The sequence below is a fragment of the Cydia amplana genome, chromosome 17 (genome assembly GCF_948474715.1).
Source record: "Cydia amplana chromosome 17, ilCydAmpl1.1, whole genome shotgun sequence".
Taxonomy (NCBI): Eukaryota; Metazoa; Arthropoda; class Insecta; order Lepidoptera; family Tortricidae; genus Cydia; species Cydia amplana.
Genome location: NC_086085.1, coordinates 10015279 through 10078860, shown reverse-complemented (window position 1 = coordinate 10078860; position 63582 = coordinate 10015279). Strand labels below are relative to the sequence as shown.

At 38.9% G+C, this 63582-nt stretch overlaps 5 protein-coding genes and 1 non-coding gene across 6 annotated transcripts; 5 read left to right on the top strand and 1 right to left on the bottom strand.

Moving 5' to 3' along the window:
* Positions 1–4754: 4754 nt before the first annotated feature.
* On the top strand, positions 4755–7087 carry LOC134655984 (uncharacterized). The gene is made up of 3 exons (XM_063511498.1): positions 4755–4858; positions 5792–5874; positions 6911–7087. Exons 1-3 carry the CDS (start codon positions 4768–4770, stop codon positions 7079–7081), a joined length of 345 nt encoding a protein of 114 aa, XP_063367568.1. The 5' UTR covers positions 4755–4767; the 3' UTR covers positions 7082–7087.
* An 8958-nt stretch (positions 7088–16045) lies between these two features.
* LOC134655936 (uncharacterized) lies at positions 16046–17893 on the top strand. Its single transcript, XM_063511447.1, has 3 exons — positions 16046–16136; positions 16393–16481; positions 17708–17893. Exons 1-3 carry the CDS (start codon positions 16052–16054, stop codon positions 17891–17893), a joined length of 360 nt encoding a protein of 119 aa, XP_063367517.1. The 5' UTR covers positions 16046–16051.
* Positions 17894–27839: 9946 nt separating this feature from the next.
* LOC134656014 (uncharacterized) lies at positions 27840–30655 on the top strand. The gene is made up of 3 exons (XM_063511529.1): positions 27840–27944; positions 29263–29351; positions 30449–30655. Exons 1-3 carry the CDS (start codon positions 27857–27859, stop codon positions 30653–30655), a joined length of 384 nt encoding a protein of 127 aa, XP_063367599.1. The 5' UTR covers positions 27840–27856.
* Positions 30656–31501: 846 nt separating this feature from the next.
* LOC134655673 (testis-specific serine/threonine-protein kinase 2) lies at positions 31502–33074 on the bottom strand. Its single transcript, XM_063511114.1, has one exon. The coding sequence runs from the start codon at positions 32785–32787 to the stop codon at positions 31753–31755; it is 1035 nt and encodes a 344-aa protein (XP_063367184.1). The 5' UTR covers positions 32788–33074; the 3' UTR covers positions 31502–31752.
* Positions 33075–36551: 3477 nt separating this feature from the next.
* Positions 36552–62971, top strand: LOC134656028 (exocyst complex component 5). Its single transcript, XM_063511544.1, has 15 exons — positions 36552–36652; positions 39616–39747; positions 40234–40341; positions 43113–43310; positions 44136–44384; positions 45065–45160; positions 46395–46516; positions 47836–48063; positions 51885–52044; positions 52609–52749; positions 53575–53663; positions 54633–54822; positions 58065–58221; positions 60369–60541; positions 62808–62971. The coding sequence occupies exons 1-15, from the start codon at positions 36620–36622 to the stop codon at positions 62901–62903; spliced, it is 2172 nt and encodes a 723-aa protein (XP_063367614.1). The 5' UTR covers positions 36552–36619; the 3' UTR covers positions 62904–62971.
* On the top strand, positions 62140–62212 carry Trnaa-agc (transfer RNA alanine (anticodon AGC)). Its single transcript has one exon. It is a non-coding gene; the product is annotated as a tRNA-Ala (tRNA).
* Positions 62972–63582: the final 611 nt, after the last annotated feature.

Below are 63582 nucleotides of genomic sequence, written 5' to 3'. Positions count from 1 at the left end.
TTTAATGCACATGTCATTGTATGTATTTCACTTTCCTCGTATTCGAAATGATAAGTAGGTAGCAACGAACTAGTCACCGGTAGGTAGTGTTTAACTCGGGTGAAGTGAAACCACCACCATTTCATCCCTTGGTTAACAATCTACTACATATTAGTCACACTTCATTTCATAACCGTAATTGTGAAAACAAAGTCAATTTATAGGTACTATTGCATATACCTACCCATAAAAACCTACACTCATTCATTTCATGGTTTCGAAATAGTACCCATTAGGCATGAAGAATCGATTTTAACTTCATTTCATGAATGCTTGAATGTAAATTTAAAATATCTCCATGCTCGGTGTAGGGTTCCGTAGTTAAGTTACCCTTCCGCCAACGTAAGGCCACTAGTATCGTATCTACATGAATTTGCAACTGACAAGTTGGTGCAAATATTGCGTGGTCGGAGTAGGTATATCAAATTCTAGTTGATGGTGTGTATACTACATCAAAACGCATCGTATTCCATTGCGGATCGATTATGAGTTAATTAAAAACCTGCATTGGCAATTGGCCAGCCAACAATAATTTACATATGACTTAAAAATAATTCAAAAGTCCTTATTTTCGTGGAGAAAATCTACAAAGCACTGTTATGTTTATGAGCATGGATATGGATTGAAGTATTTTTAAATATTTGTATATTATTAAAGTACCAACAACACAAACCGTATTGAGTTTACCGTGGGGCTTGGTCGATTTGTGAAATAAGTAATATCTTGTAATATTTATTTATTATATTTACAATTCTCCATAAATAACGAACTCTTCACCATATTGCAAGGCATCCCTGGACAGGGTCTTGAGGCAGGGACGACATGGCACAGATTTAGCGATGATTTTGTAATCACTTACGGTCACTTGCGGAAAATGGTAGGTGATGTATAGCCACGGCCTGTCATACGACACATATGGAGTTGCGCCCCCGCTTACGACTACTTTGACACCTGTGATCAACTTATTATCCACTTCCTAGAAGAAAAAATACAAAAATTAACAAGAAAGGGGACGACCGGGTTAGCATAATACAATGGAAGTACCCACAGCCCCGCCGTTTAAAAATATTTTTACGATTTTTTTTTTCATTTTTTTTCAAAGGTAACATACATACATAACAATTTTTAAAGTTCCTCGCCAAACTGCTTAACATGCAGTTTGTTGGCGAGACAGCGATCAGTTTTATGCACCTACATTTTAGTTGCTATCATGCTATTGCTTACCCTAAAATTAACATTACAGTTATTCTCAGAAAATAGATACATTTTCCTTTTACAAAACATAATTTTACAAAAAGATGTACTGTGTGCAAAAACAACAAATCTGATATTAATAACAATAATAATACACGGTGACTGAAGTCAAGGTAACTTATGTAAAAGTGTTTTTTTTTATTTGTTCTTTACTTCCATTAAGCTATATTTCTAAGATTTTGTATAAGAGTTAGGAGCGAAAACCAAATTCTATACAACTTTTTGAAAACTCCTAAAGGATGACTCACGCTAGAACGGTCTGGGCTCGGACCGGGGCGCCCGACACTTCTTTTTCTATGACAGGCTTTTAACAGGTGATCGGTGATCACGTGATGCTTTCTTGTGTGTCTATTACAGAGTTATGAATGTTTTCTATGTATTTAAGTATTTACTATATCTATCTATTAAACATGCATAATTATCGTCTAGACTAGGACTTCGTCTGCGGTGGATGGTGATGATAATTTACAAAAAAAAACAACGGGTTGCCGGTTGCACTCCGGGAGTGCCGCCAGAAGTGAAAACTCAATGACTAGTGCAAAATGTCTGCAGCACTATCTATAATTGAGGTTAACGCCATCTAACGTTATTTCGTCGCATTACTTGAAACACCTAAGCACATCACTGTTAGTACTCGAGTTATATTCATACCAGTTAGAGGGCAACTCACTAGATGGCATTTAAATCAATAAAGAAAAACTCAATGATATTGTAACAGTTTTTCGATCAGGTCACGTGCCCGTCTTACGGTCACGTGACCGTTTTACGGTCACGTGATCTGTCGCGAGTTTAACATTTTTTTCCCCACCTCAAAAAGTGCAAGTGCAATACCAAATTTTATCTCAATCGGTTCAGCGGTTTAAGTCAGTGAACGCATTGGTTTAAGGATGCATAGGTTAAGGTAATAACGGACACACAGACAGTTACTTTCGCATTTATAATATTATTGTAAAGATAAAAAGATTACACATAATCATATGTATGTGGTAATATAATAAGAATCAAAACAATTCGTACATATATTCGAATCGCTCGAATACTTACGGGAATCTCATAGTAATTGTTGTACCAGAATGAGTAAATACTTCCCTGTTTTCGGAAATATTCTTCTCCCATTGAAAAATTGCCTGAAACATTATTATAATGTTAAATATTACACTGTCATCCGATTTACATAAGTAATTATCTATGCAAATTTTCAGCTCCATACTAATAAGAGTTATAAGGCAAGTTAAATAAAAGCGTACTATATACTTATCTCTTTATACATTTTTTGGGTACGATTATATAATTCGGTTGTCATTTGCATTTCAGGAGCTGGCAATTTCATTCATAATTTAATTATACAATTTTCATTGTGTGTGTGAGGTTAAGCGGTTAAACCGAATACGAGCGAATATTTAAACGGTGGTTAGCATAGGATCTAAGAAGTATATTGAAATAAATTATGCTCCGAAATAAAATGAAAATATTAACCATACAAAATAATTCGGTCCGCAATGTAAAGCAACACACTAGTTACTAGATACGAGCTTTTTATAATAACTGTCAACGCTTGTTGGTTCCACCCATCTGTCGACCATACATGCCTATGCATATACAGGGTGGAAAAAAATTAGGGCCTAGAAGGGTAAGATAAAAGCCTTAAAAAATTAAGTTAGATCATTTTACTTTAAGGGAAACATTATTTTATTGTAAAAAAAAAGAAAACTGAAAAAATATATTCGATTTTATGGACATTATGTACGATAGACGAGTATAAGAACTTACGTTTTTTGGAGAAATGTTATCATTAAGATTAACTGTATCGACTAGTAGAATAAAATAGCGAGTGTTAATTTTTTGGGATTAGTCGTCGGTTCGATTCCCGGGCGAGACGAGCGAATGTTAAAGTCTTTGAATACAGTTTCCCTTCTTTTTAATAAAAAAAGAAGGTTTCCTTTAAGTAAAATGAGGTAACTTAAGGTTTTAAGGCACTTTCCCTTCGGATCCATAATTTTTTTCCACGCTGTAAGCCAGATGAGCTGGGCAAATCGACCGAAATGATTGGCGCCAATCTCATCTAGCCTCCACACGTACACATTACACAATTTAATCACCAATTTGCATTCCATAGATATTAACTTCGAAAATTGACATTTTTGTGTCCGCACCTGCTGATTTGATCGGGGAATCAAATTGGCGTTTGCGTCCGCACGGCCTGATTCGATCGGACAATTTCATCAGATTGGCAAAAAATTGTCTCGTCCGGACTCCACTGTATACATATAAGTAATGTTTGACTTACCAAATTCATAAAAAAAATCGTATGCATTTGTAACTGCGACTACTGCTATCAATAGGCACAACACCTCAAGCCTGAAACTGCCAGCAGCCATTCTAAAAACAAAAAAAAACTTGGTAAACTAATTTTTACCAAGCAGAAACGTCTGCGTATCTATATATTTTTTATAATAAAGAAAAAAATTGAGACATTCTCCATCTTCGGCAAGACTCGAACTTGTGACCATTTGGTCCAATCGCTGAGCTACTGAGCTGCGGATTCTTACCAGAAGCGTATACGAATCTTTCCATTCCTTCCTTCATATTTACTTGATAAGGTGTTAAGTCAGGCTAAACAACGAGTGTGAGAGTATTATCATAAACGTCAAACTTCTCTGAAGTTCTGTCGTTTATTATGTTAGCTAGCTCACTAGCTCCCTCTGTGTTATCAAAAGACGGCGCAGAGTTAGCTTAGTCTGACTTTTGAGATGCAGCTACACAAGTGCTACTCTACCACGAGCTACTGACACTTACCCGTGGACACCGTTGACAGCTAGACAGGTAGTTTTGCCGTAAATGTACTTACTTAATTAAATGAAAATGGTTAAAATTCTACTGCTGTAGATCCACGTGGGTAACGCGCTTTTGCAGTAACATATTTGAGAGACCGTGGGGCAATTGCAGCCAAATATTAATTAACGATCGTTACATGTTTTAATTAATACCTAATACTTTCAGTGTTCCGCATTTATTACCTAAAACCTAACAGTAATGAATAATGTTATTACTGGAATTCCTTCATAAACTGGGTATGCAATGAGTTGGTGAGCAAAGATCTCAGAGAACAGGAAATACCCCGTTACCGCTTTTCAAGTGTAATCGCAAAAATCCGAAAAAAAAATTGTCATCTTCTAAAATAGCACCCTGCATATAGTTTACGGGTACCTATTAAAGAGTGTTTCTTATTTGTTAAACCTATAACCTACTTATAACTAAGTCATAATATAAAATAAAACATATTTTAATTTCAAGCTTCGTACTTTACATGGTTTAAATAATATATGCATTATATTCGTAGCAGTGAATAACTTTAAAATGGCCTAGTGCTGTACTGTACTTTGCTGTAATAGTTGCATGCCATCTTCAACCTTATTTCCTTGTAATTTTAAACGATTAGATCAAATACCTATTAGGTATTTTACCATAATAATCATGAACCCGAAACATTTATTGGAAATATTTCTTGTTCTTCAACTCGCATTTAACGTGTTGGCTTTTATTAATGAATATTTCTACGAGTTTGGTAAGTTTGATTAGTTTGAGTCGGGTTTAGTAGAGGTTTTTACCACTTTTGAAGATTGACAGTTGTTCTTGTTCATCTAATTCTATGGTTTTTACAATAAAGGAAGTTTATTAAGTGCCACGTTTCGGTTTCGACAAGTTTCGACGTAAAAAATGTAAAAATCATGTTACGGCCGATGGTTCGGTTTCGGCCAAAAAATGCCCAACTTTTCGGCCGCCCACAAATTTCAGCCGAACGTCGGGATTCGGCCGAAACTGAGAGCAAGACCAAACCTTCCGTTTCGGTTTCGGAAAAACATTCGGTTTTGGCTGGACACCAGGGGGCCGATTTTTTAAATTCGACCGCTGGATTTCGTGTATTTTTTCAGTAATATCTTACTACTAGGCATGTAAATTCTACTAATAGAATTGAAAACGAGTGGTCAATACCACTAGATTCCCAATTTCTATCACTCGTATTTCAAAAATCAGCATTTCGCCGTTTCCCACCGATTTTCGAGTGACGAAATCGAGCGATCGAAATTCAAAAATCGGTGCCCAGGTATAGGTACGAAAGCCGCTAGGGATCTCATTTTATTGTCACTGACATGTTATGAAGTGGCAGAGGTACCCGAGGTACCCCAAAGGTGCCAATGGAAACCTTTGTATTGTACCTATGCCTCTACGCTCTCCACAGAGCGCCCCGTCTCTCTGTCCGCCCACCTATCGTCATCGATTATCTCATGATTCTTTAAAATATCCGTAGGTCGACAGTTTAAATATAATTGAAATAACAGTGTGTATTTTTTTATGGCTGAAACAACAAGTAACAATAATGTAAAGTTAAATTGCAAAATTTAACGTGATTTTTGTGCCTTTTTCACACAAATCTGTAAAGAAAATTTACTACAATTAGACGAAAACATGATCTTCGTTTTATGTTTATTGCCCACAGGTAACAAGGAAGTTGGTAAACAAATTTACACAAAGGATGGTCTAATTCATTTGTTTGAACATAACAATTATGTTAACGTACCCGTAAGTCCATTTTTTTTACATTATGTGAAATACACGAGTAGATAGAGTAGTTATGTACAAAAAAAATAGGGCTTTTATCAGACGTAACAAAAAAAGGGGCCAAAATTTTGCCACCATCGTGCATCGTTATTTTATAATTATTTTGCGTAATACCTATCATTTTTTAACCTTTTTTAAAATACGTATAATAATTACAAGGGACTCAAAATTTGTATGATTCCATAATTTATATGACTACGTATTTGTATGATTCCATACAAATTGTATTACACCTTATGTGTATAATTGCATGAATTCTATAGTAATTTAAATTGTTTTTTTTTTACTTATTTTCTCGTAATGCATGTTAATTATAAGATGTATATTTTTTTTGAAAAGATGTGTCCCGCCGAGTTTGTTGCCGGTCCCATATTGGGATACCCTCCTCCAATTGAGGGGGGACTTAAATCTTCTCGGGGCAGAGGTGTAGGGTTGGAGCCGGTCTACCTAGCTTTATTTGACGTTCATAAGCGCATTGTAATTATGCCTACTTGAATAAACTATCTTTTATCTTTATCTTATCTTATCTTTTAATTACTTGTAATTGTACCATTGATGATAATTTTACCGAACTCCTCAGATGTTTAATTTTGTTTACATCACCCTAGGCCCGTAAGTGGGATTTTGTGGGATCTCACTTCCTGGCCAGGGCAAGACGTAAAACTTTAGACAAACCACGGGCGGTAATTCGTAAAGCCCCAGATCGCATATTTATGGCCCTCACCTTCGGTTCGGGCCACAAACACTGCGATCTGGAAGCATTTACGAATTCACCTCCCTAGGTATGTAATGTAATGGTACGTATGTATGTGTATGGTGGTATGGTATGTATGTAATGTGGTTAGTGATAGTTTTTGTAAACCCAAAGTTTTTATTTAATTAATTCAAAGTTGCTTTGCAGTTTTCGCTCGTGTCCTTCTCGTTTATATTTTACCGAAAGAACGCGTGATTCGTCAATCACAATAGTTATTAACAAGTTGGATGTTAATTATTCCAGGTTCCACCCAATACGGAGGTCACATATGTTTCAGTGAGAGTAAATGCTATCAATCCCCCAAAAGTTGATTTCGACAACGAGAGCAAAAGCCTGAGTATAAAATACTCATTTTTGGAACTACCTATTAGTTCATACTCGCTGTACGTCAAAGGAAAACCTACTGCAGGATGAATACTAAATTAAATGAATATGACTATGAGTATTCTCTTAATTTTTTGTTAGTTTCATTCATACGAATAGAAATATAGTTAGTGGTCAAAACCACACACGTAATTGTACCTACCTACCGTTGATTGAATCTATTATAAGTATTGGTAAAATTACCGAGCAAAAATCGACACACCTTAGATTAGTACAATAGCCTTTTCTTTTGTATTAAGTAGTAAATTTTGTAGTAGTAAGTAATAAATTACTAGCCATGAAAACTACGTGAAAAAATTAAAGACATTTCTTTTTATTGGTAGGTAACCTTAATTGTATTAATCTTGATAGATAAGGTTAAGATTGACAAGTTCAAAATTATCAGACTCTAAATAGTAGGTAATTAATGTCTGTGCAGAAAGAGAAGAGTCGTGGAATGTATGGGGCCCAATACATTCTACGACTCTTCTCTTTCCAAACAAACTCTACCCTCTACATGCTAAGGTATGTAACAGATACTAAAAATACATAATTAGAAGAAACGACTACTTATGACAGTTTCGGGTCACATTTATTAATACATCTGTTTTACAGGAGCTACCTTCTGAGATTCGAAGGCATCAAGCAGCAGCTTTTAAACCTTATCTTCTGAGGTCTCTCCAGAGAATGACTGTTTAGAATTTCCGGAAGAGTTCTCTGCTGTCTCTCCAGAGAAATTCCTCTGAGTCTTTTTAGTATTCTTGGTATCCTCTGCGGTCTCCCCGGAGACAGCCCTCTTGACCTTTTTGGAACCCTTGGTGTCCTTTGTTGATTTTCCGGAGACAACCTCCTTACTCTTACCGGATAAGTTCTCAGCGGTTTTTCCGGAGACAGCCTTGTTATTATTTCCTTGAGAATTTCGTGCAACAACCTCCTTGGATTTACCGGAGGAGTTTTCTGAAGTTTTTCCGGAGACAGTGGTCTCAACCTTTTTAGTGGAGGCCTCTGTAGTCCCGTCGTTCGTCACCTCCTTGGCCTTTTTATGTGAATCTTTTGTGGATGTTTCATAATTTTCATAAATCATCCCCCTGTACATTCTTATGATCAAGTCCTCGGTGCTGTCGTAGGTCATTTCCTCGCTACTTTCAAAAGAGACCTCTTCAGATATTTCCTCGGAGAATTCATTGGTATCATCAAAAAATATTTCTTTGATATTTATATTAATCGGTAACATTTTAAAAAAACCTAAAATAAAACCGAAATAATTTATTTATTGCCAAAATAATAAAAAAGGTAATAAGATTTTACATTTTTAATCTAAACAGCGTGCATGCATATTTTTTCTAAAATTTAAATTAGTTGCAAACCGACCTTGTCATTAATACAAACCAATAACATAACATTTTTTATTTTGTTTTTCTTGTTTCTTTTTATCATGTATTCTCCTATTGTATTGTGTTAAATAAAAGCACTTTTTACCACAAAAAAGAAACAATATATAACTTACCCGCGCTAGCTATATTTACTGTGATTAGCAGACATAAGGACAATCCAAACAAATGTTTAGCAATCATTGTGGCTATTTTTGTATAATTATGGCAAGTACTAGCATTAAAACCAGGCTTTTATACTTAAATTATGTCACGCTACTATCCGCGGATGATATATTTTTATTTCTTTTTCTTACTCGTAAGTAGGTATTATAATATATATAAATTAAGTCCCATGTTTAATTTAGCATGAAGCAGATAATCATAAAACTAATGAATTCCTTATGCAAATTATGGGCACCGGAACTTTTTTTTTAAATACGGATAAGGCACGTGTATAGGTAGACTAGCTGTTGCCCGCGACTTCGTACGCGTGGATTTGTATATTGGTGGTTATAAATTCTACATTAGCTTAGAACATTATGCAGCAAAAGATAGCAGTAGGGATGGTTAATCATTTGTTAATTATTATACAACGCATAAGATTTGTCTTTCACAACCTGGCTACGAAGTTTCAAGCCCCTAACTGAATAAAATTGTTCTCGATAATCTCGATATAATCTCTCTCAACCCCCAGAAGATTTTCAAGTCCACTATTTAATAAAACCTACTACCTAACTACCTATTTACGAAGTTTGAAGTTCCTAGCTTTAAATAAAATTTGAACCCTCTACCTACTCTCAACCCCTGTTTAAACTATTAGGGGATGAATTTTTAAAAACGCTGAGATTACTTTTCTTGTATTGTAATAATATGCCTTTATACAACGATTCAAGTCCCGCACTCCAATAAATATTTGGGTTCCATACAAATTTTCGACCCCCTTCACCACCTTGGGGGATGAATTATCAAAGACTCTGAAATTAGTTTTCTTTTCTCTCAATAAAATACCTTTTTACGAAGCTTCAAGTTCCTAGCTGTAAATAAAATTATAACCTATACAATCTTTCAACCCCTTTTTAACCCTGTTATGGGATGAATTTTTAAAAACGCTGAAATAAGTTTTCTTGTGTTCTAATACTATGGCTTTATACAAAGATTTAAGTCTCGCACTCTCAAAAATATTTGATCTCCGTACAAACTTTCAATCCCTTTTTCACCACCTCGGGGGATGAATTTTTAAAAACACTGAAATTTGTTTTGTTGTTTTTTAATTTAATACCTTTTTGCGAAGTTTCAAGGTTCTAGCTTAAAATAAAATTTGCACCCCAAGACAAAGTTTCATCCCCTTTTTTACCCCCTTAGGGGTTGAAGTTCCTAAAACGTCGCAATTCCTTTTTTTGCAATCGGCTATTATGCCTTTCTAAAAAGTTTTAAAGCATTTGTAATGGATTCAAACTTTCAACCCCTTTTTAACCCAGTTCGGGGATGAATTTTTAAAAACGCTGAAATTACTTTTCCTGTCTTATAATAATATACAGTAGAGTCCGGTTATAACGACGCCCAAGGGACCGCTGATATTACGTCGTACTAACCGGACGTCGTACAAAACGAACTGCCAATTTTAATATATTTTTTAATTAAAAGAATTACGTAATTTTGTATTTATTAATACTTATGCGACAATCAAAGAAAAAAAAGATTTCCTTTAAAATATTTATTTACGTTAGTATTACAACACTTTGTCTTAAATGGAGAGACTTGTGTGTTTAGAAGAAGCCACTTTTCAAGGTAGTCAACTCACTCGATATCCGCAAATAACTCGAATCCCGTAAAATAAAAAGTCGTAATTCTTGGGGATCTAATCCAGCTGACGTTGTTTTATCACACAGTTCCTATGGCCATCTCCTGTGTCCATAGATCAGCTCGAAGGTACCTACCAAAATATTGCTTTGTACCTAACTTATGTACATAATTATGTATGTGAAGTTTAAGCTCAATTAAATAATGGGAATTGGGTTTTATTTAGTTTGCAAGATTACGAAAAGTCACATGACTATTTCATCTTGCTGCGTATAGGCAAAAGGGGGAGGGGAGTTAGGTGCGCGGGACGGAGTAGGCTTCTTACCAACTATTTATTTGTAAAAACTACGTCGCTCGTCGTTGTAACCGAACTTGACGGACGGATTTTGAGTCAATTTCCGTCGTTAAAAGCGATTGGTCGTTATAAGCGGAGTCGTAATAAACGGTTGTACTTTCATAGTAGCTCGTACTAAAACCAAACAAGTGCCTATACTTACGTCGCTATAAGCGGTTGGTTGTTATATGCGAAGTCGTACTAATCGGACTCTACTGTACTCATATACAAAGTTTAAAGTCACACACTCACAAAAATATTTGATCTCCATACAAACTTTCAACCCCTTTTTCACCACCTTGGGGGATGAATTTTCGAAAACGCTGAAATTAGTTTTCTTATTTTTTAATATAATACATTTTTACAAAGTTTCGAATTCCTAGCTTAAAATAAATCTTGAACCCCATACAACCTTTCATCCCCTTTTTAACCCTTTTAAGGGATGAATTTTTAAAAACGCTGAAATTACTTTTCTTGAGTTTTAATAATATGGCTTTATACAAAGACTCAAGTCCCGCACTCTCAATAATATTTGATCTCCATACAAACTTTCAACCCCTTTTTCACCACCTCGGGGGATGAATTTTTACAAACACTGAAATTAGTTTTCTTGTTTTTTAATTTAACACCTTTTTGCGAAGTTTCAAGGTTCTAGCTTAAAATAAAATTTGCACCTCAAGACAAAGTTTCATCCCCTTTTTTACCCCCTTAGGGGTTGAAGTTCCTAAAACGTCGCAATTCCTTTTTTTGCAATCGGCTATTATGCCTTTCTAAAAAGTTTTAAAGCATTTGTAATGGATTCAAACTTTCAACCCCTTTTTAACCCTGTTCGGGGATGAATTTTTAAAAACGCTGAAATTACTTTTCCTGTCTTATAATAATATACAGTAGAGTCCGGTTATAACGACGCCCAAGGGACCGCTGATATTACGTCGTACTAACCGGACGTCGTACAAAACGAACTGCCAATTTTAATATATTTTTTAATTAAAAGAATTACGTAATTTTGTATTTATTAATACTTATGCGACAATCAAAGAAAAAAAAGATTTCCTTTAAAATATTTATTTACGTTAGTATTACAACACTTTGTCTTAAATGGAGAGACTTGTGTGTTTAGAAGAAGCCACTTTTCAAGGTAGTCAACTCACTCGATATCCGCAAATAACTCGAATCCCGTAAAATAAAAAGTCGTAATTCTTGGGGATCTAATCCAGCTGACGTTGTTTTATCACACAGTTCCTATGGCCATCTCCTGTGTCCATAGATCAGCTCGAAGGTACCTACCAAAATATTGCTTTGTACCTAACTTATGTACATAATTATGTATGTGAAGTTTAAGCTCAATTAAATAATGGGAATTGGGTTTTATTTAGTTTGCAAGATTACGAAAAGTCACATGACTATTTCATCTTGCTGCGTATAGGCAAAAGGGGGAGGGGAGTTAGGTGCGCGGGACGGAGTAGGCTTCTTACCAACTATTTATTTGTAAAAACTACGTCGCTCGTCGTTGTAACCGAACTTGACGGACGGATTTTGAGTCAATTTCCGTCGTTAAAAGCGATTGGTCGTTATAAGCGGAGTCGTAATAAACGGTTGTACTTTCATAGTAGCTCGTACTAAAACCAAACAAGTGCCTATACTTACGTCGCTATAAGCGGTTGGTTGTTATATGCGAAGTCGTACTAATCGGACTCTACTGTACTCATATACAAAGTTTAAAGTCACACACTCACAAAAATATTTGATCTCCATACAAACTTTCAACCCCTTTTTCACCACCTTGGGGGATGAATTTTCGAAAACGCTGAAATTAGTTTTCTTATTTTTTAATATAATACATTTTTACAAAGTTTCGAATTCCTAGCTTAAAATAAATCTTGAACCCCATACAACCTTTCATCCCCTTTTTAACCCTTTTAAGGGATGAATTTTTAAAAACGCTGAAATTACTTTTCTTGAGTTTTAATAATATGGCTTTATACAAAGACTCAAGTCCCGCACTCTCAATAATATTTGATCTCCATACAAACTTTCAACCCCTTTTTCACCACCTCGGGGGATGAATTTTTACAAACACTGAAATTAGTTTTCTTGTTTTTTAATTTAACACCTTTTTGCAAAGTTTCAAAGTCCTAGCTTAAAATAAAATTTGCACCCCAAGACAAAGTTTCATCCCCTTTTTTACCCCTTAGGAGTTGAATTTCCTAAAACGTCGCAATTACTTTTTTTTGTAATCGGCTATTATGCCTTTCTAAGAAGTTTCAAAGCATTTGTAATGGATTCAAACTTTCAACCCCTTTTTAACCCCGTTAGGGGATGAATTTTCAAAAACGCTGAAATTACTTTTCCTGTCTTATAATAATATACCCATATACAAAGTTTAAAGTCACACACTCACAAAAATATTTGTGCTCCATACAAACTTTCAACCCCTTTTTCACCACCTTGGGGGATGAATTTTCGAAAACGCTGAAATTAGTTTTCTTATTTTTTAATTTAATATATTTTTGCAAAGTTTCAAGTTCCTACCTTAAAATAAAATCTGAACCCTATACGAACTTTCAACCCCTTTTTAACCCTGTTAGGGGATGAATTTTACAAAACGCTGAAATTACTTTTCCTGTCTTCTAATAATATCCCCAAATAAAAAGATTCAAGTCCCGCGCTCGAAAAAATGTTTGATATCCATACAAACTTTCAACCCCTTTTCCACCACCTTAGGGGATGAATTTTCAAAAACGCTGAAATTAGTTTTCTTGTACTTTAATTTAATAACGTTTTGCAAAGTTTCAAGTTCCTAGATTAAAATAAAATTTGCACCCTATGACGAACTTTCATCCCCTTTTTAACCCCCTTAGGGGTTGAATTTCCAAAAACGTTGCAATTACTTTTTTTTGTAATCGGCTATTATGCCTTTCTAAGAAGTTTCAAAGCATTTGTAATGGATTCAAATTTTCAACCCCTTTTTAACCCTGCTGGGGGATGAATTTTCAAAAACGCTGAAATTACTTTTCCTGTCATATAATAATATCCCCATATACAAAGTTTCAAGTCCCACACTCACAAAAATATTTAATCTCCATAGAAACTTTCAACCCCTTTTTCACCACCTTGGGGGATGAATTTTCAAAAACGCTGAAATTAGTTTTCTTGTTTTTTAATATAATACATTTTTACAAAGTTTAAAATTCCTAGCTTAAAATAAAACTTGTACCCCATACAACCTTTCATCCCCTTTTTAACCCCCTTAGGGGTTGAATTTTTCAAAATTGCTTCTTAGCTCTTGTACACTTTATAAATTCAACCTAGTGTGCAAATTTCAACCTTCTAGCATTTGTAGTTTCGGCTCTGCGTTGATGAGTCAGTCAGTCAGTCAGTCAGTCAGTCAGTCAGTCAGTCAATCAGTCAGGACACGTGCATTTATATATATAGAATAGGTATAGATGATAATCGATATATTGTTTCGTAGCCTATGCCTATAGTTATCGTAAAAAACACGATATCGTTCCGTATATCGATGAATTTACATACATGGCCTTTGCCAAAATTTGTCATCTGTCCAGGCTAATATTTTAGTGGATATAAAATACAAAACAATTAAAATATTAACAATAATTCGACGTAAACAATAGAAATACCTACCCTTTTGTATCTACGTATACAAAGCCTGTTGCTTTCTTTTTATACAGGTATCTAACCACAACTTACAACATCCATACTAATAATATCCATACTTAATATTATAAAAGGAAGTCTGTCTGTCTGTCTGTTACCTCTTCACGCTTAAACCGCTGAACCGATTTAGATGAAAATTAGCATAGAGATTGTTTGAGTCCCGAGGAGGGACATAGGATAGTTTTTATCCCAGAAATCATCCCTTAAAGGGGTGAAATTTTGTACGGGGACTAACAACAACTGCATAACAAACTTTGTCGATAGGAACTGTCCCGCTCGCGCGGTGTAGCACCGGCGCTGGTGCACGATTTAGTTGAAATTTGACATAGAGATAGTTTGAGTCCCGGGGAAGGACATAGGATAGTTTTTATGTTGGAAGTCATCCATAAAGAGGGTGTGGAAGTGAGAAAAGAAATGAGTTGCCTGTTAATTAGTGTACTTAAGCAATAAAGCACTAAAGCATTATTCTCAAAATTATTGCTATTAGATTTTATCTCCAAAGTAGTTTTATCCAGGCGCTATACTTACTCTAACTGCTGGAACTAATTCCACGCAGACGAAGTCGCGGGCAAAAGCTAGTAATATTATAATTATCTACTATATGTAACACACTAATATTATTATAGATAGGTACACTAATATATCTATCTAATACCTTTAAACGAGCAATTCTTGTTTATTTAGAAATTATACTCCAAAGTAGTTTTATCCAGGCGCTATACTTACTCATTTATATATATATATATATTTCGGGGATCTCGGAAACGGCTCTAACGATTTCGATGAAATTTGCTATATGGGGGTTTTCGGGGGCGGTAAAAATCGATCTAGATAGGTCTTATCCCTAGGAAAACGCGCATTTTCGAGTTTTTATATGTTTTCCGAGCTTTGCTCGGTCTCCCAGATATTTACCATTGAGTACGTACCAATCTTCAGCCTGACAGTGGTACCCAAGTAAATAACATATATATCGGTGTACACACCTATTACCTACTCGTGCAAATAATTATAATGTGTCATGGCGTATTTTATATGGTTTATTTGTAATTATGATAGGAAGGTATTTCATTTTAGAGCCAACTATAAATTAGTAATCCATTTTAAGGAATCTTACTAGACGCCCATCACCCTTCCTACTACAATACCTTTTTGGTAAGTTTATTAATTCATATTTTATTTACACTTTGTTTGTTATATGAACAGTAACTAACATTGATTCTAACGTTATTTAACCGATTGGAAAAAAGTGAAGTTGAAGCTTTTTAGTCTGTATTTTTATTTTAAATGTCAACCATTAAAAAAAAATTCAAATATAAATATTTGGGGACAATCTTACAAAGATAACTAGCCCCAAAGAGCGCCAATCTAAGCTGGTACTATTGTGGCAAGGCGACGATAACTACATAGTTTTATAGGAAAATACATAAAGTGTACTAAAAATGAAAACACAAGATACATCAGTATGTTAGTCAGTATCAGGAGTACAGCCTACAGTTAAATTTTTTGCTCGTATTACAGGCCACACTATACTAGATAATTACATATATATAATACCGTAAGATTGTGAACCCGTTAGTTTATAATCTAACGTAGTCAGTTTATAATTTAACTAGCGAGATTATAATCCGTCAGTTAGTGTTTACAATTTTACGGTGACATATATAACTTAGAAACAAATATTCGTGTGAACAAACAAATGAATGCCCTTACCGGGATTTTACTCCGGGACCCCCTCCTTCTAGCCAGATGGAATCAGTGTTTTTGTACATATGTAGAAAGTCTTTGTTGTGTGTGTCTTTTTATTGTGTTTCTTTTTTTCATTCAGCCCGCAACATCATGGGACTAAATTGGCTAACATCGGTACTGGGGCTGCTATTAATAGTGAATTTCGTGACTGCCATTCAATGGGACTTCGAGTTTGGTAAGTGTCAAGTTTCATCGATAAACAGTGTCAAGTTTGTTATAATTGCCAATTAAATATTTATTACCTATAATGCGAGGAGTTATTATTATTTTTAATTAGGATTAAGTTTTTGTTACAATACGCTACGTGCATCACTGGAGGCCGATTTTTGAATTTCGATCGCTCGATTTCGCCACTCGAAATTCGGTGGAAAACGGCGAAATGATAATTTTTGAAATACGAGCCATAGATAAAATCGAGTGTAATGTTTCAGGTAACAAAAACGAGCTGTACGCGCGTGAGCTTACCGAAAAGGAGGGCGAAATTGGACCATTCGCGTATCGCAATTTTTACAAGTTAGACGTAAGTAAGATAAAGATAAGATAAAAGATAAAAATATATTTTATTGCACGGAAAGGATACAACAGTGGTTACAACACGAGTTACTGGTAAGAGTTGTGCATAACTAAATTGACATGCCGAAATTCCAGGAGTCCCCGCACTAGGCTAGGCCTGTATCGCGGGAGACCAGATGTACATTGTATGTCATGCAAGTTAACTTAAGAGGAGAAAGATACCTAATTCTAATTTTAACAATTGTGTAAACTATGTAAGTCTATCTGTTATTACATTACTACAAATTTTTGTTTCTAGGTTCACCTTTAGTATCAGTTATAATATCTCAGTCTAATCAGTTATTTTTATATCTATTAAAGTTTTCAGTTAAACAGTTTTTAAAGTTATACAATTTTAGTCTAGTTTAGTTAGAACATTACATTACATTACATTACATTACATTTATTCGAGAATTGTGTTAAACAATTTTAGTAGTAGTAAAGTAAATCCACTTTAGTAGGTACTTCACCAACTTATTAAGTAAGTATGTAGTAAGTAGATCTACATTAAGGGCAGCTTAGATGGTCCAATATTTTGTTGTCGACTTTTTTGCATTAGATATGGATAGAATTTGGTTGGTTTAAAGAGATACCTACTCATTCTGAATAGAACCAAATACGGAATCCCAATTTGGAACAAAAAATGAAATTTTCACGACATGCGTTGAAATTGCGCTTAGTTATTGTACAGAATAGGGAATGCTGTCTGTTCACGAAGTAATATCGACAGCAAAAAAAAAATACCATTATTGACGGAAATCATAAGTTCCTACTAACCTAGGTACAAGTATGATTTTTTTTTAAATAGGCAATTGTGAATTTTTAAGTGCCCTGATCTAGGTTGGTTAGAAGCCATCGTGTATTTGACAATGTACAAAATAAATTACAGGTATTTTAAAATTCCTCTATACCTATGTATATATGTGTACTTAATTATTTACTACAGGATGGCCCAAAAATATGTCGACGAAAAATTTTTACAAATATTTTTCCAACAGTTCATTAAAATTAAAACTAGGTACATATGTCTAAATATTCTCCTTTAGCTTTAAAATGCGAAAGTTTGTTAAATTATCAAAAATTGTACGTAGTAAAAAAGAATCGTACTTTTTGGGCTAACCTGTAATAACTAAGTGCCTGATAATAGGTAAATAATCATTTACATCACGTTTACCTACTTTAAAATATTTCTAGGTGCCGAGCTTATCTCAGGTCACATATGTCAGAGTGACAGTGTGGTCTCTCAACCCGCCGAAAGTGGATTACGATTGGAAGACTAACACTGTGTCCATCGTTTATTCTTTCGTACAAGTTCCGATCAGCACATTCAAAATTCACGCCGATGGTTATCCCTACATTTTAAAAGAAATAAAGGGCTAATAGTACATTACATACCTAGGGAGGTGAATTCGTGAATGCTCCAGATCGCAGGTGTTTGTGGCCCGAACCGAAGGTGAGGGCCATAAATATGCGATCTGGGGCTTTACGAATTACCGCCCGTGGTTTGTCTAAAGTTTTACGTGTTGCCTTGGCCAGGAAGTGAGATTTTCTCCTCGCGTAGCGGGGAGAAAATCCCACTTACAGGCCTAGGGTGACGTAAAAGTATATTTCATCTCATTAGTTTTATCATTTACATATCGACCGAAAGATATCCACTAACAAAGGTTTCTCTCGAGGATTTCCACAACAACAATCCGTACCCTGATCTTATCAGATTGATGATCTTTCTAGTTTGAGAACTTTGCACAATGGCTATGGCCGGCTAATGGCCTTGCAACCAGGACATTGGATACGAGTAGGTACCTATATAATTATGGTTAATGTGCCCTTAAGGGCCACCCTACATCTAGCGTCTTTCGAGCGTCGGCGTCTCGTCGGCGTCTACAACTCTATGGCCCTGCTCGACGCAACGTCGACGCAACTGCGCAGCGACGTCATTTTCCATAGCGCTGACCGACGCTGACGCCCGAAAGACGCCAGATGTGGGGTGGCCCTTAGCAACTCTTCGGGTTATGTCTACATCCTTGGTTCTGTAGGTTAATTATGTCTACATTGCCCTAGAGAGTAACAGCTCTTCTTGTGATCCTTAAGAAATCCATTGTATGCGACTATGCTTATATATGTATATTAGTACAAATGATTACAAATATTTATAATTATTTTTCGTCTTATTACAAAAGATTAAGGAGCCAGTGTAAGCATATCTTTGATGTCGAATGTATACCTATAATATGTACACATAATATAATTATTTGGGTTCATTAAAGGCGTTTAAATATTGTACCGGCTACTTTTATTTCCCCATTTTTATCTCCGATGCAAGAGAAGTGTGAAATTATAAGTACGTGTATCGTAAGTTTATAGTCGGCTAAAGCTGACTTTCCATTGAGGCGGAGATGAGAACAGACGCACGGAAATCAACCAGCAATGTCGGTTGTCATGCAGCAGAGGGGAGAAGAGATGTGGATTACAACCAATGCTAAGTTGATTCCTCACGTTTCATCTCATCTCCGCTCAGTGGTAGGTAGTCTAACCTAAGTAGGTACTCTTATTAACTGTCTTCTGACCTGAAACCTACCTAATTACCTATATGCTGTTAGAACTTTCGGAACTAGCACGTCCTCGATCGCCTAGAACTCATGGTTTTCCCCTTAGTAGGTAGTTCTGATTTTTTGCAGACCTATTTATGATGTTGGCCCAATTAGTCAACTGCAGATTATGAAATTTTTGAACGTTTTCTAATAATTTGTTAGACCAAGTACCTATTGAAAATGTTACAGTATGTTATATATTTGTGATCTACTTACAAAGTTCTTTCATTTGGTACCCTACATGGTATGTTTTTAAAGAAAATAAAAATAAAGATTTTACTGTCGACTTTATGACGTCACAGCAACTACCACCACTTTCGCGCTTGTCATCTCATATATATTTAATGTTGAGGGCATTACACTGAATGCATCGATACCATATTCACCCATACCCGTACGACATGAGCGAAAATCGATTTCTAAAAGACTTTTCTTTCGCTGGCCGCTTTACTATCGTGCCAAACGGCATCGCCTGAGACAAAAGTGCATAAGTACTCACTGCGCTCACTTAGCCTACGAATTCAATTTCAAAAAATTTAAAACTTTTGAAAGACTTTATCTCGGAAACTATTCAATCTACAGAGATAATTCTAGAGTCATATTGTAGCTTTAGTCTTCTTTAAAAACGCCCTGAAAAGGTACGTTCAAAAACTAGTATTTTAGGGTTATAATCGCCCAAATCTAAAAGAAAACCGAAATTTTCGCGGTTTTATAGATTTTTGACAAAGTTGCGTTCGGCGCTCGAGGTAACAAACTTGGCTTATTAATTGGGCCAATATCACACTTTAAACTCTCGCGTTTTGTAGGTTAACATATTTAATTACACAAACGGGTCTACCGCGATATAATTTAATTGTTTTTACCTTTAATTCCGACGTTTCTGGGACGTCAGTCTTTCCGTGACCACAGCTGGTGCAACTCAGCTGAAACGTCGGAATTAAAGGTAAAACAAATTATATCGCGGTAGACCCGTTTGTGTAATTAAATATGGGCCAATATCATAAATAAGTCTGCAAAAAATCAGAACTACCGGATTTGACGCAAACGCTAAAAGTATACATTTACAGTATACTGTATTATAGAGCATTTAACAACTGGAGATGCCTTGTCTGTAATTTTGTGTACAAAACGGTCTGCCAATTTTTTAGAGAGAGACGCACGTCAAATATATGGCTGTTTGTACATAACGTACAAATAACCATGTCAGATAAACGTCAGTCCATATAATAAGTATGACCATTGGACGAGGTTTTCGACAGTGGGGTAAGCTCTTAAAAGGCGACTCCCACGGTTGTTAAATGCTCTAAGGTTTTCCCTATTATTTCTTTACAAATTAAAGCATGCTGATTTTTTCAGGCGTCTGTAAATTTTTTAATAAAATAAAAAATTTTAAACTTAAATCGCATAGAGTCAGACCAAGAAAAGTCTGCAGCGGATTTGATAGCCCACGCAGTGCAAGTGTTATTTACACGTCATCATTTCATAGAAGTTTGACGTTTAAAATAACACTGGCACTGCGAGGGCTGTCAAATCCGCTGCAGACTTTTCTTGGTCTGACTCTACCAAAACATCAATTTTTCTTTAGTTCTTATTCGTAGAAATAAATAAACGTTAATTAGGTATATACCCGTTTGTATCTCCCGAATCCGCCGCTTTTATTTTTTTGAGGTACAATCAGCAACAAAAGTAGTTCATCAGGGCTATAACCGCGAAAATCGAAGTTCGCAAATTGCGGGCATCTTTCTCTGTCACTCTTATGACGCCTTTATTGGAGTAAAAGAGAAAGATCCCCGCAATTTCTCAGACTATGCGCCAAAAGGCCCAAAAGTATCTACCGTTCTCTGAATAGGTACGTATTTACAAAAGAAATATGTCTCTAAGATATAAGGTCACTGCGGACAAGACCGTCTACAATCTGAAGGCGAAAAAAAGGTGTGCTGCACCTCCGATCTCCGACGGCGCACAGACCTCTTCTTCATAAACTGTCGCTGCAACAATCATCTGTCAAGATGCTGTGGCCAATGATGATGATGCCGCTTTGGAGTCTAGTCGATTTAATCAGTTTTGCGCGTTAGTTCCCTCACTCTAAAACAGATGGCGCTGTGAAAACCAATTTCAGAGCAATCCGACTAAATAAGTCATTTCGTGTTTTGAACTCGACAGCTGTTCGAAAAAAAATAGTTTTTAAAGAACCTACCTACCGAAAAAAGTACCAGAAAAAACCTACAGAAAAGTACCTACGTAAGTAGCATAAGGACCAGTTATCTTTATTCTGTGTTTAAAATATCAGAAATTGGCTTCGTTTTGTAATTATACGTTCCACCATTTATCGCATTAAAATTTGTCTAAGTTCGAAAGTCCGTCTATTATGTACAAGGCAAGTCCGTCATATGCACTTTCGTTAAATCAGAGATTACCAACTGTTTTTGCGACTTTAATATTATAACGATTTGATAAGGTATCGACAAATCCACCTGACATTGCGCATGATGATAGTTTCCTAAGTTTTCATCTCAGTAAATTAAAAGAAACGAATAAAGTACATTTTAAAATTTCTATTGGTCTTTTATTTCGGAAATCCAAAAAATAATTACGTGTAATTATTAGCCAAAAAAGGTTTACCACCCCATTTTCGTAGTATATGCCGGACTTGCCTTTATATTAGAAATTGCGTTTATTTCGAATCTGGACCCTATATTTACAAGTTGAAAGTACACTTTTCATTGTCTTGATTCATTATTTTTAGGAACTCGACTACGAACATATACGCACCCATATATTGGCTGATATCATTACTAGACGGACTTCCCTTAAACTACAAGGGAAGTCCGTCTACTCGCCGATTTTTAAAAAATACTATTGTGTTTGCTTAATGTGTGATTAAAATGATCTGTCACTATGTCTAAACAATTAATTATTATACTTGGTCAACCAGATCTTGACAGTAGAAAAAGGCGGCAAATTTGAAACATGTAGGCGCGAAGGGATATCGTCCCATAGAAAATTTGAATTTCGCGCCTTTTTTTACTGACAAGATTTGGTTGACCAACTATAAATTCTTCATCGAATGCGATTATAAACGGTAACGTAGGTGAATAATTAACGCAACTAGATCACTCCAAAGTAAAATAAAAAATAAAATAAAGTATGCCGATCTTGCCCACAGTGACCTTCCCGCGCCTTAGTCTGCGTGGAATGTTGGTGATGATTGATAAAAACTCCTTCCTTCCTTCCTCTGTTCTTCATCAATACATATCACTACATAGTATAAAACAAAGTCGCTTCCCACTGTCTGTCAGTATGTTATGCTTAGATCTTTAAATGTACGCAACGGATTTTGATGCGTTTTTTTAATAGATAGAGTGATTCAAGAGGAAGGTTTTTGTATAATTTGTTAACCCGTGCGAAGCCGGGGCGGGTCGCTAGTTATATATAAAATAAAGTCCTCTGCCGCGTCTGTCTTTCTGTATGTTCGCGATAAGCTGAAAAACTACTGAACGGATTTTCATTCGGTTTTCACCATCAATAGAGTGATTCTTGAGGAAGGTTTAAGTGTATAATTTGTAAAGGTTTTGTTTAAATTGGTTGAACTACCCGTGCGAAGCTGGGGCGGGTCGCTAGTAGGTATCCTATAAAATCCTATGTCCGACCTCGGGTCTAAAACTATCTCCATACCGATACGATACGATCATTTATTGATAAAAAATATTTTTACATGTCAAGTCTTAATACTAGGTATTTCATCTTTTAAATTAAGCATAAAGAGGTAACAGACAGATAAGAGTTACGTTCAAATTTATAATATTATAGTATAGGAATTCTTTATCATGACTGTGGTACTCAAGTAATTAAACATTTTCATGGGTTTATATGCATACGAACATAATATGTTTAATGACTTGGCGTGTTAAATATGTTTTATTTGTAATTAGGATAGAAAGTACTTAATTGTAGAGCCGACTATAAATTACTAGCTCATTTTAATGAAACTACCTAGACGCACATCACCCATCCTACTAAAACACCATTTAAGTATTGGTAAGTATATATATAATTTAATTTTTTTAAATTTTAATTGAATTATTAAGTAAAGCTGATCAAGCAGATCTTATCAAGTAGAAAAGGGCGGCAAATTTGAAAAATGTAGGCGCGATCGGATATCGTCCCATAGAAAATTTGAATTTCGCGCCTTTTTCTACTGACAAGATTTGCTTGACCATCTATACCTACTTACTAGTAGTAAGTAGGTACTTAATAATTCATTCAAATAATGGTTTTTCGACTCGACAGGAAGTTGACTTGACAGGAAATATAATAAAAATAAGACTCCGAAACGGGAACTAGCAGTAGACTGTGTGTCATATTCTATCTTTTTCAATGTAATAATTATGTTCTCTATGTGGAATTGAGATTTTTTTTAATTAGTAAATTATTTAATATTTATTTATTTTGATTTACACGTTATTAAATAATATGATTACCTTAAGCTCTAACATTATTTAACCGATTTAAAAAGGTTTCAGTGCCGATATTGCCTTTTAAATGTAAGTTTTTATTTTTATAAACAATAAAAATCTACAACAACACTACAACAAAACTAAGAAAAATCTTTTACTAGTGTAAGTACCTACTAGGCGACGATATACTTACTACACATTTTACTCGTACATCAGATAAAATATCTGGGAGACCGAGCTTTGCTCGGAAAACATATATGAAAACTCAAAAATGCGCGTTTTCCCAGAGATACGACCTATCTAGATCGATTTATCGCCCCCGAAAACCCCCATATAGCAAATTTCGTCGAAATCGTTAGAGCCGTTTCCGAGATCCCCGAAATAGACCTACTTATATATAAACTAGCTGTTGCCCGCGACTTCGTACGCGTGGATTTGTATATTGGTGGTTATATATGGCTGCTATTTAACTGATCACCAGATTTAGTAAAATTTAATACCAAAAAAAATTATTTTACCACCCTAAAATAATAAATGATCATCAAAATTATAACTCCATTTTAATGTGAAATGATTACCAATTTTATTACATTTTACTATCCTATTAAAGGAAATGACACCAAACTAATCATTATTAACCCAAAAATAGTAAATGATTACCAAATTTCAAATCCCATTTTAATGTGAAATGATAACCAAATTTTTACATCTTGCTATCTTATTAAAGAAAATGACACCAAAATAATCATTTTAAACCCAAAAATAGTAAATGACCACCAAAATTGTAACCACATTTTAATTAAAAATGTGCAAATATTTAATATATATTATCGTTATCCTATTAAATTAATTAATCCACTTCGTCACCTTTTTCTAGTAGCATTTTATTTCTGTAACAGTCGTAGTTCTAACAACCTAACCTAACCCACTTTTCTAGTAGCATTTCGTTTCTGTAAGGGTCACAGTTCAAACCTAACGTAACCCACTTTTCTAGTAGCATTTCTTTTCTGCTAGGGTCGCAGTTCAAACCTAACCTAACCAACTTTTCTAGTAGCATTTCATTTCTATATGGGTCGCAGTTCAAACCTAACCTAACCCACTTTTCTAGTATCATTTCTTTTCTGTAAGGGTCGCAGTTCAAACCTAACCTAACCCACTTTTCTAGTAGCATTTCTTTTCTGTAAGGGTCGCAGTTCAAACCTAACCTAACCCACTTTTCTAGTAGCATTTCTTTTCTGTAAGGGTCGCAGTTCAAACCTAACCTAACCCACTTTTCTAGTAGCATTTCTTTTCTGTAAGACCAAGACAGCCAGACAGACAGACAGGGGCTAGTAATTTTGGCATCATTTTACTTTATTTGGTAATATGTATACATTTTTTGGTACCTAATCATAGTGGTTTAATTAGGTGAAAATATCGCATTAATTTGGTCTTCAAGATTTGGTGATCATTAATGATTTTAGGTAATCGTTCAATATATTTGGTATTTGAATACAATTTGAAGTGCAGTCGTAATTAAAACGGTGGTGGTTTTGTAATTTTAGGCCTTATTTTTTTGGCGTTCAGTAATTTTTTTTGGTAAGCATGATTTTTTTATTTAGGGTACCAAAGTATTTTTTGGTGGTCATTCTATTTGTAGCCGTTAGCCTTTAGATATTCTACATTAGCTTAGAACATTATGCAGCAAAAGTTCGCAGTAGGACGGTTAATCATTTGTTAATTATTAATATTATACAACGCATGAGACTCTTTCACAACCTACGAAGTTTCAAGCCCCTAACTGAATAAAACTGTTCTCGATATAATCCCTCTCAACCCCCTTAGAAGATTTTCATGTCCTCTATTTAATAAAACCTACTACCTAACTACCTGTTTACGAAGTTTGAAGTTCCTAGCTTTAGGTAAATAAAATTTGAACCCTATACAAACTTTCAACCCCTTTTTAACCATTTTAGGAGATGAATTTTTAAAAACGCTGAAATTACTTTTCTTGTATTCTAATACTAATATGCCTTTATACAACGATTCAAGTCCCGCACTCAAATAAATGTTTGATCTCCATACAAATTTTCAATCCCTTTTTCACCACCATGGGGATGAATTATCAAAAACTCTGAAATTAGTTTTCTTCTCTTTTGATAAAATACCTTTTTACGAAGTTTCAAGTTTGTAGCTTTAAATAAAATTTAAACCCTTTACAAACTTTGAACCCCCTTTCGACCCTTTAAGAGATGGATTTTAAAAACGCTGAATTTACTTTTCTCGTATTTTAATAATATGCCATTTTACAAAGATTAAAGCCCCGCACTCACAAAAATGTTTGATCTCCATACAAACTTTTAATCCTTTTTCGCCACCTTGAGGGATGAATTTTCAAAAACGCTGAAATTAGTTTTCTTCTCTTTTAATAAACCTTTTTACGAAGTCTCGAGTTCCTAACTTAAAATAAAATTAGAACCCCATACAAACTTTCAACCCCTTTTAATCCCTTTTAAGGGATTCATTTTTAAAAACGCTGAAATTACTTTTCTTGTATTCGAATAATATGCCTCTGTACAAAAATTCAAACCCCGCACTCACAAAAATGTTTGATCTGCATACAAATTTTCAACCCCTTTTTTACCATCTTCAGATATGAATTTTCTAAAACGCTGAAATTAGTTTTCTTGTATTTTAATTTAATATCTTTTTGTTTCAGTTTCAAGTTCCTAGCTTAAAATAAAATTTGAACCCCATACTAACTTTGAACCCCTTTTTAACCCTGTTAGGGGATGAATTTTACAAAACGCTGAAATTACTTTTCCGTTCTTCTAATAATATCCCCAAATACAAAGATTCAAGTCCCGCGCTCGAAAAAATGTTTGATATCCATACAAACTTTCAACCCCTTTTCACCACCTTAAGAGATGAATTTTCAAAAACGCTGAAATTAGTTTTCTTGTATTTTAATTTAATATATTTTTGCAAAGTTTCAAGTTCCTAGCTTAAAATAAATTTTTAACCCTATACGTTCTTTCCACCCCTTTTTAACCCTGTTAGGGGATGAATTTTACAAAACGCTGAAATTATTTATCCTGTCTTCTAATAATATCCCCAAATACAAAGATTCAAGTCCCGTGCTCGAAAAATGTTTGATATCCATACAAACTTTCAACCTCTTTTTCACCACCTTAGGGGATGAATTTTCAAAAACGCTGAAATTAGTTTTCTTGTATTTTAATAATATATTTTTTTACCAAGTTTCAAGTTCCTAGCTTAAAATAAAATTTGAACCCTATACGAAACCTCAACCCCTTTTTAACCCTGTTAGGGGATGAATTTTACAAAACGCTGAAATTACTTTTCCCGTCTTCTAATAATATCCCCAAATACAAAGAATCAAGTCCCGCGCTCGAAAAAATATTTGATATCCATACAAATTTTAAACCCCTTTTTCACCACCTTAGGGGATGAATTTTCAAAAACGCAAAAATTACTTTTCTTGTATTTTAATTTAATACTTTTTTGCAAAGTTTCAAGTTCCTAGCTTAAAATAAAATTTGCATCCCAAGACGAACTTTCATCCTCTTTTTAACCCCCTTAGGGGTTGAATTTCCAAAAACGTTGCAATTAATTTTTTTATAATCGGCTATTATGCCTTTCTAAGAAGTTTCAAAGCATTTGTAATGGATTCAAACTTTCAACCCCTTTTTAACCCTGTTAGGGGATGAATTTTCAAAAACGCTGAAATTACTTTTCCCATCTTATAATAATATCCCCATATACAAAGTTTCAAGTCCAACACTCACAAAAATATTTGATCTCCATACAAACTTTCAACCCTTTTTTCACCACCTTAGGGGATGAATTTTCGAAAACGCAGAAATTAGTTTTCTTGTTTTTTAATATAGTACATTTTTACAAATTTTCAAATTCCTAGCTTAAAATAAAACTTGCACCCCATACAACCTTTCATCCCCTTTTTAACCCCCTTAGGGGTTGAATTTTTCAAAATCGCTTCTTATCTCTTGTACACTTTATAAATTCAACCTAGTGTGCAAATTTCAACTTTCTAGCTTTTGTAGTTTCGGCTCTGCGTTGATGAATCAGTCAGTCAGTCAGGACACTTGCATTTATATATATAGATAAATATACATATAAATAAATAAATAAACAAGAATTGCTCGTTTAAAGGTATTAGATACATGTTTAAACACTTAGATAACATCCTTAATTCCGGAACAATAAACAATAATATTCGTCGTGACTTTTTATTGTGTCGGTTGTTTTCATTCAGCCAGCATTGAACCAGCAATATGGGACTAAAAAATTTGCTTACACCGGTACTGGGTCTGCTGTTAATTGTGAATTTCGTGACTGCCATTCAATGGGACTTCGAGTTTGGTAAGTGTCAAGCAGTGGTGTCAAGTGTCTTGTCAATCATTGCCAAAAGTGACCACTGTTAAATTAAAACCTTGTAATATAGGGAGTTATTAGTTATTACAATTTTAATCAGACATATAAAACAAATGAAAAACTTAAAACCCTACACCTTACAAATCAAAGTCCCCCGCCGCGTCTGTCTGTATGTTCGCGATAAACTAAAGTGTAAATAAAGCAGTGTAGGTATTAACTGCACAAAATTAGGCATTCAATTAAACCACTCGCGTGATAATTTTATGAAGCTCGCTTCATATAGTGGAGTCCAGACGAGACAATTTTTCGCCAATCTGATGAAATTGTCCGATCGAATCAGGCCGTTCGGACGCAAACGCCAATTTGATTCCCCGATCAAATCAGCAGGTGCCGACACAAAACATAAATGCCAAGTTTCGAAGTTAGTATCTATGGAATTCAAATTGGTGATTAAATTGTGTACGTGTGGACGCTAGATGAGATTGGCGCCAGTTATTTTCCTGATCAAATTGGTCGATTTGCCCAGCTCGTCTGGACTTTACTTAAACCCACACTCGTATTTTAATCCCTCTTATTATACACCGTGTTTTTTTCTATTTCCGTTAATTTCAAGGGTTCATTCCTGAGCTTAAATCAAGCAACTTTCTCAAAGACACCGATATTCTAATTAACTCCATTTCGGAGATAATCAATAATTTATTTTTTTCCTATAAGGCCTCTACAAGCGTGTACACTTGCCTTAGGGCCGGTTTACATATTGATTAGTACTTAGTATGAGTTCATACATTTGCTACTAAACCTAAGTACAACCGATCGATATTCGAAATGACACAGACATTGATATGTCACAGATTTCAATTGTTTGGTTGAGTTAAATGTAAAGCTCGTGTTACAACAACGATATATGCTGTATTTAATTAGTTTTTAAACTTAATTTTTTTTTGTAAAAAAAGCAAAAAAAAAAATATTCTTTTTTAATTAACTATGCCGTTTAGTTCTCTTAGCGCCACTTGCACCATCCCACTAACCCGAAGTTAAGCGGTTAAACCGTTAACCCAGCGTCAAATTGTACTGGTAACCATGGTCACTCCAGATTTAACCGGTTAACCCCGGGTTAGTGGAATGGTGCAAGTGGGCCTTAAACGTACTTAACCATACCCCGAAGTTAACGGAATTCAATAAAAACACGGTGTATACCAGTCACGTAAATTTCTTACATATTTTGTTATCAAATTGAGTGTATTTTTTGCCAGCGACGTGTTATCATGTCAGTATGGGGTACGGGTTAACCCGTTTTGTCTTTCAGGTACCAAGCAGCTTGTGGACGCTGCCAAAATTTACGAAAAGGAGGGCACTATTCATGTATTCCAATATCGCAATTTTTATTCGTTTAGCGTAAGTATAATCCACTTGAACAACTTAATTATATTTTAATTAGATCAGCTTAGGTGTTCCGACCTATTTTGATGTTGTTTTCTAGCCGGCACATCAAAACCTGCCAAGACTAATGCAAAATAAAGATACAAACAAGAATAAAATGGCAGACTTTTATAGAGCGGACTAGAGGATATGAATAAAATACGAAATCCCTACACATTTTTTAAGTAATTTTCCGATGAGGTACGAAAAACTATACGTTTTCGTATTTCAGTGGAAGATTTTTTAGGACATAGGTGTGGCAAAATTGGGCTTGTTATGTGCAGAATTGGAAAATCTATCTTTCCACCAAATTGTATTAAAATCTGATGAACAAATCGACAACAAAATAAAAATCAGCCCAGATAGGTACCAATTAGTATTCTAAATTAGCGGCTCACAAAATACACCTAAAATTTCGTTAAAATATAGAGTTTGTTCGGAAAGAGTCGTGGAATGTATTGGGCCCCATACATTCCACGACTCTTCTCTTTCCGCACAGACTACATATGTTATAGGTAGTTTCCGAGCAAAATGGCAGTGATGTACAGGCAGACAGACCGATATGACGAAACTATAAGGGTTCCGTTTATGCCATTTTAGCAACGGAAGCTTGAAAAATAGTTAGGGAAGGCCTTTTTAGACCGGGATCTAGTAACTCCCTCAGTGCCCTATTTAAAAAAATCACCGCTTTTGAAAATGCACAAAACAAATTATATACGGGTATATATTTTTATATCCCTCTGTATTTTGCTAATAGGTTCATGATACGAGTAATAATGATTAACAGCACATTTACCCACTTTAATAGGCGCAGATTAGACTCTCGCGCGAGCCACGAGACGAGCTGCGAGCCGCGCCACGCTACGCGAGTGTGCGGTGGGCTCGCGGCTCGTCTCGTGGCTCGCAAGCTCGTCGAGCTAATATAATTTAAACACTAACGGCACGGCATAAGGTTTATAACCGAATGACAAGCCGAACGCGAGTGTAAGCGGTGGACTCGCGTCTCGTGGCGCGGCTCACGGCTCGTCTCGTGGCTCGCGCGAGAGTCTAATCCGCGTATAAAATATTTCCAGGTGCCGGTGGGCATGCAAGTCTCATACGTCAGAGTAACAGTGTGGGGTCTCAGCCCTCCAAAAGTGGATTACAATGAGAACACTCACACCGTTTCTATCGTTTACTCTTTCATGCAACTTACACTCAGCACATTCAAAATACAAGTGGAAGGTGTTCCCCTTTATATTGGCTCTAGTGACGTCTCCAAGGCCCTTACCCGTGGTTAATCCTCTCAGAGTAATAAAATAAAGGATTAATCTGGTTATAATTATATTTCATCTCATCAGTTTCATCAGTTACATACCTAACGACCGAAAGACTTCGCCCGAGGATCTCCACAACGATAATTCGTAAGCAAATTTAGGTCAGATTTAACGGTCCTTCTACTTTAAGGACGCGCAATGGTTATTATAGCCCATCGAAATCGCGAATAAAATTGACTCTCCCGTACAAAATAACAACATCAGACCAGCCAAAATGTATGAAAAAGACAATTTTTGGGTTAATCCCATAGTGAGAGTTGTTCAGTACAACCTCCATATTCGCACCGTAAATTATTGCAGGTCTTTAAAAAACTATTCTGTATTTTACACATTAATTATTTGGGTTTATTAAAAGCGTTAAACATTGTGCAAGCTATTATTTTTATTTCCCCATTTTTACCCACGATGCAAGAGGAGTGTTGAATTATTAGTCAGTGCAAGTGTTATTATAACGTCAAACTTCTATAAAATTATGACGTATAAATAACACTTGACTGCGTGAGCTATCAAAATCGCTGCAGACTTTTCTTGGTCTGACTCTACATCTGTAACTAGCTTTTATTGCTGACTTGTATTTTTTTTGCATTATCATATTCATAACATAAACAGCCCAAACATGATCAACTGATCACAACTGTGTATGTTCTTCAGTCAGAAACGTCCATTTTACACTGAAAGATTATTATCCATAACAAATCCAGATCAAATTTAGTATTGTTAGTATAATCAGAATATGCCTCCTGTTACCTATTACCTATACCTATGTTGCTATTGTATTGCTACCTGTAGGTACCATTTGAAACAAAGATATGTGTTTTGGATATTTTAATACAAATAATAAAACAAATATATTCGTTATTGAGGACAATATCATCATCAATAAGAAAAAAAATAAAGGTAATAATGTAAATTTTCGATTTTTACGTCCAAAAGTGTACAAGGGCATGATAATTTGGACCGGAAGTTATGCACTATTACTGTAAGGGAGTTTTCAACTATGTAACTGTGTGGGTTAAATAGGTAAGGCAAGTAGTTCAGTAGGCTTTTCAACCATGGGTGGTCTAGTTACGAGAACGCGCGTTGATGTCATCGTGACGCTCGCGTTTCGACTCGCTGTGGTCGCCCGACACGCGCACGCCAGCCGACGTGCCCGCCTCCTCGTGCTCGCGCTTGCAGGGCGGCGCGTTCTGCGTCGACTGCACCAGCCGCCCCACCATACTCCCGCTCCTGTCTTTGCGTGGCCGCGTCCACTCGTGCGACAACACCCGATCCAGCGTCAAACGCAGCGTTATATCCGGCTCCAGAATATGACGCACGATCGATTTGGACGCCGTCGAAACTGTGTCCCGAATCCTAGATCTAAACACCCAATTGCGCGACATCTGATCCTTCAATAATTTGCGCAAGTTCGAGTCATCGAAAGGCATGGATGCATTCAACATGATGAACAGAATTATTCCGAGGGACCACACGTCGGCGAGCTTTGGATTATAAGGCGTACCACTCACCACTTCTGGAGCCGCGTAGGCGGCAGAGCCGCAATAAGTCTGGCTGAGCACGCGGCGATTGTCTCCATCGGTACAAAATCTTGCGAAGCCGAAATCGGCCAGTTTCACATTGAACCGCCTGGACAACAGTATGTTTTCACACTTTAGATCACGATGCGCTATATTCTTACTATGTAGATACTGGAGTCCACTTGCCATCTGCCGGAACCACAATTTAGCCTGGTTTTCCGGTACGACGCCATTACGCTTTATAAAATCTAACAAGTCGCCGTTGTCGGCGTACCGCATAAAGATAAACACTCTCGGGCCTCGCTGCAAAATACTGTGTACTTGAATGATGTGTGGATTCTCGATTTTAGTTAGAATGTCGAGTTCACGAGGGAAGAATTTTTCTAAAAAATCACGAGGCGCTTTCTCCTTGTCGAATATTTTGCATGCCAGTTGCATCCGCTTAGGACTTGACGCATCGCAATACTGGGCTAGATGCACGGTGGCGTAGGATCCCTGCCCGATCTTCTTTCCGATGAGGTAGCCTCGTTGTTCTAGGGCGTTTACCTCAGAGCTTCGAGGGCTCAGGCGCTCAGCCATTGAGCTCTGTCGACTTTATCCTAACCCGTTTAGGATACATTGGACATCTCACTGCTCACGATATGCTCAAGGTTTCTAGGCACTCCTGTCAAAATATTTGCTCTTCGTTTGATAGAAATTTTCGACACACCTCTCATTAAAGAGAGTAAATAAATAAAAATAATTAGATAACCACGCAAAAGATTTTGTCAAATATTACGACATCACAAAAAATTTGGATAAAAATAACGCTTCCACTAGCAAAAATCACAAAAGACGTTTTGCTACATGTATAACTTTTTCTCTTGTTTCTAAAATCAAAATGACTTTTTTCAAACCAGACGCTTTTTACTGTAAAAAGGTTAATTTACGATTTTATTATAATCATTTTAAACCGACGTAATGAATAATTATTACATTTATTACCTATCTTAAAATTTGGCTTTGAGTAAAGATTTTTTTATGATTCCTACCTACCTATAAAAAAATTCTGGCTGAAGGCAATGGCCACTGCCTGCGCTCTAGCTTGGCTCTAGCGATTGCTAGCGATAGGTACTACCGTCATTATAGCCAACTTTGCCACGAGGGGAAACTTTGCCCAAAATGACAATTTTAAACAAATTCGTTAATGTAGAAATATTTAAAATACTTATGGCCACCCTGCTATTTTTGTAGAAAATAGATTATATTTGTGACAAATCTATATATCAAACATGTGCACAACTTGACTTGGGAATTTTCAGCGAGTTGTCAAATATAGGGATATATTTCGGCGGGCCAAAAATTGTTGAAAAATGAATGCAAGTAGAAAAAAATTGAGAACCCTTAGACAAATATTTCCGGGTTTCAGTTATAAATAAAGCATGAAGCATAGATTATGTCTATTGAGGTTTAATCTAAAAAGGCCTAAAGACACTAAAGTTATGGCGGTGGGCAATGTAATCCGGTAATTTACAGACCTATGGATGCCAACATTGCCCACCACCAAAAACGGCTTAGGGTTGTCACTTTTGACAAATTTACCCAACTTCGCAAGTAAAAGAAGGTTATGTTTGTACACTAAAGTAAGTTTATAAATATATACTGTATTTAATTGGTCTTATTGTCCTTTATTTAGATGTTTTATCTCTTTAACGCGTGAAATATACAGCAAAACTCATGTTTTTGGCCATTAAACTATTGTGACAGATTTTCTCTAAAGTGCCAACCCTAGCCTTTGTAAAATGCTTAGGTGAGTCTTGTATGGAAATGGCCAAAAACGGGTAGGCAACATTGTCCGCCCAATTTATTTAAAAGTTCTTACACTTATCGCTAAGTTATTAACAGGGAATGGTAGGATAGCCCAAAATCTTTAAGTGATCCTTAGACATCATCATCATACGAGCTGTATTTGAACACCAAATTGACGTGGGCAATGTTGTCCCAAACCCCAAGAAAACGCCAAAAAATTGGGTAAAAAAACACGATTTAAAAAAATTTTCTTCAATGAAACTGATGCGTTTGATCACTATGGACGTGCTGAGCAAAACAAAGTCATATGATGTGATATAATTTTTTTGAGAAAATCGAGTTTTTTCAAAAAAAGCGGGCAAGGTTGGCTATAATGACGTACTCTTTGCTCTAGCGCGAATTTGTCACTTGCCCCCCATCCATACCTAATTAGAGCCTGTGCGGGATGAGAAGAGTCGTGGAATGTATGAGACCCAATACATTCCACGACTCTTAGGAAAGATAGAATGTTGTAGTTTTTAATAGAGTGCCACTATGAGGGTGGCATTTGTAAAAACCCTGTATAAATAAATAAATAAAAAACCCCCCATCCCCCCTCACAAATCTCGTGTAGGATACGAGAAGTCTTTCGCAGTGATACTTAGGTACTATAGGGATCAAAAAGTACCTATAGGTACATATAGGTAGTACAGTCACCACACGGGATTGTTACGTCGTTTAGGGTCCTAGCTAAATTGGTTGTTCCATACTTACGCTATGGAATGTCCAATTTAGCTAGAACCCTAAATGGCGTAGGTAACAAATAACGGAATTCACGGAGCGTGACTGTACATTACGATACAAGCAAAGAGTAAAGTATGTAAGTACATATATGGATCAAAGAATATAATACTCACTAGGAGATATGGATAGAAGTGCGAAAAGTAGCCAAAATTCGCACGTGTTTTGTACAACGTTTTACAGTAAGATAAGATAAGATAAGATTTATTGTATAGTAGGTACATATCGCCCTTTAAATTTTTGATATCTTAGGCAGGTATTGCCCTTAATCCAAGTGTAAAGTAGTAATGTGTAAAGTAGCAGCATTTGTACTGTAAATATTTATTATATATGCTCTTTGAGCCCAATCAACTATGGGAACGACTATTCTAGGTCTATGGTAAACTGGTAAGTACCTGGGGGCCTACCTGGAACACCGAAGTTCGCTAATTGCGGACATCTTCCTCTGTCACTCTAATCTATATCTATCTATCTATCTAATACCTTTAAACGAGCAATTCTTGTTTATTTATATATTTATTTATTTATTTATATATATATATATATATATATTCTAATACCTTTAAACGAGCAATTCTTGTTTATTTATATATATATTTCGGGGATCTCGGAAACGGCTCTAACGATTTAGATGAAATTTGCTATATGGGGGTTTTCGGGGGCGAAAAATCGATCTAGCTAGGTCTTCTCTCTAGGAAAATGCGCATTTCCGAGTTATTATATGTTTTCCGGGCGAAGCTCGGTCACCCAGATATTTACGCCTTAATTGGAGTAAAAGAGAATTTTGCCCCCAAATTGTTTAAATGATTTTATTCATTTCCATTCCATTTCCGTCAGTAGAAAAAGGGCCAATTTAAAAAATGCAGGCGCGAAGAGTTATCGCTTGGAGGATACAACTAAGTTATCGTCCCACAGAAAATTTGATTTCCGCGCCTTTTTCTACTGACAATGTTGTTTGTATATTCAGACAAAAAAAGAGTAGAAATTTAAAAGTGGCAACACTGTAGTGTCGTCCCGTTTTTCTTAGATTGATTTGAAAGAGACGACACTACAGTATTGCCACTTTTTAATTTCTGCTCTTTTTTGCCAGACTATAATACCTATAGCTGGTCAAGCAAATCTTGTCAGTAAAAAAAAGGCGCGAAATTCAAATTTGATATGGGACGATATCCCTTCGCGCCTACATTTTTCAAATTTGCCGCCTTTTTCTACTGACAAGATCTGCTTGACCAAGTATATTTACTTAGCTTCTGCGACTTTTTTAAATTCAAGCTGTGTCAAAGGACTGTTCCATTTCAAACATAGACAGAGAGAATCATACTATCTTTGTCTTACACTAGTACTAGCACCCAAAAGAGAAGGTATAGTTATTTTGGTTCCTATTTACTGACAAATTGGTTTGACCATCTATATATATATTTTCTATAAAATTTGTCTCAAGCACGGTCAGATGTTAGCTTCTGCGATTTTTTTTATATTCAAGCTGTTTTTTATTTGTCTCAAACATGGTCAGATGTTGACAGTTGAAATTTAACTACCTTGACAGTGACATCCTTGACACTGTCACTTGACAGTTTATTTTGTTGCTGAACCCCTATTCGTATTACAAAAATATTGTTACTTGTTCTTGTTACGGTCGTTTATCTCTTTCTTATTTACGTGAACGAGCGAGATTTACATATCGAAAATGTTGTCTAATTACATATTTTGCGTATCCAGTCATATTGAATAGGTCACCGTCTCACCGTTGTGCCTCCCATTGCAAGGAATGTAATAAATATTTTTCGTTTTCCCTTAATTTAACGTTTTATAGATTTGTGCGTGATTCTACTAAACATTCAAGATGATGAACCAGTATATAAAAGAGTTAGAACAAGTAAGTAGAAGAGTATAACATATTAACTTTCAAAACTTCAATTATTGTGTGTGATATAAACTCGGTTGTGATTTTTAGACATCATTACAATTCTTTTATCCTATTTTTTCTTTTACTCATAGATTCGTGTCTAGTCTCGATATAATTAGCATTTCAGCAGATCTCTCAGATAATATTTTTAGGTCATGTACTTACGTACCTACATGAACTTGGACTTAATAATAGATAAACATGAGTATTTTTGACAACTTACTTTAACTGTTTCTATAGAAACGTAAGTATGTATGTTATATGTAAGACACTAGTTAGTTATTGCCAGTGAACGCATATAAACCATGGAAGTATTCTGTCCGCTCAATTATGACCCAACGTAAAGTATTCGATTGTAGGCGGTGCTTACAGAGTGTTCGATTGGCAACTTCAGTGCGGCCGAGATGACAGTCAGTGACGGATGGCTAAATTGGTTTATAAAAACTACGTTTTTTTGTAATTAAAAATGTCTTCATGTGTCGTGAAGTGGTGCAGAAGTTGTTTTAGTTCATATCAAGGACAGTGGAATCACTTTTCACTTGTAGTAAACAGATAACTTCAGTAAAATTTGGAATAAACATGACGACATTTTTTCAATACTACCGTGCTAAGCTAAAACGTAACAACTGCATACGACTTTCATAACAACATACGACTTTTTAAATTGCGAGGATAATAGGGATGGTTTTATGCCAAATGAAGTAGACTATTTTATTAACTTATGATTGGTTTAGGTATTTTCTATATACAGTAGAATCCGCTTATAATGACATTGAAGGGAAGTAACAAACATGTCATACTAAGCGGATGTCATATAAAGCATAGTTGATAAACTTTTTATTTTATTTTTTCCAAATTAATCTCAAACAATTTTGTGAGAGATGAGTTTTATTAACCTTATACCAATTATCAACTTTCACCGAGAGTAAAAACTAAAACAATTTAAACGCCACAGACGTCCTCGCAGGGAAAGATGTGGGGCCGGCCACGAAAACCAGCGAATTTGTCAGTATAACCGGACATAATTCCATAAAAATAGTATTTATAGGTCGAAGTTATCTTATCCGACTTTGTCACAAAGAATTTCATATGAAAACCAAACTTCGCACAGTAATTGCGTCATAGTAAGCGGTTGGTCAGTATAAGCGGAGTCATAATAAACGGATTCCACTGTAATTATAAATGTAGTAATAAATTCCTTCTTACAGATTTGTATTTTCCTTTTTTATTTCATGAGATGGAGCTATAAAAAAACTACCTAGTTATTTCAAATTAATAATCAAATTTGGTATTGTCATTTTACATTACTTTCCATTCAAATTCCCACAATATGCTATTCGCAGAGAACTATGGAAAAAAGCTGTCCAATTAGAGAGACATGAAATTGAGTGGATGCCTGGCAAGATATATAATGTTCTATTCATGAGATAACCCGTGAGATAATCATATCCGGTCACCTATATGTAGATACATTTTTTTCTATCACGCTTTCACTGAATTAATTTAACAAATACACACATTATCTCAAAATGTTGATCATTTTAATCCACCCTCTACTGTCACATATATGCAGGTTCTCTCTCAAGCCATTTCCGTCAGTAGAAAAGAGCGGCGAATTTAGAAAATGTAAGCGCGCGAACGGTTATGGTCCCATACAAAATTGTAATTATGCGCCTTTTTCTACTGACAAACTTGCTTGACCGGCTATATACATATAAAATATTTCCATTGGAACTGAAAGTGGGGATTTATTGTGACTCCGCCTGTTCAAATGTTTTTGACCCGATTCGTGTACCTACCCATGTAAATTTTGCAGGCTGTATAGCCTGTCCGATTTCTAAGATCAAGTTCGCCATACATTTACTATGGCGTACTTGATCTTAGAAAAACGGACAGACTATACCAGTACGGCTACCATCAGTTTGGCACTGACAAACGCCGTCGAGAACGTAATTTACTTTCTATACATCTCGCTCGTACTCGCATATTAGTGCAAACGAGATGTATAGAAAGTAAATTACGTTCTCGATAGCGTAAATGTCAGTTTTGACACTGTCAGTGACTCATGGTACGGGCTCTGAACGTGACTTCGCACTGCCATACAGATTGATAATAAAATATACAAAATATTTATTATAGCGGAATACATTTATACAACAATGAATATTTAATTATGTTGAGTTAGTCTGTCATTTAATTTCATATCAACATTTTAACTAAGTAGTTATCTTTTAATCTGCATTAAATTATTATACGTGAATTATTTGACTGGTTCTTCAATGTATGGCATAAACCTATCCCTGTCCAAGTCATATTCTAATCAAATATGAACCGCGAATTCTCAGCGGCCAGTACGTACAGCAAGAAGGTTATTAGCGGATTAATGTCGCTGATTGGTAGTTATTGACATTATATGCATTTCATCTACACTTAGCTGTGTACGTTAGTGTAATAGAGACAGGCTCTGTAAACGTATCGTCTTATTTAAATGTAGGCGTAATTGTGTATGTGTGCTAATTTGGCCCGAGAATTTGAACGGTAATGTTCCTAAAGGCGGTTTCCAGTTATATGCTTTCACTGGTTATTGCACATATTAAATTGATTACAACTTTTTTAAGGTTTCAAACTAAGCCTTATCAAACCTACTAAACTACTACACTATTCTGTAGTAGGTTGAGAATAACCACTTAATTTCCCACAAACTTAATATCTATTACAATTCTGTAATCCGTTTGAATTCCTGTAATGTTGTAGGTTTGCATATGCCACTTGCCTTGTTACTAAAGTTAATACAAGAGAAAGCATAGCATCTTTTGGTGGCCAGTCTTAAAAAGAGTTGTACTTTCTACTTTATAATAACATAATCAGTATGTACGCTTATTTGAAGTTGTAGAAATAAACATTTTAGTAATTTTATAATTAACATTTCACAGGAGCCATTTGATCCAGACGAGTTTGTAGAGAGAATGGTGAGACGGAGCATGCAGGAGTCGAGACTCAAGGACGATGAATTTGACCCAGAAATGATACATGACATATTCACTCAGGCAATACAGGATTTAAAGGTTTAACTATTTTACAATGCCTTTCATTTATATTATAAAGTTTCCCTCTATAAAAATAAAATAAAATAAAAAGCCTTTAATTTCTCAACATCATTACACAAAAAAAATATGAAAATTTACAAAATAAATAAAGATAAAAAGAATGTATGAGAACCCCTTTTTTATAGGGTATAGGCCTCCTCCAAGGTTTTCCAGAGCTCTCTGTCTGAAGCTGTCATTATCCAGTTTGGGCCAGCGACCGCCGTGAGGTCGTCTGACCAGCTTCCCTCTCTATATCTAATAATAAATATACGAGTATATGTATATACAGCAAAATTATATTATTTATGCTTCCTATTCCTAAAATAGAAAAGAATAAACAGCAAATACAAATATCTTAGGTTTTAACAGGTTTAAATTTATTTTTATTATCAACTCGGATTAGCATGAAGCGTTGGTAACTGAGCGTCAAATCAATTTTGCTATAGTATTATCTAACATTGGCAGGTGCTGCAAGAAAGGCAAGAGAGGAAATGCGCAAGATTGGAACAGTCGGTGCAGGAGGAGGAGAAATTATACGGAGCCAAACTAGCGGAGATCATGGAACAGCACACTGTGAGTTTTCCATCATTTGTATTTTTAACCCTATGTTTGTTATGGGTATTCTATGTTTGACGCCAATGTCCAGGGGTCGGACAAAAAGTGCGGATGACGTAAAAATGACGTAATCTTGCACACAGGATGATGTTTGAGTTTGTATTTAAACTTCCGTGTGACATGTAGTAACAAAGTAGTATTAATGAAGTAACAAAATAATCGTAAATAAATCCATGGAATTAATAATACAGGTGCTAGGGTGATGTAGTGAATAAAATAAATTTCACGAAACTTGTTACCATAAGGTATAATTATTTGAAATTAGTTAGAACACTTAGAACAAGTCTTTGGGATCCTCAGATAAATAGGTTTAATAGTCAAAAGTGGGAACAGTAGGTAAGATTAGTAAAAATAAAAAAAGATAATTTGATGTTTTTATACTTTTATAGCTAAATTTTAGCTAAATATAATCATGAAGATACAATAGCTAAACAATAACGAAGTCAATTTATTGTTCATCTGATTGACAATGTGTCAGTCAAAAACGTACTTACTCATTTCAAGTGGCGATATCGTTTAATAAAGAGGTTGATAAATGATAAGTGATAATTGTTTATGAAAATCAAAAATACTATTTGAAATCATCCTATAAGTGGTTTGACGTCATCCGCACTTTTTGTCCGACCCCTGCCAATGTCTGTCTGTGGCATCCGATATTGATACGTTTTTTACGTTAAAGCGAGTTTCCCTGCAATGGTTCTTAGCTATATTTGATATAAATCGAATCAGTAGTTTGAAAAGTATCAGCTTTTTCTCAAAATGATGTAGGGCCTTTTTGTCATAAAATTGATTTTTTGGCCTATAGAGTTTTTTGGCATAAAATGTTTTTTTTTGGCATATAGAGATTTAATTTTTTTATTTAATTTGTGTATTTTCATTTGATATTAAATAGTAGCTTTATGGTAAAGGAACACATAAGTAATAAGATACAAAATATAGCTAATATACTAAAATCACTGACCTGGCAGATGTAATTGAAAATATTTCCACGATATCTGCAGTAAATCTGTCACCGTTAAAACTTTCACTAGACTCAATTGCATGTAGTTATTTACAATACAAGTGCGGAAAAGCGGAAATTCGAAACGAGTTGCGAGTTACCTATTCGCACATGTGTCGTAGGTACAACGTTTTACAGTACATATGGCACTTTAAGGTGGTTCGATTTTCATACAAAATTCAATCGACTTTCATTAAGTAACTACATACTATTACTACATAAATATTTCCGCATTTATCTTCTTTCGAATATTCATTTTCGCTAAATGATTAGGAAAACAATGTTTCATACAGAAATCATGCAAAAATCATAGTTAACTTTTCACCAATTTTACGTATGTGTGCGTCACAAATGTCGTGTACGGATACATTTGCGACGTTGCCATACCATTTCCGACGTTGCCGGGCTGACCACGGCGTGAATTTGAAGTGCCGTCATGTTTAGTGCAATTTTGTTGACCTACCCGATTTTGTTGAATGAGTACCCGAATTTCGCCAGCTTAGCTAAGAACTATCATGGTGCGTTTTGTAAACAGTCGCTTTTTTGCTTACAAACGAAAGGTTCCCGGTTCAATCCCCAGTCATTGTATGCTGGGACATAACTTTTTGTATTTTTTTTTTACATCTAATTACCATACAAATCCTAAAAACTAGCCCAAAATTACATAAAAACAAATTTCTATGTAAAAATTGTCAAGTGCGAGTACTTTTGACTGATAGTAACAGTCACAATTACTATTAACCAATGATTTTCAGGTAAAACTACTTTTGACCAACATGCTCAGTCAAAAGCAGTTTTGCCTGTTTTTGTCGGTTAAAAGTAGTTTTACCTGAAAATCATTCTTTTGACCAGTTCACACTTTTGACAGCGACATATATAATAATTTCTCGTTAAGATAACACAAAAAGGACAAAAATAACCAAAATGAAATTATCTACTCGCACCAGTCTTGAACCCCAATCCTCTTGCACGTGTTTCCACGAACATACCGTAACGCTATTGCAGCATGACTTAAATTGTCTACTACAAGCATCACTGAAACACTGTTTGCATGTGTGAGTTATAGTAGGAAAAAGCATGACAGCAACACTCCGTCGACTTTAAAGGGTAGTTTCTGCACAATGAAGTATTCAATGTCTATTTTAATAGTTCAATATTTACTTAAAGAGTTCGCTAAACATACTTTTAAGTATACAAATACCAAGACCATTACACAAAAAAATAAAACATGAAATTTTGCGAAAGTGGCGCCATCTAGCGAGGGTTAAGCTTTGAGTAACCTAGTCGAACCACCTTAAACTTTCGACATACGCACGAAAAGTGCTCATTCCCGCACTAGTTCGGGAAAGTAGCGCCATATGTACTATAAATTTCATTGTTAATCCGTAAATTCTGGTTGGTACAGCTGTCCCCAAGGAGTTGTTTTGTCCTGTTCCAGTGTATGGTTTTTGGTATTTAACATACCTAGTTAATTCGTTTTTAAAGTTAAGGGTAGTTGAGATTGAAGACTTAGCATAGCTACTTAATTCGTTTTTAAAGAAGGGTAATTTTGAAATTGAAGACTATTATGGGTAAGGTATAAAAAGAAACTACACTTGGCGGACGGGCCTCTTTGGTTGTTGAGCCGTGATAGCGAACGTTCATGAGACGAGATTACTGTAAATTGGAACAAGACAAGAAAATAAATGGATAAATATCTTCAAGGGTGTTGTTATTTTTTTTACACCAGCACTGCGTGAACGTGTTCAGCTCGCTCGACGAGCGCATGTCCCGGTGCGGCGGGCGCGCGCTCGACGTGGGCGAGAAGCTCGGCGCCGCCCGGGCTCCGCGCGCGCGCGCCGCCGCCGCCCGGGACCTGCTGGCCCATCTGGCACACTTCCTCAGCCCCGGACCGGTGCATACTGAGCTATTCAACGACCCGAGCAAGGTACGATATAACATGGATATAACTCTCTTATGGACGCATATCCCTTCGCGGCGGGCGAGCGCTTGACCCAGGCGCTGCGACATCTCGCGCATTTCTTGAGCCACGGGCCCGTGCATACGGAACTATTTAACGACCCTAGGGTTCCCCTTATGCAATACTTGCATACAGAACGATGAAGACATCTTTCGCTGCGAAAACAAACAATTCACTCGCTGGATTGAAGGAATGGGCTAACTAAAAAGTCTTACTTCATCCTCAATACCTATGTTCGTGATTTTTTCTAACGAGCCAAACTTGTTTAAACAAGTTTAGAATAGATGAAGTTCCTAAGTAAGTCCGATGGCTCTCCGATGGTAGAACGCTGGAGTATCGATCCAGAGGCCGTGAGTTCAAGTCTAGCCCAAGACAGTAATTTTTCCACTTTTAAATTTGTTCCTAAGTGAGGCCTCAAGATTACTATTCACATTTTTGGCAACCGTATTATGATCTAAAAAAAAGCGCCACGATTTTTTAAATCTACTGTCTGAACCCACTGTACCTCATAGACTAGGAAACCTCTAGACGGAGTTTAGAGCAATTATTTCATGAAAACGATGCTGCCAAAAATACTGGGGTACGGGGGACGAGGTGAGCGAGTTCCGTACCGTGATTGGTCCGTTCAAAGACACGGACGTCACACAAATACACTTTTACTCGAAAATGGAGTAAAACTACCGTATATTTGTGGCAGAGGGGGTAACGCTACTATACTCAGTCTAGAGGATGTCTTGTCTGTGCTGTACTTTAAACATGTTTCCGAAAACTATCAAAATCGACATATTTCAGCTTAACGACGCGGCCGACGTCATCCAAAAGCTTCACACCATCGCCCAAGAATTACCACCCGACAAATTCGAAGTGGCCAAGAAAAAAATCGAAGCCAAGTACGACGAGATAGAACGCAACCTCATAGAGGAGTTCGTGAAAGCGCAGAATCAAGGGGACATGGCCAAGATGAAAGATATCGCTAATATAATGACCAACTTTAAAGGTTACTCGCAGTGTGTTGATGCTTTTATAGAGACCAGTCAAATGGTGAGTGGCCTAGTTTAATAATGTGACACTTCCGTTTGTACTTTATAGTTTATGAACTAAATACAATCGTCTATAGTGTTAACTGACAAATTCTAAACCTTATTGCAAAGACATAAAGTCCACTAATTCTCAGTTAAAAGTGCTACAGTCAACTAGTAACGCTAGTAAGTATTTTCTTTGAACTTTGTAGTGGTGTGTCAAGATGATAAAGAAAACATTTATCAGTGTAACAAGCATCTGCTACATGCAAAAAAGGCCGTCCCTATACCCTAATCCCCTTATTCATAAAACTTAACACATCTATGTATTTTTTTTTCTAACAAACACAAATATTTTAACTTATTTTTTAGGTTAACTGGAAGAGATCCCTTAAAGGGATAAGTTCGCCTTTGTACTAATGACGAATGTTATTTTTCCTGTATTGTTCTGATTTTTTGTACAATAAAGTGTTTTACTACTACTACTACTACTAATTCAGTATCATATCAGTCACTAAGATATTTGTGGGATTTTAGAGTAGACCTAAGACAGTCGTTTATGAATTACTGACACCAAAAAGATATTTGTGGACTGTGATCACCTGATCACCAAAGCCACAAAATGTGTTTTCAAAGTAGACTTAGCCATTGAATATTATAGTAATAAATCGTTTGACTGATGACTAGAATATTATCTTTCAGAACACCCTGATGGGCAAGGATATCTTCTCTTCTGTCCTACCTCTCTGCAAGAAGAACTACAACATCATCAGCGTGGTGTTCTCCAACCCGGAGCAGGTGAGGTCTAAACGTGTTACAAACGGTAACACAACGATCAGGGTAGGCAATAGGGTAGGTAATTCTTATACTGAATATGAAACACCTACTGACATGACATAAATTTATTAATTTCCGCTACCTAAAGGTTGTCTGGAAGAGATCGCTTTTTGGCGATAAGACCGCCTGTTGTTTAACCTCCGTTTATCCGTATTGTTTTCTGTAATGAGGTGTGCAATAAAGAGTATTTGTATTGTATTGTAGGCAATAGGGTATTTGACGACCAGTCAATACAGTTTCTTTTTTCGAACTGTCAAAACGATTTTGCTACTATGGAATTAATGTGAAACACTAGCATGTGACGTGACGTCACAATCAAATTACCTACTCTTTTTACTTTTATACGTGTTTTAAAATATAAATTGTGTCTAAAAATAACTGCTGTGTACCGTTTCTCTATTAATATTCTGGTGTTTTATTTCATGCATGGTGTAGATTTATTTATTTTAAATACAGCCAAATACCCTATGCGCATGTGACTCCTACGAGGTTGCAGCGTCCATTGGCTGTGGTGTACAACTGGACACTTCCCATCTGATGCACTGTATCCTTGTTTGCAACCAATGTGTTATAAAAATGTGTGTTATGTATACCCGTACGGTAAATTAAAAGTTTCAATAGATTATCAAATTTGCACGCTGTCAAGCGTGGCTCACTCCGCGATTTCGTCGCGTCGCAACAAGTACCTACAACATGAATCTAGTATTAAACTGGATTGGGCATGAGTGGTGGGGATAACTGACAGAACGGGATAGACTTATGTATCTTTCAGTAGGAGTAGCAGCGAAAGCGCTATTATTGTTTGTCCTTGTCACAGTCTCGCATTTTTTTCATTCCCCACCGTAAATTAGTATGGATGATTGGTCGAATTTATTTGTTGCCCACCATAACAAATAAATTCGACCAATCATAACGTCGCATTGCGTATGTTTTGTCGCTCACGGAGGCACGCGTAGACCACTTCTATAGGATGCTACCTTCTATGACCTTCAAGTACATCCGTCCCACACCAATTTTGGTGGCTAGCCATAGGCCGCGCGTGGCGCTTGCGCCACCTAGCGGTCATATCTGTCGTAATCGTAACAGACGCGTTTTGTTAGAGAGTGAATCTTCTGTACCTAGTATTATTATTTATTCTGTGACGCTGTTCATACAGCGCCATCTAGATTTGTTCAATTACCTCTTCCTCCAACAGGTGATGAGCAAGTTCGTGCTGAACATCTTCCACCTGAAGCTGCAGAAGTACATTCAAACCAAGCTCGCGGACAAGAGCGACGTCGAGAAATACCTCAGGAACCTTTATGATATGTATACAAGGTTAGTTGTAGCACAGGGCGGACACGCCATACATCAAAAACCGGCCAAGTGCGAGTCGGAACGCGCACGGAGGGTTCCGCACCATCAACAAAAAATAGAGCAAAACAAGCAAAAAAACGGTCACCCATCCAAGTACTGACCCCGCCCGACGTTGCTTAACTTCGGTCAAAAATCACGTTTGTTGTATGGGAGCCCCACTTAGATCTTTATTTTATTCTGTTTTTAGTATTTGTTGTTATAGCGGCAACAGAAATACATCATCTGTGAAAATTTCAACTGTCTAGCTATCACGGTTCGTGAGATACATACAGCCTGGTGACAGACAGACGGACGGACGGACAGCGGAGTCTTAGTAATAGGGTCCCGTTTTTACCCTTTGGGTACGGAACCCTAAAAATCATTTGCGTTTATATGTGTGTACACGGCGGCACGTCTGTACACGCGTCATTATGTATGTGTGGGTAAGTCGCTTTACTGAGAGGACGCCAGAAGTCCGCCAGATTCATGTCGCGGCCAGTCGCGGGGCGAGGTAATGCGAGTCGGGGCGGGGCGGTGCGTGGCCGTTCTGTATGATTATACTATTACTTATTCTGTGGTTGTAGTGAGGAATTCATTGTTTCGCACCCCCTTTCTTTTCGGTTTCTAGTCATAATTATCATCATCATCATTATCAGCCTACTAGAGTCCACTGCTGTACATAGGCCTCTTCTATTACACGCCATTGAGCACTCTTGCCAGCCGCCGCAGTCATAATTATAGGTATCCTAAATTCTGCATCATTAAATAAAGATAGTTTATTATTCAAGTAGGCATATTACAATGCGCTTATGATGAACGTGAAATAAAGCTACACCGGCTCTAACCCTACACCTCTGGCTCGAGAAGATTTGAATCACCACTCAATTGGAGGAGGGTATCCCAATATGGCACCGGTCATAAACTCGGCGGGACACATCTTTTCAAAACAATACATCTTATAACTAACATCCATTACGAGTAAATTAGATAGGAGCGCGAGCGGCTGTTCTCAAGTGGTACTCAATTTTTTATTTAATCGTATTGCATAGTGTTATAAGCAGAAACCAAACAACTATAAATATATATTAAGGCCTCGTCAGTCTTCAGGAGGTCCATTGGCATAGGCATAGCGCGTAATGGGGCAATCCTTGCTAAAGCACAGATACTTTCCAGATAGATTTTCGTTCATTGACGTCTTTAGCGACCAAAGGGTTAATCAACAACTACATATGATTGTGTCAGCAGACCTCAAAGTAAAGACTGAATAGAATCTAGACTAACGCGTTTTTTTACCTTTCCAGCACCCAAAGAGCTTGCGACGACCTAGTATCAGCTGGTTTCATAACCGACTCGGGCAACACCTCGCCCGGCTCTCTCCGGCGCTCGGCGCTGGTGAACGGCGCGCTGGCGGGCGCCGCCGACGGATACGCCGCGCTCGAGTGTCGCCGCCTCCGAGCCTTGCTGTCCAGCCTGCTGCACGCTTACTACAGCGACAAGGGGCATGTCAAGCGGCAGATACAGGGCACGGGGTGAGTGCTACACACAGGTATCAGCTGGTTTCATAACCGACTCTGGCAACACCTCGCCCGGCTCTCTCCGGCGCTCGGCGCTGGTGAACGGCGCGCTGGCGGGCACCGCCGACGGATACGCCGCGCTCGAGTGTCGCCGCCTCCGAGCCTTGCTGTCCAGCCTGCTGCACGCTTACTACAGCGACAAGGGGCATGTCAAGCGGCAGATACAGGGCACGGGGTGAGTGCTACACACAGGTATCAGCTGGTTTCATAACCGACTCGGGAAACACCTCCCCCGGCTCTCTCCGGCGCTCGAGTGCCGCCGCCTCCGAGCCTTGCTGTCCAGCCTGCTGCACGCTTACTACAGCGACAAGGGGCATGTCAAGCGGCAGATACAGGGCACGGGGTGAGTGCTACACACTGGTATCAGCTGGTTTCATAACCGACTCTGGCAACACCTCGCCCGGCTCTCTCCGGCGCTCGAGTGCCGCCGCCTCCGAGCCTTGCTGTCCAGCCTGCTGCACGCTTACTACAGCGACAAGGGGCATGTCAAGCGGCAGATACAGGGCACGGGATGAGTGCTACACACAGGTATCAGCTGGTTTCATAACCGACTCTGGCAACACCTCGCCCGGCTCTCTCCGGCGCTCGGCGCTGGTGAACGGCGCGCTGGCGGGCACCGCCGACGGATACGCCGCGCTCGAGTGTCGCCGCCTCCGAGCCTTGCTGTCCAGCCTGCTGCACGCTTACTACAGCGACAAGGGGCATGTCAAGCGGCAGATACAGGGCACGGGGTGAGTGCTACACACAGGTATCAGCTGGTTTCATAACCGACTCGGGAAACACCTCCCCCGGCTCTCTCCGGCGCTCGGCGCTGGTGAACGGCGCGCTGGCGGGCGCCGCAGACGGATACGCTGCGCTCGAGTGTCGCCGCCTCCGAGCCTTGCTGTCCAGCCTGCTGCACGCTTACTACAGCGACAAGGGGCATGTCAAGCGGCAGATACAGGGCACGGGGTGAGTGCTACACACAGGTATCAGCTGGTTTCATAACCGACTCTGGCAACACCTCGCCCGGCTCTCTCCGGCGCTCGGCGCTGGTGAACGGCGCGCTGGCGGGCACCGCCGACGGATACGCCGCGCTCGAGTGTCGCCGCCTCCGAGCCTTGCTGTCCAGCCTGCTGCACGCTTACTACAGCGACAAGGGGCATGTCAAGCGGCAGATACAGGGCACGGGGTGAGTGCTACACACAGGTATCAGCTGGTTTCATAACCGACTCGGGAAACACCTCCCCCGGCTCTCTCCGGCGCTCGAGTGTCGCCGCCTCCGAGCCTTGCTGTCCAGCCTGCTGCACGCTTACTACAGCGACAAGGGGCATGTCAAGCGGCAGATACAGGGCACGGGGTGAGTGCTACACACTGGTATCAGCTGGTTTCATAACCGACTCTGGCAACACCTCGCCCGGCTCTCTCCGGCGCTCGAGTGCCGCCGCCTCCGAGCCTTGCTGTCCAGCCTGCTGCACGCTTACTACAGCGACAAGGGGCATGTCAAGCGGCAGATACAGGGCACGGGATGAGTGCTACACACAGGTATCAGCTGGTTTCATAACCGACTCTGGCAACACCTCGCCCGGCTCTCTCCGGCGCTCGGCGCTGGTGAACGGCGCGCTGGCGGGCACCGCCGACGGATACGCCGCGCTCGAGTGTCGCCGCCTCCGAGCCTTGCTGTCCAGCCTGCTGCACGCTTACTACAGCGACAAGGGGCATGTCAAGCGGCAGATACAGGGCACGGGGTGAGTGCTACACACAGGTATCAGCTGGTTTCATAACCGACTCGGGAAACACCTCCCCCGGCTCTCTCCGGCGCTCGAGTGCCGCCACCTCCGAGCCTTGCTGTCCAGCCTGCTGCACGCTTACTACAGCGACAAGGGGCATGTCAAGCGGCAGATACAGGGCACGGGGTGAGTGCTACACACAGGTATCAGCTGGTTTCATAACCGACTCTGGCAACACCTCCCCCGGCTCTCTCCGGCGCTCGAGTGCCGCCGCCTCCGAGCCTTGCTGTCCAGCCTGCTGCACGCTTACTACAGCGACAAGGGGCATGTCAAGCGGCAGATACAGGGCACGGGGTGAGTGCTACACACAGGTATCAGCTGGTTTCATAACCGACTCGGGAAACACCTCCCCCGGCTCTCTCCGGCGCTCGAGTGCCGCCACCTCCGAGCCTTGCTGTCCAGCCTGCTGCACGCTTACTACAGCGACAAGGGGCATGTCAAGCGGCAGATACAGGGCACGGGGTGAGTGCTACACACAGGTATCAGCTGGTTTCATAACCGACTCTGGCAACACCTCCCCCGGCTCTCTCCGGCGCTCGAGTGCCGCCGCCTCCGAGCCTTGCTGTCCAGCCTGCTGCACGCTTACTACAGCGACAAGGGGCATGTCAAGCGACAGATACAGGGCACGGGGTGAGTGCTACACACAGGTATCAGCTGGTTTCATAACCGACTCGGGAAACACCTCCCCCGGCTCTCTCCGGCGCTCGAGTGCCGCCACCTCCGAGCCTTGCTGTCCAGCCTGCTGCACGCTTACTACAGCGACAAGGGGCATGTCAAGCGGCAGATACAGGGCACGGGGTGAGTGCTACACACAGGTATCAGCTGGTTTCATAACCGACTCTGGCAACACCTCCCCCGGCTCTCTCCGGCGCTCGAGTGCCGCCGCCTCCGAGCCTTGCTGTCCAGCCTGCTGCACGCTTACTACAGCGACAAGGGGCATGTCAAGCGACAGATACAGGGCACGGGGTGAGTGCTACACACAGGTATCAGCTGGTTTCATAACCGACTCGGGAAACACCTCCCCCGGCTCTCTCCGGCGCTCGAGTGCCGCCACCTCCGAGCCTTGCTGTCCAGCCTGCTGCACGCTTACTACAGCGACAAGGGGCATGTCAAGCGGCAGATACAGGGCACGGGGTGAGTGCTACACACAGGTATCAGCTGGTTTCATAACCGACTCTGGCAACACCTCCCCCGGCTCTCTCCGGCGCTCGAGTGCCGCCGCCTCCGAGCCTTGCTGTCCAGCCTGCTGCACGCTTACTACAGCGACAAGGGGCATGTCAAGCGACAGATACAGGGCACGGGGTGAGTGCTACACACAGGTATCAGCGGGTCTCATACCCGGTCTCATAGAGCGTATCCGACTCTGGCAACACCTCCCCCGGCTCTCTTCGGCGCTCGGTGCTGGTGAACGGCGCGCTAGCGCTCGACTTCCCACGTTACTTTTACCTAAATACAGAAGCCTCATGTGACATAATGTGTTGCGCTTTAAAAATATGTCCCTTTCAGGTAATCACTAAAGTACAATTCAAAGTGTCATTTGGCGATTTTAAAAACCATCACTATATAGTATAAAACAAAGTCGCTTCCCACTGTCTGTCCCTATGTATGCTTAGATTTTTAAAACTACGCAACGGATTTTGATGCAGTTTTTTTTTAAATAGAGTGATTCAAGAGGAAGGTTTATGTATAATTTGTTAACCCGTGCCATAGAGAAAAAAATACATAGAGTGCTCACTCCATACATCAGTTTTAGTACTGCTACTTGACAATAGATGTAGCACCGACCGGAAAGTTTTATTCTGTTGAGATACGACTTTCCGGTCGGTGCTACATCTATTGTCAAGTAGCAGTACTGATAGTTCCGCTACTCGATGCTAGATGTAGACACTGAAATTAATAGTCTGAACTGATGTATGGAGTGAGCACTCTTGTCTTACTATATTTCTCTATGCCCGTGCGAAGCGAGGCGGGTCGCTAGTTTATTATAAAAATCTAGACTATCTCCAGATTCCAAGAACTTCGTCGGGATTTGCAAGCCGTGATCGGGACCCGAGCGAACATCAACATCGCTCAGATCGAGAACTACGGCGGCGAGACGTTCCTGAGCGATGCGCTCGTCAGCCGGATGCTGGCCGAGGCGAAGACTTCCTTCACCAGGTGCAAGACTGTAAGTACTTAAATGTTTTGCTAGACAAAAAAAACTAATAAAATATACCCCACAATATTTACCTAGGCAAATGTTAGCAAAGAGAGAACCTTTGGCCTACACTTCAATTTCAATATTTAACAAATTAACACATAACAGTGAAAGAATGAGGGTCAAAGTCAAATGGCGTTCTAACAGTTTTAATCTTTTGTCAAAAGATGGCAGTGAATTTACTGTGGCTACATAATTTACTTTGACAACCCGCCTCTATTTTTGATGTTGGTCTCTCTTTTACAAACTCTTTAAAAAAACTTAAGTCAGCAAAATTTTCATCTCAAAATGTTAATAAATCCAAAAAAATTAAAGAGCTCGTTATTCGTAGTAGCAGTTCTTATACTCCTTTAGACTTGGCCGCCAATACTAAGATTTAAAGTAAGCCGTTGAGTGCAGGATAGTGAACAGGGACATATTGTACTTATAAGTTTAGTTGCCTCGACACTACCCTAGGTTGCCGTCAGAGGCCGTTTTATGAGCAGAATGGTGTTTACATTAGAATGCTTCAATAATGTGCTGTCACTATTTCAGTTATGTACTCCTAACGAGCTGCCAGGCACCACGACTGCGCTCTTGGACGTGCTTATACAACACTTGTTGGTCGAGCATGTGGACTACGCGCTAGACCTGGGCCTGCAGTCCATACCCATCGCTGAGAGCAAGTCCCCGATGGTATCGATTTCTGCCCTTTTGTGGACAAATTTGGCTATGTCAATGCCTTTTTGGTATGCCTTTTTAGGGTTCCGTACCCAAAGGGTAAAAACGGGACCCTATTACTAAGACTCCGCTGTCCGTCCGTCCATCCGTCTGTCACCAGGCTGTATCTCACGAACCGTGATAGCTAGACAGGTGAAATTTTCACAGATGATGTATTTCTGTTGCCGTTATAACAACAAATACTAAAAACAGAATAAAATAAAGATTTAAGTGGGGCTCCCATACAGCAAACGTGATTTTTGACCGAAGTTAAGCAACGTCGGGCGGGGTCAGTACTTGGATGGGTGACCGTTTTTTTGCTTGTTTTGCTCTATTTTTTGTTGATGGTGCGGAACCCTCCGTGCGCGAGTCCGACTCGCACTTGGCCGGTTTTTTATCCCGATCTCGGCTATTTCCTCGGAGCCCAGTCTCAGCTTTCTTCTGCACGGTCTTTGGGAGCCAAATCGCCAGTTATATGTTATCGTTTCTCTACGTAGAACCATATTTTTTTCTCTATGGTAGAACTATTGCATCGAACAGTGCCAAATTTCTTAAAAAAAAAGCAAGACATTTGTTATTTTCTGGATAATTGTCTGTTTAGTTGACTACAAAAAGATAAGTCGGGCTATAATATCGGCGAGATATTTTATAAAAGGGCCGGTAAAAGACTTCGATTAACATGAGATCCCATTTAGACACTAAAGGTACAATTCTTGGCGTATTTTTATTTCAAATGTGTCAAACATCAGTACAAAAATACTACAAATTGGGATAATTACAGTTACATATCTTATTTTACAGATTTACTTCTTTGACACGGTGAAGGAATGTAACAAAATAGTAAAAATGTTTGAAGAACATTTTCAAGAATCCGTGCTACCTTGTATGAGGTAAGCATCGTATTTACTAGGCAGTAAATAAATGCATTTATGTTTACCTAGATTAAATTTATTTTTTTGTTACTAAAATATACACGATTTCCAGAGTTACTCCTCACAAACGGTATGTGTTAATAGTTATCACAGTTTTCTGTAATAACCTTAACAACCTTTGTTTCTTGTGAATGGGTTTTCGCTTATGTCTAATTTTTAAATCATTTTTGTATTTTACCCGCTACAGACCTAAGCTTAGGACCCGCTATCGGCCCTATCGCAAAATATTTATTTTGGAATTTATCTATCTCATATCTGTCTCTTAATTACTGAAACACTGACAGACGTTTGGAGATAGACGAATTCACAAAAACTGATTTCGCAGTTTGGCAGACAGTTGACATTGAACTTTTCCATGTCCTAATAATTATTTTTTCGCCTCATGCGGCTCGTACAAGCGACATCATTTTTAAATCCTTTTATTTGAAAGATAATTTCGCTTTGAGTGTTAAATTACAAGCTATTGCGGACCGGGCAGATAGGTCTTATCTCACGACATTTGACAAAATCTTTTAAGACACTGCGCCCTAAAAGCTCCGCAAAGGGGTTTTGTAAGATAATATAGTTGCTTCTGCTTCCTAGGAATCCTCTAGACGGAGTTTAGAGCAATTATGTCATGAAACCGATGTTGCCAAAAATACGGGGGTGCGGGGGGACGAGGTGAGCGAATCCCGTGCTGTGATTGGTCCGTTCAAAGACACGGACCAATCACGGCACGGGATTCTGACACTTTGACTCGAAGATGGAGTAAAACTACCGTATATAGTGGCAGAGGGGGTAGCGTTACTATGCTCAGTCTAGAGGATGTCTTGTCTGTGTTCGTGTAACATCGCCCTGCTACGCGTGTTTTGGAGTGTATCGTGATGTTCCGAGTGCGACAAAAATATTACCCTATCTTTTACCATAACTTAAATTTGTATTTCACAGTTCCACGGCTAAACAGACTGAATGCGTGAACAAGAAGACCACTATAATGGAGCAGCTGGAAGCTAAACTGGACGCGGGGCTCGAACGAGCTATATCGGCCATTGTTGGTTGGGTGAAGCTGCATCTACAGACCGAACAGAAGAAGTCAGACTTCAAGCCGGAGGGGGACGTGGACACCCTGGCGTCGCCTGTAAGTACGACATCCATCTTTGTTTTATCTACTCTTGACGCTCGAGCGAGCTATATCAGCCATTGTTGGTTGGGTGAAGCTGCATCTTCAGACCGAACAGAAGAAGTCGGACTTCAAGCCGGAGGGGGACGTGGACACCCTGGCGTCGCCTGTAAGTACGACATCCATCTTTGTTTTATCTACTCTTGACGCTCGAGCGAGCTATATCAGCCATTGTTGGTTGGGTGAAGCTGCATCTACAGACCGAACAGAAGAAGTCGGACTTCAAGCCGGAGGGTGACGTGGACACCCTGGCGTCGCCTGTAAGTACAATATCCATCATTGTTTTATCTACTCTTGACGCTCGAGCGAGCTATATCAGCCATTGTTGGTTGGGTGAAGCTGCATCTACAGACCGAACAGAAGAAGTCGGACTTCAAGCCGGAGGGGGACGTGGACACCCTGGCGTCGCCTGTAAGTACAATATCCATCATTGTTTTATCTACTCTTGACGCTCGAGCGAGCTATATCAGCCATTGTTGGTTGGGTGAAGCTGCATCTACAGACCGAACAGAAGAAGTCGGACTTCAAGCCGGAGGGGGACGTGGACACCCTGGCGTCGCCTGTAAGTACGACATCCATCTTTGTTTTATCTCCTCTTGACGCTCGAGCGAGCTATATCGGCCATTGTTGGTTGGGTGAAGCTGCATCTACAGACCGAACAGAAGAAGTCAGACTTCAAGCCGGAGGGGGACGTGGACACCCTGGCGTCGCCTGTAAGTACGACATCCATCTTTGTTTTATCTCCTCTTGACGCTCGAGCGAGCTATATCGGCCATTGTTGGTTGGGTGAAGCTGCATCTACAGACCGAACAGAAGAAGTCAGACTTCAAGCCGGAGGGGGACGTGGACACCCTGGCGTCGCCTGTAAGTACGACATCCATCTTTGTTTTATCTCCTCTTGACGCTCGAGCGAGCTATATCAGCCATTGTTGGTTGGGTGAAGCTGCATCTACAGACCGAACAGAAGAAGTCGGACTTCAAGCCGGAGGGGGACGTGGACACCCTGGCGTCGCCTGTAAGTACGACATCCATCTTTGTTTTATCTCCTCTTGACGCTCGAGCGAGCTATATCGGCCATTGTTGGTTGGGTGAAGCTGCATCTACAGACCGAACAGAAGAAGTCAGACTTCAAGCCGGAGGGGGACGTGGACACCCTGGCGTCGCCTGTAAGTACGACATCCATCTTTGTTTTATCTCCTCTTGACGCTCGAGCGAGCTATATCGGCCATTGTTGGTTGGGTGAAGCTGCATCTACAGACCGAACAGAAGAAGTCAGACTTCAAGCCGGAGGGGGACGTGGACACCCTGGCGTCGCCTGTAAGTACGACATCCATCTTTGTTTTATCTACTCTTGACGCTCGAGCGAGCTATATCAGCCATTGTTGGTTGGGTGAAGCTGCATCTACAGACCGAACAGAAGAAGTCGGACTTCAAGCCGGAGGGGGACGTGGACACCCTGGCGTCGCCTGTAAGTACAATATCCATCATTGTTTTATCTACTCTTGACGCTCGAGCGAGCTATATCAGCCATTGTTGGTTGGGTGAAGCTGCATCTACAGACCGAACAGAAGAAGTCGGACTTCAAGCCGGAGGGGGACGTGGACACCCTGGCGTCGCCTGTAAGTACGACATCCATCTTTGTTTTATCTCCTCTTGACGCTCGAGCGAGCTATATCGGCCATTGTTGGTTGGGTGAAGCTGCATCTACAGACCGAACAGAAGAAGTCAGACTTCAAGCCGGAGGGGGACGTGGACACCCTGGCGTCGCCTGTAAGTACGACATCCATCTTTGTTTTATCTCCTCTTGACGCTCGAGCGAGCTATATCGGCCATTGTTGGTTGGGTGAAGCTGCATCTACAGACCGAACAGAAGAAGTCAGACTTCAAGCCGGAGGGGGACGTGGACACCCTGGCGTCGCCTGTAAGTACGACATCCATCTTTGTTTTATCTCCTCTTGACGCTCGAGCGAGCTATATCAGCCATTGTTGGTTGGGTGAAGCTGCATCTACAGACCGAACAGAAGAAGTCGGACTTCAAGCCGGAGGGGGACGTGGACACCCTGGCGTCGCCTGTAAGTACGACATCCATCTTTGTTTTATCTCCTCTTGACGCTCGAGCGAGCTATATCGGCCATTGTTGGTTGGGTGAAGCTGCATCTACAGACCGAACAGAAGAAGTCAGACTTCAAGCCGGAGGGGGACGTGGACACCCTGGCGTCGCCTGTAAGTACGACATCCATCTTTGTTTTATCTCCTCTTGACGCTCGAGCGAGCTATATCGGCCATTGTTGGTTGGGTGAAGCTGCATCTACAGACCGAACAGAAGAAGTCAGACTTCAAGCCGGAGGGGGACGTGGACACCCTGGCGTCGCCTGTAAGTACGACATCCATCTTTGTTTTATCTCCTCTTGACGCTCGAGCGAGCTATATCAGCCATTGTTGGTTGGGTGAAGCTGCATCTACAGACCGAACAGAAGAAGTCGGACTTCAAGCCGGAGGGGGACGTGGACACCCTGGCGTCGCCTGTAAGTACAACATCCATCTTTGTTTTATCTACTCTTGACGCTCGAGCGAGCTATATCAGCCATCGTTGGTTGGGTGAAGCTGCATCTACAGACCGAACAGAAGTCGGACTTCAAGCCGGAGGGGGACGTGGATACCCTGGCATCGCCTGTAAGTGTCCAGTATCGCATGGTCTATATGCTCAAATGTGTATTTGGCATATGTTATGTTGTCATGTGCCACTTTCTGACCCCATTAGTAAGCAGGTAAGCGATGTGCGCACCGCGTAGGGCGCGCGCGATGGCACGTCATGTCATGCCAGGTACACATCATCAAATGACGCTTGCTTAACAGTATTTCATTATTTTAACATTTCCAAAAGAGTGATCGATCTGAAATCACAAACAACTGTTGTTTTCGAGCGGACCAACGAGTCCGGTGGTAACTTTGAAAGCGAACGCAGCCGACGCGCACGTTAGAGGGTAGACCGAGCGCGGTCTACGCAACTTTGACAGTGTCAACTTTGACACCCATCCGCTATCTTCAGTTACCCGTGAACAAGATGTATGTAACTGCGTCGAAATATCGGGAGCTCGAAAACAATACAAAAGGTAATCACGGTTCATATCCCGGTCGATATAAGTCTAGTGAAACTAACCGTGAATCATTCAAAACTGTAATAATTTTATTGTTGTCAGGCATGTCAATCCGTGGTGTCGTACCTGAACAACGTGATGGAGAAGATCCACTCCGGGCTAGAGGGTGACAATCTGCAGGCCGTGACCTTGGAGCTGGCCATCCGTCTCCACAGGGTCATTTATGAGCATCTGCAGAACTTCCAGTTCAATTTCGCAGGTATCGTATAGATGTATATACAGCATCACTACATAGTATAAAACAAAAGTCGCTTCCCGCTGTCTGTCCCTATGTATGCTTAGATCTTTAAAACTACGCAACGGATTTTGGTGCGGTTTTTAGGGTTCCGTAGCCAAATGGCAAAAAACGGAACCCTTATAGATTCGTCATGTCTGTCTGTCTGTCCGTCTGTCCGTCTGTCTGTCCGTCCGTATGTCACAGCCACTTTTCTCCGAAACTATAAGAACTATACTGTTGAAACTTGGTAAGTAGATGTATTCTGTGAACCGCATTAAGATTTTCACACAAAAAAAAAAAAAAAAAATTTTGGGGTTCCCCATACTTCGAACTGAAACTCAAAAATTTGTTTTTCATCAAACCCATACGTGTGGGGTATCTATGGATAGGTCTTCAAAAATGATATTGAGGTTTCTAATATCATTTTTTTCTAAACTGAATAGTTTGCGCGAGAGACACTTCCAAAGTGGTAAAATGTGTGTCCCCCCCCCCTGTAACTTCTAAAATAAGAGAATGATAAAACTAAAAAAAATATATGATGTACATTACCATGTAAACTTCCACCGAAAATTGGTTTGAACGAGATCTAGTAAGTAGTTTTTTTTTATACGTCATAAATCGCCTAAATACGGAACCCTTCATGGGCGAGTCCGACTCGCACTTGGCCGCTTTTTTTTTGAATAGATAGAGTGATTCAAGAGGAAGGTTTATGTATAATTTGTTAACCCGTGCGAATCCGGGGCGGCGAGTCGCTAGTAATTAATATTACGAACGGTAATTTAGAACGCACGCACGTATGCACTTTATTCTTTTATCCAGAAATGAATAGGTTTTTAGAAAACATAATCCCCCTAATGAGGGCGCCACTGTCGGTGCCCTGTTATGGGGGAAGGTGTCAGCTTTAAGCATGCGTTCCATTCGGTTCCGTGGCTCTAGAGCAGCGGTCGGCAACCTTTTAGCAGCCAAGGGCCACATAGTAGTTAACGAAGTTGACGCGGGCCGTACTTTGTTAATATTTATTACTTTATCAGACATTGTCGTCTGTCAATATTACATACAAAATAGCCAGGGAGGCTCTCGGGCCGCAAGTGACAGGTTCACGGGCCGCAGGTTGCCGACCGCTGCTCTAAGAGTTATAGCATTTTTAGGGTTCCGTACCCAAAGGGTAAAAACGGGACCCTATTACTAAGACTCCGCTGTCCGTCCGTCCGTCCGTCCGTCCGTCCGTCCGTCCGTCCGTCCGTCCGTCTGTCACCAGGCTGTATCTCACGAACCGTGATAGCTAGACAGTTGAAATTTTCACAGATGATGTATTTCTGTTGCCGCTATAACAACAAATACTAAAAACAGAATAAAATAAATATTTAATTGGGGCTCCCATACAACAAACGTGATTTTTGACCGAAGTTAAGCAACGTCGGGCGGGGTCAGTACTTGGATGGGTGACCGTTTTTTTTTTGCTTGTTTTGCTCTATTTTTTGTTGATGGTGCGGAACCCTCCGTGCGCGAGTCCGACTCGCACTTGGCCGGTTTTTAGGGTTCCGTAGCCAAATGGCAAAAAACGGAACCCTTATAGATTCGTCATGTCTGTCTGTCTGTCTGTCTGTCCGTCTGTCCGTCTGTCCGTCCGTATGTCACAGCCACTTTTCTCCGAAACTATAAGAACTATAGTGTTGAACCTTGGTAAGTAGATGTATTCTGTGAACCGCATTAAGATTTTCACACAAAAATAGAAAAAAAACAATACATTTTTGGGGTTCCCCATACTTTGAACTGAAACTCAAAAATTTTTTTTTCATCAAACCCATACGTGTGGGGTATCTATGGATAGGTCTTCAAAAATGATATTGAGGTTTCTAATATCATTTTTTTCTAAACTGAATAGTATGCGCGAGAGACACTTCCAACGTGGTAAAATGTGTGTCCCCCCCCCTGTAACTTCTAAAATAAGAGAATGATAAAACTAAAAAAAATATATGATGTACATTACCATGTAAACTTCCACCGAAAATTGGTTTGAACGAGATCTAGTAAGTAGTTTTTTTTTATACGTCATAAATCGCCTAAATACGGAACCCTTCATGGGCGAGTCCGACTCGCACTTGGCCTGTTTTTAATTTTTATAACAGGGGCCATGGTAGCGATCTGCGACGTGAAGGAGTATCGGTCGGCGGCGTGCGGACGAGGCGCTCGTGCCGCGCCTGCGCCCGCGCACTCGCTGTTCGACGCGCTGCACGCGCTGTGCAACCTGCTGCTCGCCAAGCCAGAGAACCTGCACCAGGTGTGCGAGGGGGAGACTCTAGTGAGTATACCAGTTAAAATTTATGTAATTATTCATTAGGGTTCCGTACCTCAAAAGGAAAAAACCGGCCATGTGCGAGTCGGACTCGCGTTCCAAGGGTTCCGTACATTAAGTCCGACTCACGCGTGACTGCACATTTCTAATAGGTTTTCCTGTCGTCTCATCTGTTATTACTTAAGCTTTGGATTCCTCCGAAAACGGTGCCGTCATATTACGGCCGCTATATAGCGTTGACTGACGTCACTAGAACGTTGTCTATATAAACAAGATGGCGCGGTTTCCTAGACGGCGTTACGTTACGTTGATTGTCAACGTAACGTAAGATGACGGCCGTCATGACGGTGTCGATAGTTTCGTGAACGTTTTATTAGATAGCGGTGACGCCATTTTGAATAAATGACACGAGATTTTAATAAATGATTCCGTACTACAATTATTTTCCTCTTCTGATGATATTTCATCCTCCAAGTAAATTATAGATGATCAAGCAAATCTTGTCAGTAGGAAAAGGTGCGAAATTCAAATTTTCTATGGCATGTTATCCCATCGCGCCTACATTTTTCAAATTTGCCGCTTTGACCTTGGTGGATGACGGTGTGTTATGACGCCGTGGTACTTTCCACATGTCGCCACCGTAAAGACGGCCGTTTTTGCGGCCGCTATATGACGGCCGTCATATGACGGCACCGTTTTCGGAGGAATCCAAAGCTTTACTCTTTTTGGTGCGTTCCAAGATACAGGCACAGCCTAGTTTGGGTCTACCGGACACCTTTTGTGCATGCTACTGTATTTTTAGTTACTATCTATAAATTTATTCTTATTCTTATAATATAAGTACTGAAACACGCCCAACCTTTCAATAGAAAAAAACGCGAAAGTGTATTTTAACGTTATTAACGTCAAAAACAAACTGCGAGTGCCTAACATATAACTTCACAGTTTCACACGTCAAATGTGTTTATTGTTCTACAAAAAAAGGGGGTTCAATTATATTTGATTTTTCTCAATAAAATCTACATAAATGCACAAAATAAATAATAGTACTAAGTACAGAAGACTCACTTTCTAACAAAACGCATCTGTTACGATCAGCACAGATATGGCCGCTAGGTGGCGACAACGCCACGCGCGGCTTATGGCTTTTTCCCAAAATTGGGGCCGAACGAATGTACTTTTAGCTACCTGTAGCAAAGCGACGAAATCGCGGAGTGAGACACGCCTGATAAATGTAGATATATTTAGTCGGAATTGTAAAAATAAGTAAATAGTGATTATACATATTCTCTGGTAATATTTTGTAACGTTTCTCTTGAAGGTTAATGAAGAATACTGTATTTTGGTTACAGATTATAAGAAACTAAAAATAACGCCCATAAATATTTATATTCTGACCCCAAAATCCGCGAGTAGAATCATAAATGCCTCACTAGATGGCGCTACCGTGACGTAATACGATTTGTAGTACGAGTATCACTAAATAAACTCAAAGACACCTTGATAACGAACATAATATCATACAAAACTTATATTACTGTTTGAACTAAAATATGTGATACCTATATGGCTTGGAACCACCAATTTCGTCGGCTTTCTTAACCGGGGGTGTAGCTCAGATGGTAGAGCGCTCGCTTAGCATGCGAGAGGTACGGGGATCGATACCCCGCACCTCCAATGTTATCTTTTTGTATTTTTTTGTCATATTTTGTTTTATTTTTTAATAAAAATATAAGTAATAAGATTGACATATTATTTTGAGAGAAAATAATTGACACCTAATTATCAGTTAAACCACAGAATAACTAAAGAAATAATGATATTTTACCGTTATAATACTTTCAGATATATTTTGTTGTATTTTTGGAATGTATGTATTTATTAAAAAAAAATTATCTGGGTTCTTTATTTTAATTTATTTAAAATTCGTATCACGGGATACGATATAGATATTATTTTATTGTCAAATCAGTACAAATTCAATAATTGTTATTCATTGTTGACAAATAGATTAAGATCAAGCAAAGACAAGTAAAAAGTAAAGACTGTTAATCTCCAAACTGACCAAAAAGATTTTTTGTAGATAATCACGGAACGTGTATTTGTGTAACACTATGCCGGTTCACTAGATGGCGTTGATTTTATTTATAATTATTTTTTGCCTGTGACCTAGTGATGCCATCTCATCTCATCTGATGTGCCGAATTATATTTCTCTGCTTACCCTGTCATGCTCATTATCAGATTTATAGTTAATGTTTTTTTTTTCACAGGCCGAGTTGGACCACTCGATCCTGCTGAACTTCATCCAGCTACGGTCGGACTACAAGAGCCACAAGCTCTCGAGCTTCCTTAAGGGGCTGTCGTAACTTAGTTCAAGCTAGTAGGGAGTAGGGTAAGATCGGGATAAGGAGCCCCATTTTACAGAGCTACATTCTTTGTTGAAACTTTTAGCCCTGTGTAATGGAACCATACATTATAGCGTTTAGTATTATCGGGTTCGTTAGTTTTTACATTAATTTTAATCATACGTACATGTAATGTACCTATGTAATATTTTTCTACCTATACTGAAGACATGTTCACAAAATTCTATTTCAGTTTGAATAAGTATCTTGGCACATGTACAGAGTGCAACATATAAAATTGGACATTTTATCGTAACCACTCTTCCACTTCTGAATCCAGTCAGAAGTGGATAATCATGATGTTAAACGCACATTTGCTACCTAAGTTAAGAAATATCAGATAAAATTATATTATACTTTTTATTATAACCCATACCTACCCTACTTCCGGAGACAAGTAAATAATAACGACTGTTAAATCTTTATAAATTGCGCCTTAATATTGTTGTAGATGGCGCTACTGGAAGCGGTTCCATGCATAGAAATAGCACACTGCCTTTTGAGTTCTCAGAGCCTTTTTAAGGTAAAAGGAAACCTTATTTTTTACCACGTCGATGGCATACAAGTTACGAGTTTTCGATTTGCTTGATTGTTTAAGCAGTTACCGTTGCTCGTGGACGGAGGAAACTCTAATACTATT

What these genes read in the sequence shown, in the direction of transcription:
- LOC134656014 (XM_063511529.1), top strand. Translation starts at nt 27,857, where the DNA reads ATGGGACTAAAAAATTTGCTTACACCGGTACTGGGTCTGCTGTTAATT. An exon ending in TCAATGGGACTTCGAGTTTG is followed by an intron (nt 27,945 to 29,262) that starts GTAAGTGTCAAG and finishes TTTGTCTTTCAG; the next exon opens with GTACCAAGCAGCTTGTGGAC. An exon ending in GCAATTTTTATTCGTTTAGC is followed by an intron (nt 29,352 to 30,448) that starts GTAAGTATAATC and finishes AAATATTTCCAG; the next exon opens with GTGCCGGTGGGCATGCAAGT.
- LOC134656028 (XM_063511544.1), top strand. Translation starts at nt 36,620, where the DNA reads ATGATGAACCAGTATATAAAAGAGTTAGAACAA. An exon ending in ATATAAAAGAGTTAGAACAA is followed by an intron (nt 36,653 to 39,615) that starts GTAAGTAGAAGA and finishes AACATTTCACAG; the next exon opens with GAGCCATTTGATCCAGACGA. An exon ending in CTTCCAGTTCAATTTCGCAG is followed by an intron (nt 58,222 to 60,368) that starts GTATCGTATAGA and finishes TTTTTATAACAG; the next exon opens with GGGCCATGGTAGCGATCTGC.
- LOC134655936 (XM_063511447.1), top strand. Translation starts at nt 16,052, where the DNA reads ATGGGACTAAATTGGCTAACATCGGTACTGGGGCTGCTATTAATAGTG. An exon ending in TCAATGGGACTTCGAGTTTG is followed by an intron (nt 16,137 to 16,392) that starts GTAAGTGTCAAG and finishes GTAATGTTTCAG; the next exon opens with GTAACAAAAACGAGCTGTAC. An exon ending in GCAATTTTTACAAGTTAGAC is followed by an intron (nt 16,482 to 17,707) that starts GTAAGTAAGATA and finishes AAATATTTCTAG; the next exon opens with GTGCCGAGCTTATCTCAGGT.
- LOC134655984 (XM_063511498.1), top strand. Translation starts at nt 4,768, where the DNA reads ATGAACCCGAAACATTTATTGGAAATATTTCTTGTTCTTCAACTCGCA. An exon ending in TGAATATTTCTACGAGTTTG is followed by an intron (nt 4,859 to 5,791) that starts GTAAGTTTGATT and finishes TATTGCCCACAG; the next exon opens with GTAACAAGGAAGTTGGTAAA. An exon ending in ACAATTATGTTAACGTACCC is followed by an intron (nt 5,875 to 6,910) that starts GTAAGTCCATTT and finishes TAATTATTCCAG; the next exon opens with GTTCCACCCAATACGGAGGT.
- LOC134655673 (XM_063511114.1), bottom strand. Translation starts at nt 32,787, where the DNA reads ATGGCTGAGCGCCTGAGCCCTCGAAGCTCTGAGGTAAACGCCCTAGAA.